The 70,913-nt window shown below is 38.5% G+C and overlaps 6 protein-coding genes across 9 annotated transcripts; 2 read left to right on the forward strand and 4 right to left on the reverse strand.

Moving 5' to 3' along the window:
* Positions 1–4,354: 4,354 nt before the first annotated feature.
* neurod2 (neuronal differentiation 2) lies at positions 4,355–7,030 on the reverse strand. The gene is given in 3 exon segments (XM_020918411.2): positions 4,355–5,394; positions 6,900–6,966; positions 6,968–7,030. Coding segments are annotated over 3 exon segments (1,170 nt in total).
* A 1,694-nt stretch (positions 7,031–8,724) lies between these two features.
* LOC110154365 (protein phosphatase 1 regulatory subunit 1B-like) lies at positions 8,725–23,646 on the forward strand. Its single transcript, XM_020918358.2, has 5 exons — positions 8,725–8,992; positions 20,908–20,985; positions 21,906–21,975; positions 23,113–23,220; positions 23,282–23,646. Exons 1-5 carry the CDS (start codon positions 8,858–8,860, stop codon positions 23,374–23,376), a joined length of 486 nt encoding a protein of 161 aa, XP_020774017.1. The 5' UTR covers positions 8,725–8,857; the 3' UTR covers positions 23,377–23,646.
* A 1,545-nt stretch (positions 23,647–25,191) lies between these two features.
* On the reverse strand, positions 25,192–26,242 carry LOC110154403 (phenylethanolamine N-methyltransferase). The gene is made up of 3 exons (XM_020918394.1): positions 26,073–26,242; positions 25,795–26,002; positions 25,192–25,630 (listed from the first exon to the last, which is right to left on the reverse strand). Exons 1-3 carry the CDS (start codon positions 26,230–26,232, stop codon positions 25,192–25,194), a joined length of 807 nt encoding a protein of 268 aa, XP_020774053.1. The 5' UTR covers positions 26,233–26,242.
* A 1,687-nt stretch (positions 26,243–27,929) lies between these two features.
* On the forward strand, positions 27,930–38,056 carry LOC110154286 (delta-1-pyrroline-5-carboxylate synthase-like). Of its 3 annotated transcripts, none has more exons than XM_055150418.1 (18): positions 27,930–28,137; positions 28,217–28,321; positions 29,426–29,568; positions 29,930–30,079; positions 30,827–30,931; positions 31,004–31,162; positions 32,021–32,111; positions 32,511–32,635; positions 32,723–32,867; positions 32,976–33,049; positions 33,490–33,589; positions 34,447–34,667; positions 34,744–34,881; positions 35,203–35,398; positions 35,664–35,785; positions 36,174–36,360; positions 36,898–36,993; positions 37,075–38,056. In XM_055150418.1, the coding sequence occupies exons 2-18, from the start codon at positions 28,237–28,239 to the stop codon at positions 37,269–37,271; spliced, it is 2,334 nt and encodes a 777-aa protein (XP_055006393.1). In that variant the 5' UTR covers positions 27,930–28,137; positions 28,217–28,236; the 3' UTR covers positions 37,272–38,056. The 3 variants fall into 3 exon arrangements, with proteins under 3 accessions (XP_055006393.1, XP_055006395.1, XP_055006394.1); XM_055150419.1 differs by having other exon boundaries at positions 27,931–28,137; positions 31,004–31,156; XM_055150420.1 differs by lacking the exon at positions 29,426–29,568.
* A 3,753-nt stretch (positions 38,057–41,809) lies between these two features.
* On the reverse strand, positions 41,810–43,622 carry crygmx (crystallin, gamma MX). 2 transcript variants are annotated; one of them, XM_020918173.2, is made up of 3 exons: positions 43,614–43,622; positions 42,828–43,070; positions 41,810–42,085 (listed from the first exon to the last, which is right to left on the reverse strand). In XM_020918173.2, exons 1-3 carry the CDS (start codon positions 43,620–43,622, stop codon positions 41,810–41,812), a joined length of 528 nt encoding a protein of 175 aa, XP_020773832.2. The 2 variants fall into 2 exon arrangements, with proteins under 2 accessions (XP_020773832.2, XP_020773831.2); XM_020918172.2 differs by lacking the exon at positions 43,614–43,622 and having other exon boundaries at positions 42,828–43,094.
* Positions 43,623–44,145: 523 nt separating this feature from the next.
* On the reverse strand, positions 44,146–47,731 carry crygmxl2 (crystallin, gamma MX, like 2). The gene is made up of 4 exons (XM_020918160.2): positions 47,624–47,731; positions 45,491–45,517; positions 44,868–45,110; positions 44,146–44,418 (listed from the first exon to the last, which is right to left on the reverse strand). The coding sequence occupies exons 1-4, from the start codon at positions 47,729–47,731 to the stop codon at positions 44,146–44,148; spliced, it is 651 nt and encodes a 216-aa protein (XP_020773819.2).
* Between the last annotated feature and the right edge of the window lie 23,182 nt (positions 47,732–70,913).

Genomic DNA, 70,913 nt, shown 5'->3' on the forward strand with positions numbered 1-70,913 from the left:
GCTTTAGACCAGAGCAAGAAGTACTCAAACACATATTTGGATGAGAATATTGAGAGGCTGTGTGGGTGTGTGGGAACCTTTTTGTTGTGTTCAGGCAGAATACAGAAGAAGCATGGAGTTAAAAATAGTAGCTCTTCTGTTCAATTGTACTTGTATTAGCGGTCAATGTTTTCTCCTCTAAATGACTCTGTTCTCTTGGTCAATCTGCTTTCTCATTCTTGTCAGGTCTAGAATGAGAAAAGCAGAAATACTCAAATGTACACACTAGTGATGGGAGATAATATGAAAACGTGATTCATTCCAGCAAGTTTATTTGAAGAGGTTGCTCGGTCTAAAGGCGCACTGTGCAACTTTCTAGCTGAGAGTCCAGCACCTACTTGTCTTCAGTGTTATTACTTTGTTTAGAGTGTCCCACAGTAGAGCAATAAACTCATCAATTTCCATGGAGACAAGCCCACAATGCCTCCAGGCCAAGTTGGAGGTCAGATCTGTGGAGAGAGGAGCTCACTCACTGTAGGAATGCATGTTTTCCGCAGTATTTTTGAGCATAAACACAAATTGTAATTGAATAAATGCTACACAGATGAGTTTAATGCTGCAGTGAAACCTTTCTCGGACTGCAATAGTATTTCCATGGAAACAAAAAAATAAACTTCAGTCAGTGTAGCTAATAAGTAGAGATAAACGCTATGACTTTTTGACATACTCCTTACCCTCACTGCTCTTTTTCCTTAGGTGACTTTGAAGACAAGGACCTCTGAAATCCTCACCACGTGCCGAGGATGGTCCCCGGGCCGCACTTTAGACACGGTAAAGCCTGGTGCAAAGGTGAATGGAGAGAACAAAAAGGAGTTGGTGTGCCAGAGGAAGGAGAGGAGGCACAGAGAGGCGAGGGCAATGAGCTGGATTCAATGCCATCTGACAGGTCCAGCTGGGAGCGTGCCCACCCTGCAGCACCGCAAAACCCCTCAATATGGACGCCAATTACTGCTGCCCGCGCGACCGTGACATGGCGACATCACCGGACCTCCTCTCTCTCTCTCTTTCTCTCCCTCTGTCTCCGCCATCTTCTCTCAAACCCTCCCTACAAACTTAGAAATAAATAAATATAGATCAAATTTTCCCACCATCTGTGCGAGAGTGACAGCAACCTATTTACCCTACCATGCAAAACACATACACAAGCAATGGGGCCAATATAGGAAATAAAGGACTTCATTGTCAGACTTGGATGGCATTGTCAGATATTTGGATGGCATGAAATAGAAGGCTACAAGCATAGGCTATTGTTCGACAGATGCGGAGGAATTTGGTCCATGTCTTTATGCAGAGTTGGGCGTGGTGTATTGGAGTTGGCAGTGTTAGAAAGAGAGACAGCAGCATGGCACACAGGAAGTAAACTGGCATCCTCCGCACAACGCTGCTGCAGAGGAGGTGGGCCCAAATTTAGCAAAATCGGCTTTGATATTTCCGTACGTGTGTTGTCTTTAATGATCACAAGCAAAGCCCAAATGAAAATGAAAGTAACATCTGAGTGTAGTTTGGAGACTGGCTGACAGCACAATAGAGCCAAAATGGACAATGAATAATAGAAATGAGCAAATAAAACGCAAACTGTTTCAGTGCTGACTCAAATAATTTAAGAGAAAGGAAGTCTAAAAAGTAAAGTGTTTTTGTATTCTCTGTTATTGACTTGCACCTGATTAATAAGAGAAAACATTGTAAAGTTTTACCTCTTTTAATCTCTTGGTGTCATATAATTCATAGACTAATATGACCTTCTTTTGTGTACATTCTCCCAAATTAAACTAATAATGTAACCTAATTTATATGTTTCTTCTCTGATATTTCCACAACATAGCCAAGTTGAATGTTCAAATCTGTATTCTCTATAAGATCTAGCCAATAATATAACTGTTCAGATTTCCTCTTCAAGTGCCCATGTAATTATTTTAAATGAATAATGTGAAATTATGTTGTTCAGTTAATCCACAAATAATTAATCCCATAAATGTTTTCTCAGATTAGAGACACTACAACTGTCCAGATGGTGAGAGGGATTTCGGCCTGGCTCCATGGGGCCTTATGGCACTTGTTGTGTGTGCAACATTAGTGGATCATTTCATTATTTGTACTGCAGTGTGGACGCCATGCTGGATTATTTTATTGCCACGTTTTTTCATAAACATCTATTTAATAATTATAGGTTTAAAATTAATAAATTACTTTTCTGCAGTTACTTGGTTCTCTATGCAGATAATAATAATAATAATAATAATAATAATAATAATAATAATAATAATAATAATAATAATAATAATAATAATAATAAATGCTTCTTGAATTAATATTTTAATTTAAATATAAGATGCCCAATATTTTGTGGGAGATGCAAAGCTTTTACAATCGGTCGCTGGACATTGAGTTTTCTAACCGCGCGGTGTAATGAACAGATGCTGGGTGAATTAGGAAAGAAATACCGGGTCCCTCCCACAAGGGCCACTTTGGCAGGGGCCGCCTGGCTCCACGTGCCGCAGCTGGCACCGGGCTCGCGCTGCAGGTTGCGCTCGTGCTGCGTTATGGCTCTGTGCTTATAGGAGCTTTAGCTCTAAGTCTGTATAGGCTCTCCACGTTTAGTGACTTGGCACGGCCCCTTGTCCTTCACCTACGGGTCTTCTGTCGCGGGACATGCTGGGAAGGTCACGGATAAATCTAATTCTCTTTTAATAGGGCTGGAATTGATACCCGCACAAGTATGTCTACCAACAGCCAAAATATAACACAGATGTGCATTATAAAATCTTATCAATGCTATTTAGAAACTCTGCTTTTATCCTTCATAAACTCAACTAATTTGCTGATGACACTTAAATGCAAAGCCTAAAAAGGCAAGGGTGACTGCACATTTTGGTAGTCATGCAGGTAATTATTATTAGACTATTCTTTTGTCTTCTCAACTTTGACTTCCGAACTTTACATTTAAATATTTCCAGCAGCAAACAATTCATCCAATTCATTGCGCACACACAATCTTCTAAAAATTCTCTACCATTCAGAAGAGTCAAATAGTGTCAAGCTTTGTTAAATGTAAATCAAGATTTGTTTTATTTTGAACACCTTTTTGAACCTTCGGTTCTTTTTGGCTTTCGTTTGAAACTGTTACAATAAACAAGTTAAACGTCTGCTCAAAACAGGGGGTGGATTCTTATTATTAGCCTACTATTTTTTATGATAGCCTAAACACCATTATAGCCATCATATATTATTTATTTACATTAAATGTGTTTACATTTCCTGTGTCTCCCATAGCATTCTGCTCCAGGACCCTGAAAAACGTCCAGACGCGCAGACGCCGGTGTGTCCGTGCGCTGGAGCATATGGGCCCAGGGCAGGGGTCCAAAGTGTGGTCTCAGAAACAACCACCGGCATCATCATTTTATTTATTCAAATTACACAGCTTTTTGTATCAAGAGGCTGTTTAGATCAAATACACTAGATTGGTATAAAACTTTTTAGTGCCAAATGTTCATGATCTTTGCAGTGGGGCATCGTTTTCTCTGTCTTGATGTTATATATGTATATTTTTAATGTGGATATTAGCCTATAGGCTACAACCATCAGACTAAATGGTGAATTTCAGTCAAAATGGTTTCTCGGTAGACAAACTGACGTTGTTTGATACACCCCGCAACAGGTTGTTAAACTTTCTCAATTAAACTTTTAAAACGTTTAGTTTATCAAAAAGTTTTACTTTTTGTTTTCTTTTTGTTTTAATTTTTCTTCATGACTGACTTAGTTATTTTTTATAGGCCCCAATTCCCTGACTCTAGCCTATTGCACATACACCATAATGCAAATGTGTATTTCAAATGCGTCACACTGGTGCCACGCATTTTAAATTTTTTAATTTTTTAATTTAACCAATAGACTATTTGCAAATTACATAAATAATTTCGGTCTAAAGTAATTTTTTCCGGATTACACACGATTAATATCTTTACAGTTTATTTTTTGTCGGGGAAAATAACTTAAATTAATTAATCAAACCGAAAATAAATTTGCGTTTAGCAAATTAAAATAGTTTGTGTTCAATTCTGTGGACAGTACTTTTATTCAGGTGGTACTATCAGTGTGTCGGACAATGGTTGAGTTTGTACTGCTAGATTTCTCGCTTTCAAAAAAAAAGTAATGACAGAAGACCATTATAAAACATTTTATTTGTTTCGGATCCGGTACATTGCACTGTTCATAGACAGATATAACGGACAGACTGTACAGTACAGGGTTGACACACACCTTCATCCAAACTATTAACACAGAGGATTGTCACTGATCCACGCGCCTCCTGTCACGCTCAGTTGTGGAAAAACGCATTGAGATCCTCATACTGCGCGCCACGATCATGGTGCAGGTGCACGTCGTGGAAAGGTGGAATGTTTTCCGCATGTGCACCACTGTTGCGCGCTCCAGATGACCCAAAGGATATGTTGTTCCTGGACGTGGTAAGTCCAGAGTAATGCATAGAATAATGGTAATTCCTGTCTGAGTCCGAAGACTCATGCTGCCGGCTCGCGCACACGGGGCTGTGCGCGGCCTCGTAGTCCGGGCTGCTGTACTCCGAGGCCTCATAGGCAGAGCTATAGCTTTGGGCGCGCAGGCTCAAGGGGCCCGCTCCAGGCTGGTAGTGTGGGCTGGAAAGTCGTGAGCATCGGTACGAGTACGGCACAGAGAAAGGCGAACCGGCCATGTGAAAGCGCGCACCGTCCGCGCACTGCTCCGTCAGGTAATTCCGGGTGTTGAGCTGCATGCAACCCGCGACCAAGTTTGTGGTGGGCTGAGACAGTCCTTTGCACAGCATTTGCACGTACGTCACCACGTCAGGTCGTTTACCATTGCGCAAGATCTCCCCCAGCGCCAGGATGTAGTTCTTGGCAAGACGCAAAGTCTCTATCTTTGACAGTTTCTGAGTTTTAGAATAACACGGGACGACTTTGCGCAGATTGTCCAAAGCTGAATTCAAGTCGTGCATGCGCGTGCGTTCCCGTGCGTTTGCCTTCATGCGTCTCACTTTGGACCGTTCCACGCGCTCCGCGGTCATCTTCCGTTTTTTAGGTCCGCGCTTCTTGGGTTTTCCGCCTAAACCGTCCTCGTCCCCACAGTCCTCTTCCTCAGCTTCCTCCTCTTCCTCCTCCTCCTCATCGTCTCCCGCGAGCTCAGACTCGGCCCTGCTGCTGCCCTCCTGAGCATCATCCAGGTCGTTCTCCATCAGTGCGCTCGTGTCGTGATCCTCTTCTTTCGCCTTCTCGTGCTCGTGCTCCTCTGCCCAGTCCGCCGCGAGCCGCTGAACGTCCGGCAGCACCTCGCTGAAGAGACGACTCAACATCGTGCAGCAGTCTGCAACAGACACAAGTGTAGGAGTCAAACACAGTCCTCTCCAAGAACATTCCTGCACTGTACCAGTCTGAACCAGGGCCTCACAGCTTTTCTTTTCCCTTAGTCAGTGTCAGTTTAAAATAATATTCAGGTTAAAACGCACATTTTAGATGTTTTTTTTTTTTTTTTTTTCAGTGATTGCCACTGTCACTATAATTATTGACAATGGTGCTATTCTAATGATTTCAAAATATCATGAGTGGCACCTCACTCATAAAAAGACAGTTTATTTAATGTGACTTTGGTATTAATTACAGTCAATCTAAAAATAAAGTATGATTATTTAATGGCACACAGCAACAGTGTGTGGCCCAGTCTGTCCCCTGCAGCGGTGCGGTGCACAGTCGTGGCCTCCTCTCGCGCCTCTTGGGACACATTACAGCAGCGTGTGGAGGTGCGCGAGCCCGGTCCTGTCCCAGATCATAAATTAGCTCTGCAAGGCACACTGTCAGGCCAGAGGCCACTATCTAGTTTACTGCAACATTATGAACTGGGTAAAACACAAAATCACAATATTTATCAGGGCAGTGGCAAAAATATTCAAAAAGGCCTCTACGACTGTTGGGTTTTAATCATAACTGAAATTGAAAGGTCGCATTAACGCACTTTATTGATGATAACCCTTGTGGCTGTATCTGGCAGCTTCGTTGTCCTGTCCATATTCTGTTAACAATTAGATAAACCTAGTTATTAAGCTTATACGAGCAATTCGAAGCCAATAAAATTTGTCATATGTCACACACTTCGCTGGTGTTCCACGCTCAGCTGTGCGTAAAGTGGCTATAGACATACTCCTCTTGATAATCTTGTAAACACAATGTAATTAATGCCAACCAATACCTTGTCAATTAGTGTCCTCTGAGGAGAACTCAACCCCCACTCGTGCGCGCACACATGGACGGTTATGGTATTGTGTTTCACGATTTTCATATTAAATGGATAATATTGTAATTCACAAAGCAGATTTACGCAGCGATCTGGGCATTTGCGTTAATCCTACTTTGGGGATTATTGTGGATTTTGCTAAAACAAAATCCTTTCAGAACACGAGTAGATAGATCTATATGCTCGGAAATAAAAATGGTATCGAAAACAGGTTCAATGTTTCCTTCAAAAACAATGAGAAAGCCAAACCTAAAAAGCTGTAAACATGCAAAACAAAGACAAAAACCTCCGGGCTTTATGCGTAACAGCAGTTATTGCATGCACGTACCTCCGCGGTGGTGGAACTCGTTGACGGGGTAAAAGCAGGTTTGTTTACACCATGTCTCTCCAGGTGGGCATCACATCCGCGCGCCTTGCGACAGGACAGGATCGTTGTATGTTGTCCTCTAAACACCTCTCCTCTCTGCGTCTGTTCCTGTGTCTGCGCCGCTGCCTGACTACTTCTGCTGCTGCAGCTCTCTCCAGCCCAGACGCGTGGAGGGAGCCGTGTGGCACCTCACAGACACGACTGGGTGGGTTACATACCAGCTCTTGATGCCAGGCCCATATGGCTGGCACGTCATTGGCAAGAGCCATCACATGAGAGCCCCGTGATTGACATGCGGCCGCATTCACAGAGACTGGCTTCCCCTGGGGGAGAAGGACTCGCCATCTGTCACTGTGCTGAAACAGAAAATGGAATAAGGAGTGAATGGCGCACGCACAAACGCACTGGATTGAAAACGTTTTATTGAGGGAAAGAGGGTTAATCCATATAGGAAGTTTGTCAGATAATCCTGCACAAGCAAATGATGTCACTTACGTATTATGTTTATAGGCTATTTTTCTTTGGAATTGGAGAACAATGCGTAAAGTATGATCAACAACAAAGAACTGCGGGAAATATATATTTTAATACTATATTATAATTACTAATATTATAAACATCCATTTGATAATGTAATTTATCTAATGTCAATTTTAACAAAGACCTGGCCCCAAAATACACAACCGTAAAGATCAGAGTCAGGGAGCAATTGCCTAAACGAGTCATTTGAAAGGGCTAAGCAGTGCGCCTGCACGGGCTGCCAGGCCTGGCACATGGGCCACTGGGCGACTGGTGGGCGTGATGGTGCCAAAGGTGGCACACGCACACGGAAGCCAAATGATGAGACAAGACAAGGAAGAGGCTCAGACTAATCAGTCTGTGAGGAGATGGTTGAAGGGGCGTTCAGGAAATTATTCAAAATGCAATATTGCAAGGATATTATTATTGTTGTTATTGGTAATGATGGTGGTAGAAGCATAGGTCTAAGTGTAGCGTTATGTTTTGTTTAGTTTTTATTATCACTTCTCTATTATTAATAATGACCTACCAGTAGGCCTAAGTGATGAGCGCCTAGAGTATTCTCCAGTTGGGTATGAGTGACATCTAGTGATCAGAATACGCCAGTACAGAAAGAATACACTCGAGTGAACTCATAGCACGGCCATTCTTTTTCAAGTTTCAATAATATGGCCTACCTCAATTATTGATGAATTTCAGCAAAGCTTTTACTACATCCCTGTTTTAAGGTGAAGGTGAACAGTGGCATAAAGGCCTATTGTACATGGGAACGCAAAGCTTTATGGTTGATAGCCTTACTTGGACACTAGTGACATCTGGTGGAGAGTCTGCGTTGCTGCAGTTTTTCATACATGTGCGAAGTGAATGCACTTGATGGTGACTGGACAGTTACTACAAAAGCAAAACATTTAAAAAAAAAGACTCACATAAACCATTGCTGAAGTTTTTTCTTGTTTTGACCCTGCGTATTTAGATAGTCAATGCGAATTTGAAACTCATCCATCTCAACACGTAGAAAATTAATTGTTATTTGGATTTAATCCGTTCTATTTTAAACCCCCTCATATCGCCCTAGGCCTGGATTCACAGAATGTCATTAGAAGTAGGTGCACACTTTTACGCACGAATCGCGCGCTCATCATGGTTATTGCTTTACCAGATCTCCATGTTTTCCACAATCCGTTTCCATGGCAATGCACTTCTCAACTCGAGGAGTGTCAGACAAAATTTCAGCGGACATATAATGGAGGGAAAGGCACCAAATGCCAATTTACATACCACTAACAGATTTTATAATGTTATTTTTCGGATAAACCTCGAAAATGACTATAGACTCCATTAGGTTTGAAAGTCCAGGATTATGGTCAAGGGAGGCGTATCTGAATAACGTTATCGAGATTGAAGTACCATAATCCCTAGCGCCACTGAACGCGCCACATATCTGCTGGTACGCGCTCCTGCCTACCTTCACTCTTTCCCCCCACAGCTCACACCGCTCCTCACTCCAACACTGGGGAGAACACAGGACATTTGATAGAAACAAAACCAAAATTCATACAAGTAGCTGTGCACTTACATGTCGCGTTAAATCACAGGTTGTTTTGGTACTTTTCATATCGGAACTTTCTGAGCTGTTGCCCCCTGGATGTGACCATGGACCCTCTGCTGCCCTTAAACCCGGAGCTCACCGACCCAGAGGCGGACCTGGAGGAGGAAGAGAGGAAGAAGATTCAGTTCTCTGTACCGTCCACTGTGACTCCTCAACTTGACCCTCGACAGGTGGAGATGGTGAGACGACAACATTGTAACATTTTCATCATTTCATTCATGTTTCGAGCAGAACATTCACGATTGTAAAACTGTAAAATCAGGGCTTCTTAGAAATAGTTAGTTAAACTTACCTTATCTGTCTGCTTAATATTTGAGTTTTGGATCCTCTACTTGAAAAAGTTGCCCAATTTAACAAATCATTTAGATTAGGGATACTTGCATGCCATGACGCTAGATGTTCCTGTAAAAAGGTAGAATCATGATTGTCAAAACCAAGTGCACATTATGACTTGGCGGTTCTCCTCTTGCTTATTTCTTTTGAATGTTACTGTCTGCCTACAGTGTCCCTCAGTATGGCATTAAATATTTCTATCTCCATGGAGACAAGCTGGTGACACTGCCAATCCAAGTTGCAGCTGAGATTTGTGGAGGGGGTGACCCTGCTTACAGCAAGAATGCATGATTTTCAAAAGTATTTTACAGCATTAAAAAAAACAAAAAACTTTATTGAGTACATGCAAGATAGATCAATTTAATTCCATTCTGTGGTACATTCCAGGATCCAGCATCACCACAGAAACAAGCAGGTGGCCAAAAAGTTACACAGTGCACCTTTTAATCCAAAACTGAATCATAAAAATTAGACCTGTAGTCATCAGAATAGCATTTTGGTATTTGCCATAGATAATTTTGGCCTACTTTGGTCTGTATATCATTATTGAAGTGGGTCACTCCAAATGACTGGGATTTACAGGGCACACACATCAGGGCATGAGTTTGACAGACTGTTACATAAGTGATGAAGTCTAGTACGACTTTGTGTGTAAATTTGCTTTCGAGCTCCAGGATTAACCCTAGCCCTGAGTCCCACTAGAGTCCTTTCAAATGTTTTGAAAAATGAACATTACCTACTTTCTTTGAGTGTCATTGGAACATGGAAAGGTTTTGTTATGAGTAATATACATGATAGCCTCTTACCTGTAGCCTTGTGTTAGTCACTTGTTGCAGGCGGTGAGTGTGTTATGTAAAATATGGACCCACATAAGAGGGAAAAAAATATTTATGTAAGTATGACTTGTCTTTTTAATCTTTGGAATGTTTACAATCTTTGTTTGTTCAATCTCTGAGTCAGAGATAGAGCTAAGCAGTGATAGACTTGTACCAGTGGATAATAACCTGTGCATAAAGCATGCATAAACAGTAGTAACATTACTAGCAGGACCATTACAACCACTTAAGATAACTACACTTTAAATAACATTAAGGTGATCAAAGACTTAATTCATGCTTCATTAAAGGTGCACTGTGCAAGCCTCCTGGTGGAGGTCCGCCACTTGCTTGTCTCCTTGGAGATGTTATTACTTTGCCTGGAATGTTCCATTTTATTAAGTTTTTTCCATCTAGCAGTTATTCATTATGGGTGTTTCTGTTGTGTTTCTAATAAGGATGACCCTCCACACATCTGAAATGTAATGTAGCATAGTGCTGTAACCTGCTTGTCTTGGGTTTAATCTATACTGTGGAACATTCTAAGTAATCGACAAAGTAATACATTTCCATGGAGACATTAAGTGGTGAACCCTCTTGCAGAAAATTTACACAATACACCTTTAAGGCTAATTAAGGTGTACTTATTATATACATACTTTTTTTGTTATCTTTCTACATTATGATAAGATTTGAGCTGTGGGAAGTTGAATAAACATAACTTCTGTGACTTATAAACAATACAAACTTACTGGGAAAATGTTTCATTCGGCTGTTTATTTCTTACAGCTCATGTTTTTTAATGGTATTATACATTTAGAATCATATTTTAGTGGACAGCCAATCTATATTATCGTATATCGTCTATATTTTCTTCAGCGATATATCGTACTTGAAAATTTGTGACAGGCCTAAGCAAATAACATTTGCAATTCTGTTGATAACTCATGGTGATCTTTGTTGTATTAGTTTCAGGAGGAGAAACTAACAAAGTAAAAGTAGCAAAGTACTGTACCTAAGTTTAAAATTTTGTTGTAGATTTTAAAGTGTATACTTCTCTACATTTGAGAGAAGCTATCTGTACTTTTATTCCATTACATATTTGAACAGGATGAAAAATAAAAGTATTTTTATTATAGTTTTAGACCTGCTGAAAAGGCTGAGGATTTATTTATGGTTTATTTTTAGCAGCTAGAAAAAAACAAAATTCATCTCAAATCTTTATCAAAATCAAATCTGAAAATCTGCAGAAAATACTTTAACTTCTGACATTTTTACTTTAATACTTAGATTTTTTCATTGGATTCTTTTACTTGAGTATTTCTTTGCTTTGGTAGCTGTCCTTTTACTAAAGTAACAGTATTGAGTACTTCTTCCACCCCTGATTGTTTTGACAGCCAACATTTTCTGATGTGCGTACAGCTTCACTCTCTTGTTCCTCTGGCCCACACAACTCCATTTTTGTATCTTGAGCTGAACAATCCTGAAGGAATCACAGCAATAACAAATGTGGTACTCTGTGACGTTGAGAGCTGGAATGCATTGTAAAGAGAGACAATAGCGGTTTTAACTTCAGCCTGAGAAACTCCATTAGACTTAGTGAACCTCTGGCCACAGTTCATCCTGGAAATGACCTCAAGTTTATGACCTGCTACGATGTCCCCTGAGAGGCCAGGTGTGTCGATGGAGCTGGCATTTCCTTCACATTTATTCAATTTCACACAACATCTGCTTCGAGATCATGTTTCTGTGTTGAAACAAATAAATCAATAAACGTCTAGCCACTTAAATATTTTTGGTACACATCTGCTGTTTACTCAAAACTGGATCTCGGGAGTTTGGCCCTATTTTTAGTTCACTACGTTTGTCTACTCATTTCTGAAATTATCTAGCATCTTTACAAATCAGGGCTGCAACTTTTACGATTATTTTAGCTGTCAACTAGTGAGCAAATGTGATTTCTCCACTATTCAAATTAATATTTCTATTGTACACTTTTTTACATTTTGAAATACATTTTTTACCAGATTAAAATTACTTTCTAATGACACAAAAATGTCAAACTTGATTTTGATATGAAGGAATAAACTTGATACTCAATACAGATTCTGATACTATAATGATCAGAAAAAAACACTTTCTTTAGGCAATAGAATGTCATTTTTAGCATTAAATCATAGTACTTTTCTTTTATATTACAATGAAAGAAAGTACTATGCCATACATCTATAATCCTTCAGTTGTCCAGGTATGTTCCATAGTGGTGCATAGTGGGTGTATTCTACTCTATGGTCTTATATTTATTCTGATACAACTCCAAAGCTCTAACTCTATTCAGGAAAGGTTGTGCATGGATTAGCAACAGATTTTCAATACTTCTGACAATCACAGAGTAAATATGGTAACTGAAAGATTCTAGATAGAGAATTTTTAAGATGAGTTAAGTTTAAATTGTAAACGTTTGTAAATATTACAAATGAATTGCTGATGAAAACCTGAAAAGTTTTATTCTTTTTGAGTTTTTAATTTAATAAAGCCACTGTCTTCAATATAAAACACTTTTGGACATGTGTTTGAGAGTCTGTATAGTCCAGTTAGCAATTATTAAAATATAATTAAGATGATTTTAATAGTTAACTAGTCACAGTTTTTCCAATTAATAGTTGCGGCCCTATTACAAATCATAATTCAGATCTGAGTGAGTCATTGCTAGCACACATGCTGGTGTTTGAAGACCTCTGTGTGTGTATGTACTACTTACAGGCTCACACATTCTGTAGAGCATAAGCTGACTCTCGTCTCCATAAGATGCATTGGCTTTTTACCAGCTCATCAGCAGATCACTGTGAAGCTCTATCTGTGGATGAAGTAAATATTCACCATTGCCTTATAATATATTCACATAGTTATGCCTGCTGCAGAAGAGACATTTTCAGGCATAATCAATGACTTTATACATTATGTTGTTGTCTTATGTGGCTCTGGCCAGTTTGTATTGTCTTTTTGTCGCTTTGCACCTTCTGAGTCAAATGTATGAAGTGAGATATATGGAATTATGTACAGTAACTGTAATATTTTTTAAAAGTTTTATATTCACATCCTCAAAACAGTAGCCTCCCTTTGCTTTGCTGTTTATTAGAAATATTTAACTTTCTTCTTTGTTATATAATTCTATATATCTTACTTTCATTTGAAAATATCGATATATCATATCGTTTAAAGTGATGATACAGTATCAATATCGTGGGCTGCTGTATCGATATATCACCAAGAGTATTTTTTGGTATATTTTACTAAATTATTTTGTTACAGTGCTACAGTTTTGTTGCTTGTTAAGAGGAAGGAAACTCATTTGTGCAACATACCACAACTACCTTTGACATTTTCACTGTTTTGAGGATTAAAATGCGTGTGTTTCATATGAACTTTGCACAAGAAGTGGTTTAACAAAGACTTTCAGTATCACAACCACAATTTAGCCTTGATTTTTTATTGAACGGTGTCAAATTGATTTGACATATATTATATTGAACTGAAAGTGCACTGTATCTAGCTATGTATCGTATTGTGGCCTATGTAGAGGTATGTATTCTACCGGCAACTTATTAATGATACTCAGCCCTAATGTTTGTATATAAAATGTAGAGAGTAGTGAAAAAAGGATTGTTAACAGTACAGAAGTAATCATTTGAAACAGTCTTGATTTCAATTATGAGCAAAATAATAATATTTTTTTATCATAACTGTAACTACATGTTTGATGTTGATAATAACAAGAAGGATGCGAACAGTGACTTTGTGATCGAGTTTGCTTTAGCACTCCATTCCCTTACTCTTACATTTCAGTGTTTTGATTATTATTCATTCATAAATTGTTGTTCTCTTCGGTTCTGCTTCCAACTTTCGTGACTTCTCTTAAAAACCATTACACGAACATGTTCTTGAATGATGTCACATGTGATCTCCAGCTGTGGGAATGCATAGTTTCACACGGTCACTTTAAGGCTCACTTTCACTTTTGCGTCAATGTAAGTATTACCAAGAAAGACCATAGCATTAGCATAACATGGCATAGCATTGGGGACAGGTGAGCACTTTGTTAGGAGAGGCACGGGAGGAGAAAGTTGCTGGAAAAGATTAAAATCTCCATCAGTCAAGGAGCCAACTGATTAAATGCAAAGAGCTTAGCTGTGGTTGGACTAGAGCTTCAGTAAAAACACTTTATGCCAAGAACAAATTTGCACCCAATCCCGTCCAAAAGTTACCCACTGCTAGATTTTATTCATCAAACAATTCACACTTGTTATTTACACAGAGTGGGATGAAAAATAAAAAGGATTTCACTCAATGAGACCGGTGACCAGCTGTGAGGACAGGAAATGAAAAGTGCTCTTGTGATTGAGGGCATTTGAGCTGATACATTTACCTTTAAAACTGGGTGTATTATTCTTTAAAGGTCTTATATTCTGCTGAATGGACTTTTGTGAGCTTTAAGACATGTTAGAATGCTGTCACCTCTTCAAAACACATACTTGGAGTTGTGTTTTGTTTCACACATCTTTCAGTAACCCTTTATTATTAGGCTGTCTGCATTTTCAAAGCTCAAAATGCTCTGTTCCACCCTGTGATGTCAATTTAACAACTACATTTTACCTTTAGTTCAGTCGAGATTTCAGTCTAAGGTTAAAATTATCTCAATGATTCCAGTGAAGGTGTATGGACTTTAAAGGGACAGTCTGGTATTTTGGACATAGGACCTCATTTCCTTGTGAGCCAGAGTGTTGGAGATGTGTGGAGACACTTTTTAAAATATTCCAGCCAGCGACCACCAGAGGGTGCGAGGCTAGTGCATGTCAATGGCCATAGTTATCCTGCCACTAAAAACAGTCTTACCCACTCCACAAAACACCCGAAGCAAAACTGTTATTACACCAGACTGTCGATTTAAATGTCTGTGTTGATAGAATAATGTTTCAAATAATACTAACCTTGCATCGCATGAATCCTCACATTCTGAGGGACTATTTTCTCATATATCAGTCTGCTGCTGCCAAGCTTTCTATCAGGAAGTACAACTCACTACTGCTGCTGCTCAGACATAAATCCTTCAAATGCAACATTGGTTTTACTTCTAAAATAATTCTGTCAACACAGACATTCACATCGACAGTCTGATGTAATAATAGATTTACTTCAGGTGTTTTGTGAAGTGTGTAAGACTGTTTTTAGTGGCAGGCTAACTATGGCCATTGACATGCACTAGCCTAGCACCAGCGACCTCTGCAAATACAAGGACTGGATGGAATATTTAAAAAAGTGTCTCCACACGTCTTTGGTTCACAAGGAAATGAGACCCTATGTCCCTTTAAAAAAACAGTGGAGCACTTCCTATATTACCACATGACATCATAAGGTGGAACAGAGTGGTGGATGTTAAACGTGTGAATGAAACAATGTTTGTGATGAGGAAACATTATAACACAGATCTGAAAATAGCGTAATATGGGCCCTTTAAAACTGAGTGTATTATTCTTTAATCAAGTCTAAAGTCTCAGATAAGAATTGAGAGAGTGAGTAAGATTCAGACTGTTGGACACATCATGATCAAAGGAAGCCTCACAAAGGATTTTCTCATCAGCTAAATTAAACCTTTGCGAGAAAGTACTTGTCATTTGCAAAAGGGATTACCACTTTCGTATTTGCCGTTCCTGTGTAAAGAGCTCTTGAGCACAATAGACCTACTCTACTCACCCACTCACATACTCAAGTTTCACATTAGGTAACCATGAAATACACTCTCCACAGCAATGTTCAAAAAATAAACAAACTTAAAGGTCATGTATTACGCAAAACTGAAACTGAAAATTTTATCCATGTTAGTTTTACCTCCTCAAAAACTTCATTAGTCTGTCTACATCTCTCAAAATGCACTGTTCCAACATGCGATATCATGTAGTGGTTTTCAATTTAACAATTACATTTTACCTTTAGTTCAGTACAGATTAGCAATTGCAGGTCTGACATTATCCAAATTCCTCTAATGAAAGTGTGTGGACTTTAAAAACACAGTGGAGCACTGCCTGTATTACAACATGACATCACAAGGCGGAGCAGTTTTCTGTTTGGGAGAAGAACTTAGTCTAAATATGCAGAATTTGTGTGTTAAACATGTGAATGAAATCAATACAGCTATGTTTTTGATGAGGATGAGCATTATGACAGAAACTAACACAGAAAATCGTGTAATATAGACCATTTAAAATTATCCAATTGTATCATCATTTCATCTCAGTATTAACTATTTTGGATTAACATACATACACATGCACATACACAGGGTACACTTTAGTTTAGTCGTAGGATTTAGTTTTTCAATAGAACAGCTTAAACTGCACATTACATTTGGCACCTGGTTCAGTCCAGATGTCCCTTTACTTTCACTTGTGTTTTGTAATTGGGATATGGCCTTATTTTTAATCCAAGCTTGACTCAATTTAATAGTATTTTCGTGTATATGGGTGGCAGTACTGTGGAGTATAGAGAACATTGTAGTGTTTCAAATGGAGCTGGAGGACAGGTCAGAATTATATGGTAGAATTTGCTGTTTAACCATTTGAGTGCGGTTTTGTTGATCTGCAGATCTGTAATCTGGTTTACCTTGCTCACTCTGGCATCATAAGTAGGACTGTGCAAAAATACCGAAATATGGATATATCATTTAGATTAATGTGATGATACTATATCGATATCGTGAGCTGCTGTATCGATATATATCGCCAAGAGTATTTTTTTGTTGCAGTGCTAGAGTTTTCTTGCTTGTTTCATGGAAGTAAAACTTGTTTTTGCGACACATTTGACATTTTCACTGTTTTGAGGATTAAAATGTTTGTGTTTCAGATGAACTTTGCACAAGAAGTGGTTTAACAAAGACTTTTAGTATCACAGCCATTATTTAGCCTTTTTTTTTTTATTGAACCGCATCAAATCGATTTGAAATGTATCGTATTGAGTTGTATCGAATCAAAAGCGCAGTGTATCGAGATATGTATCATTTTGTGGCCTATTTATCGAGGTATGTATTACATCGGCAGCTTCTGAATGATACCCAACCCTAATCATAAGTGAAATTATGTATTAATCAGCAAATGTAAATCTTAGCTCTTAAAGGTCCTCTATCTCTATCTCTATCTCTATCTATATTGTCAGATTTAATCACGTGGGTGCAGGAACTATAGTGCTGTTCACTTTCTGTATCTGTCTTAAACCTAAGACTGACCTTTTCTTGTTTGTGCCAAAATGAAAACCCAGTGCGCATGGAGGGACACATGGGAATCGAACGCAGTACAAAATCAAATTGAAACACAAGAACTGAACGATTTGATTATTTTTTGAGAATTGTCCCATCCCTACTTCTGAGTGCACCATCTATCTATCTTTCCTGTAAGGCATAAAACAAGATGAACACACTGAAAACAATCGGTGCTCTTGTATATGAGATAATCAGTAACATACAGTAGGCTTGTGGGCAGCTCTCCACTAGAGGAGCTTAACCTTCTCCAGCCTGTATCAACACAACACAAAACAAAGGTTAGCTCTACTCTGTACAAGACTGCACTGTTTTTTTTCACGTCACCTCTGGCCCTCTGTAAATTCTGTTTATATGTTGCCTCATTCACGATCCCAGTACAAGCATTAACCTCAAATGAAATGTCTTTAATTCATATTTTAATCTCGACCCTTGTATTGGCAGAGTGGTGAATATTTATGAGAGCTGCCTGCGGACTGATACACGAGAGTGGAAGTCGCCCACACGTTCAAAGCCCACGCGCTCTGCTGGGATTGGCTGAGTGGACACTTATCGACAAGAATCCTATCACCATAACACATCATGGACAGAGATAGTAGCAAGCATGTACAGCATCCAGCACATTTAACAACAGGAAATATCAACATCAAGCTGATAGTTTTTGAAGGTCCTGTATTACGCAAAATGTTAGAATGTTGTTACCTCATCAAAAACATACCTTGAGTTGTGGTTTGTGTCATTCACACACGTTTCACTCATCCTGCTTTATAGTCTGTCTACATGATGTCATGAAGTTGTAGTTTTCGAGTTCACAGCTACCTTTTACATTTTGTTCAGTAGACAGTGTCAATTCCAGGGCTGAAATTATCCAAATGATTCTAGTGAAGTCGTATGGAGTTTAAAAATAGAGTGGAACACTTCCTGTATTACCACATGACATCACAAAGTGGAACAAAGTGTTTTCTGTTTGAGAGCAGCCTAAATATACAGTGTTTGTGTGTTAAACATTTGTGAATGAAACAAAACACAACTCCAGGTATGTTTTTGGTGAGGAAACAACATTATAACATAAATTAGAAAACAGCATAAAGTCGGCTTTTTAATAATAAAACAACATTTGATAACTGTAGTTGAGTTGTTTTGTTCTGCACTAACCACAAAAAGAGAATTTTTTTCACAGAGGCAAAAAAAGAAAAAAATGTAAATGAGAAATATAGACAATCTAAAGGTGCACTCTAGTGGAGGGTCCTCTTGTCTCCATGAAAATATTATTGCTTTGTCTAGAATGTCCCAAAATATAGATTAAACCTACGTATCATGAGGGAGACAAGCAGGTGGCCGACCTTGTACCAGAAAGGTTGCACAGAGCACCTTTAAGGCATGTTTACAATTTATGCATACAGTAACACCCACACAGTGCTCCAACAGGAATCAAGCAACATTGTTAGTTTTATGGAAATTGTGTTACTTTCCTGTGAAAGATTTTTAACAAGCAACCATTAATATAGAGGGCATTTTTACCCATGGCAGTGTATTTTCAGATATCTTTCAAATTTGTGTCAATTTTTACTATTAGTGGCAACAAAAATAAAACCGTATAAACAGCGAAGTCCTCCATTCATACTGTCTAAAGTAAAAGATGACCATTGATCCAAGATGTGACCTGCTTTATTCACAAAGTTAAAGGTGCACTGTAGAGATGGGCATGATTATTCGACTAATTGATAATTGATCATTAAGAATTTCATCACTCACATTAATTTTTAACTGAAAAACAGAATGTAGGTTGGTGTGTGTAGTGTAGCGTAAGGAGACGTAACACTGGAGTTGTGGCCTCACAGTCCCACATTTAGGCTCTGGCATCTCCTTAGAGATCACTGCACCACTCAGTGAGTGTGTTTACAGCACATCAGTGTCCAGGGTGATCAAATATTTTTGAGTATCCCAGTTTCGTCATGGTGCATGTATACGCAGTATCCCGGTTACTGCAACATAAAGTTGAATGCACGTGCGTCCAAAAGACAAACACTTTTCAGTCTTTTCATCACAACAGTAGCCCTAATAAATAAAGTGACCGACATAAATAAAGTGAGTGAAATGACTGTTAAATAAAGAGCTGCGCTGGGAGCTAAGAGCAGCTAATAGTTTATGCAAATGAGCCATGTGGTTTTAAGTTTTGTTTCTGTAAGACGTAAACAAATGTGCGCAAAGCTGCATTAAATACATTATAATCTCAAACGGGCTGATGTGGCTCTAGAGTGGTTATGGTTTATATGTTGTGAAGTTGAGTTTATTTATGCAGATTTGTAATAGTAATAATAATGATGGTCATTTTAATATAAAAACATTTGATTAACGAACGATTAATCAAAAATCGATCGTTAATTCTCTTGATGATCAATTAAAAAAAATGTAATCAAATGTCCATCAAATGAACTGCGTAACTTTCATGCTGGGGTTCCGCCACTATGCAGATGATGTTGCTTTGCCTGTAATGTTTCACAATATGGTATTAAACTTATATAAGATGCATCTCCATGGAAACAAGCAATTGGCAAGCCCTCTACCAAAAAAGTTGCATAGTGAACCTTTCAGTAAATGCGAAAACAGTATAGACTGAATTGACATGATTATGAAAATATTGCATCCAAATACATTTCAATCTGTATATTATGAAACAAAAACAACTCCATCCAGTGCACCTCCTCCTCCCTCTGTAACATGGAGGAAGCCAAGAGCACTCTCCTACACTGTGGACCACAGCCGCTGACAAACCCATGTTATAACAAATAAAACCAACATTTCAATCAGTGCATACAGTATGTTGTAAGGAGAGCCCCATGAAAAATACAATCACAAATAACATCGTTATCAAGGTTACATAATAACTGTTCACCCAAAGGTAATCCTCTAGAGATTATAACAAGCACAAACATATTACAAACACATTGATGACCAGAGCAGCTATAGTGTTAAACAATGGACTAGAGATGGTTAGGGCTGCCTTATTTAATTTAATTGTATTGAACTGAGACTAGAATTGACTTTAGAATGTAATAATGTAATTCAAAACATGGTTTCAATGTTTGAAGACTTCATGGCAACTGCATTCCTAACATGGGACACTATTATAATTTTGATTCAACTAAAATTATTCTGTTAGAGCTACAGTAGTTTGTAGTGTTTCAACCGTGAACGGACACAAACAAATGTGTTATATTACTGTTATGTAAAGAACAAACAATTGGTATTTGATACATTTAGGACTTAGACTTAGATGGTGGTGACTCAGGAAATGGAGAGGCTGAGGTGGCTGATCGTTCTACTGCTGTAGTGAAAATAAAACAAGCAGAAATTATAGATGGGTCAAGATCTTGTGTCATTAGATCAAATTGTTACAGAAAAAAAATATTGTTTTTATATCGTATTGTTTTTATATCGTATAATATTGTATTATTCCCATCTTCTTGTGGGAATTCTTTTTCATCCTAGTGTAAATGTTTTGCATGAACCTGAAAAAATGTGATAAATACATGAGAGGGTATTGAGTGAGAACCAAAGGTGACAGACTACTCGTGGTAACATGTAAGGATAGAGAAGACAAATACTTGTATAACAGTATTGTTTATTTGTCTCCAAGATTCGTCGTCGGAGGCCCACTCCTGCCACTCTCTTTAGATTAACAGACCCGCCTTCACCAGAGGAAGACCCACAGCAGGTACATCTCCACTTGGCGCTCATTTTTACTGCTGTTTATTAGATTTCTCTCCATGCGTTTCATCCATAAACTGTATAAGGAAGAAAGGACTAAAGAGTGTGATGTCATCCATGGTGTTCAGCTCCTGTCAAATGCCTACTTGCAAAAAAGATGGCACATTTTGAGTCTGTGGGTTGTGAGCCTTTTCCAATAATGACTGTTCATACATTGTTTTGATCAGTGCTTGAATGGGCTGAAAAACCTCCTTTCTTTGCACATGGCATTTTGGCAGTCACTGAATAGTGCAGATAATGATTATTCATAAAATTATTAATTGACAATTATGTAGAGAAGGTTTCAACTGTGGTCATCTGGACACTGTTTTTGCAATCAAGATGTTCTGGATCCTGTCCAGATGCCGTATTCAATATCATGGTTCTTGCTTGAGGCACTAGAATTTACTCTGAGTTAGCCAAATCCAGCTCCAGAGTTGAGAATTTATTTCATCCTAGTCATAGCTATCTTGAAACGTCACCTGTTGAAAACTTAACAACATACACCCCTTCTGTTCCGATCCATCTTTTTCAGCTTGGATACCGATACTGATACTATGGCTTTAAGTATCTGCCAGTACCTGATATATTTTTTTCTGTTAACACAGTTAACTAATTTGATCCAATTGTGTTATGTTGTAACTTATTTATCCTGCAAGTAACTTGAGAACTAGTTTGAATGAATAAAAGTTCAAACATTATGAGACATCCTGGACCTACATCAGTAAACAGTCTTTTTACATCTAGTTAAAAGCCCAAACCAATACCCAATCTAACAAATTTTCCTGGATTGGCGCAATATTTGATACCAGTATTTGTATCGGTGCATCCCCAATGAAGAGTAAGTGTTGTTGTGATCTGATAAACAGTGACATTTTTCTCCCTTAGTGGGTGCTGACAGACCATGGAGTCTTGAAGTCCAGAGTGACCCACACCTACCAGCCACCGTCTCTCAAAGGTTTGCTCAAGTTACTTCAGTAATCAATCAATGAAATCAATACAAATGTGAAAAAAATTGACTATAATCATCATTGAGGTTAAGTTTTGAGTGGATACTCATTATTTTATTTTAATCTACTCTTTGGGGAAGTTTTCCTATAAATTTTATTAATCAATATTCACATTTTGCGTCCCTTAAAACTACAATTTCAGTAGATTATATATTGGCAACATTTATTTATTATAGCCAGTTCTTTGACAGTGGACATGTGCTTGTTTGGACTGCCCAAAAACCCTGTAAATGGTGTGAGAGTGAGATTAGGAGACAGACAGCTGTGGAGTGCTCCTGGATGATCCTGGATTATGAGATGGACACACAGCTGCAGCATGGGAGGCTTTTCTCACACTCTTAAAATCATTTACAAAAGCAGAGCAAAAACTATACAACTAATGTGCCTTATAAAAGTGATTTCATCTTTGCACTGTTTCTCCTTACCCACCTCTTGTATATAGCCGAGATATATATAGACAGGTTTACTATATTTCTATAGTTTTATTTATACTTACACATTTAATTGTAGAATTGGATCTTATTTGACACTAGTCTCATGCTTTTTTTCTACTTATTATTTCCATTTATTATTCTAAATGGAACTAATAAAATTAGAATACCAGCTATATGTAAGAACTTAAAACATGTTTTAAAAATGATCTGAAAAAGTATTAGAAATAACAAAGAACAGAAACTAGCAATATAGTCTCCCAAACAAGGGAACAAACTAATTTGTGTGAATGTATGTGAATATTACAAATAAAATCTTAACCATATGTATCAAATTAGGGCTGCAAGATTAATGATAACAATTTGAATGGACACAACTAGCAAATCGCAAAGACTGCTATTTTTGAAGTACCATAATTCCTGCTAACAAAATCTTATTCTGCATAAAAACTCTCTGTACAAACATGTTCTGAAATGTGATTCTTATATTCTTGTTTTTTTTGTAAATTTTTCTGGATGCAAATAAAATGGACTATCATTGAAACATAAATTGCAAATGTAACAACAATTCCAATGGTTGTCAGAAAAATCATTTGATATTTTTCCTATCTCAAATTTGAAAATGAAATACTAATTGTGAGTTTTCCATTGTAGTTGTGCAGAAGATGGCTCAGGCCCACCTCGCCTGTTTACCATCTATGGACAAAGACGATTCTGATGAAGAGGTTGAGAAAGACTCTGAAGTGCACCAGAAGACTAAAGGTATTTTCCATTCAGTTTAATTTGTATGAATTGAATAAAAATGTAATAATATTTTTAATAGAACCACAGGGGGATGTACAGAGACTCCAGGACCGCTCTGAAGAAAGCCATCAGCCTACTGGTGAAAAAGAACCATGGGACAATGGAAGTTTCTAAGATGAAAAAACATCAATAAGGCGGAGGTACTTTACTTTTAAAGAGGATATGGTAAAGAAACCTGTCCTATTCTAAGGGTCAGTTGGCCTTTTTTACGCATATATATGAAAGCAGCACCAACAAATAGACTTTTGTGAAGACAAGTTATGAATTGTGATGTCCTATACTCAGCATGCTCATTGGAACATTGGACAGTTTTAGTAGGCTACTTATATCTTATGCTGTGATTGATAATGTCAGTATTTCCTGCTTTGACAGTACCACAGTAGAGAGCCCAATAATCTCACTGTATATTTGCAGTTCTGTGTATTTTCTAAGTTAACTTGTAATTGGGTGCTTTATGTACAATCAGCAGGCTAAATTTGATTGAAAGCATGTTTTGGGTTTGTTTCTTTTTACTTTCATCTTTTAATTACATAAATCTTTATATCAATTATATATACAAACATTTTGTGTTTTTTTATATTTAAAGCTGTGTAGAATTTGTTGTAAAACTTTACATGTCACATAATTGATGTAACTCCATTTGATCAATAGGTCAAATATTGTGGTCATACCGGAGGAGTCAATGAGGCAGGGCAGTGTGGCACTGAGTGTGGAGTGAACATATAATGAAACACTTCAGATGTTTTGAAAGGCACTATACAAATCCAATGATTAACTAATAATTAAATAATAATTAAATAATCACTATAATAGCAAACGTTTTTACAGAAATTTAGACAATTTCATCATGCTACTTTGAAAAGATAGAGGGAAATGACAAAAGCTATAGTTTTTAAACATGAGCTAAAGCCTTACAGTTTTTTTTTATTTTTTAGTTGCTCTGACACAATTCTCTACTGAAAATTGACATTTGCGACAGCTCACACTAAAACCCAAACAGTATTATGGTTTTCCTAAACAAAATCAGATCTCAACAAAATACCGTTTTACATTAAAAACTACATTAAATAATCCCCCAAAAGCAAATGTTACCATCAAAACTCTCAAACTGTGCTCTTTCAGTCAAGTGACTCTGTAGGATATCTCTGTACTCAGACTCATAAGTGAAATCCTTTGTTGATAGATTTTTTTGCTCACAAATGAGTGAAATGGGTTTCTATATTGATTATTGACAGAGAAGAACCCGAAAACTGTGTGAACTGATGACAGATGTTCCAAATGATTTGTCCCTGTTCTGATACATGTTTGAATCAAATGTGTATCAAAGTAAAAAAAAAAAAAAAAAATTTTAAAACTATTGAAAAAACTGTAATGCTGTTGTTTACTTGAGCTGTAGATGGCAGTATACACTCACAATTGTTCTTTCTATATAGAGCATGTACTACAGCTATACAATATAATAAAATTCACCGCATATCTGTGTAATGACATAACATTACATGACAGCTATTTGGAAGGAACAATCATCATGTTTTACAATATCCAAGATCTTATTCATTACTCCTACCACACTTTTATATAATATGAAATGACCAGATTATGTGTTATTATCATGAAATTATCTTGCATTCTGCACCCTCACTCTACAAACATGCACAGCAAAAATCCTCCAGCTTGTCGTGATCTTAAGGAATCATTTCCACACAGGGACAATAAAGTACCATAATAACCAAAGTAACCTTTAGTTTAATTTGGAAATTCATTTAAGTTTACACAAAGAATATAGCACCGTTTAAATAGAGTAAAGTCATCCTTTATTTCATCTGAGATTATAGAGGGACAGAAGTACATTTCTACACAGCGATTATAAACTGTAATATTTAAGTTAATAGTATATTTAAGGTTATTGTGATTATCATAGACAACTCTTTAATTCTTTTTTGCTTTGACAAAAAACACCCCGCAGACATCGTCCACACCCACCTTCATGTCCTGGGGCAGAGTGTAGACCTCGAGTCGTATGAGGGAGTAGCCCTGCTCCTGCAGAGCAACACACACCTGAGCCTCGTTCAGGGGGACCACCGGGATCTTCAACCCTGGTCCCCCAAAGTAATAACTCTCCTGTAGCGCTCCAATGAGCAGCAGGTGTCCTCCAGGACGCAGAAGGGTCCCGATGTGTCCCAGGGCCTTGGTGAAAGTGTCCAGATCAGGACTGACACTCTCCAGGCAGAAGCAGGACACCAGGCAGTCGGCCCCCTCTGATGGGAGGGCATCTGAGGCCATGGGCTGAGCGCGATGCACATCGATGGGAAGAACATCAGACACCACCTCACGCAGGCGGGCCGCCTTCACTTTCCATTCAGTGGGGCTAACATGAAAAAGAGAAAAAGAAATCAGGATTGAGCATTCACCAGTGCATTTTTGTTTATGAATATTCATGTCAATTTCACATTGAAAGTTTAAAATTTTTTTGCAATCATAACATGTACTAAAGTGGAGTTTGTGAAATCCTTCCAAATACATGAACTGCACCTTCGTCCTTCCAGTTTGCACACGTATTGCATGTAGGGGGTCCAGTCGAGGCTACTCCCTTCTCCCTTCAGCCACTTTTTCAGGACCTGTCTGTTGACCTCCAGAAAGTCCGTGAGGAGCACTTTGTTGAAGATCTCACAGCCGCTCAGCACCTGGTACAGTGTGGGACCTGAGCCGACATCAATCAGAAGATCACCTCCTACGTCTCCTGGAGGGACAGAGTCTCAGTACACAAATACAGAATGTGGATACTACTTTGTTACTGCTGAAACTCTTACCCTCAGTGAATGCTCGGTGCAGACATGCCAGTTTCCATGGCACAATGCTGTCCTTTCTCTCAAAATCAGCCCTGGGTGGTATGTAGTTGTACTGCAGGTAGGCTGCAGGGTCAAACTTCTGGTAGGTCACTGCCATTGCTGCTACTCCGCTCTCCCCCATGTTTCTGTGTGAGCTCGTTTGGTCTCTCTTCTGAGCAGTGCTGCCTGACCTCTTTTATAGGAAACACCAAACACAAAAAACCTGTCATTCCTGTTAAGTTCTCTGTGTGTCTTCCTTAATCCAAACACCATTATAGTTGAACTGCACTAACTGATTGAAGATTGATTGCTTGAAGGCTAATTGATGACATGTTTGTTTTTACACTAACAAATATATTAAAGACAAGTATTAAATACAAATATCCTCAAATATCCTACAATACAAGTAACAAAACATTTTTGAAAATAGAAGTAAGTAATAAGATTTAAGTAATAAGTACGTGTACTCACCTACTGTCCCCAAGACCTCTGTTTGGTCGTTTGCTGCACCTCATCTGTCTCTCTCATTTATACCTGTGTGCCACCCTGGATGTGAGTGCTTTTTCCTTAGGCCAGTTCTCTGACTTTCAGAGATATAGATCTATGTCTTCTAACCATTTGTTCTGTTCATACCATCAGCCCTAAGGCTCGTGATCAGAACAAGGGGTTTCCTCCATCACTAATGGACTCTGTGTGGCTCTCAGGTACCTGAACCTGCCACTATATTACTGGCCATCTACTGTTTTTGTTTATAATATTTAGAAGTGTATTCAAATCAGATCAGTACTGTAAAAAAAAAAAAAGTCTAATTTTTGTTGTTATTTTGTTGTTTTGTACATATAGTAAGTAGACTATCTGTAGGGCTAAATGTATTCTCTGGTACTCCTGAAGTCTATTTCAAAATGGAGATGTGTAACTTTAAACTTATATTGCATTAAGAGTGAGGGTTTGAGCTTTGTCAAATCCTGGATCATAACATTAAAAAATGTCCCTCATGGTTCATTATGCAAACCTACACCCATGATTTGCAGAAGAGTATGAGGAATAAGAAAGGTCACAGTGTAGTAGTTGTGCCTAAAGACCAGTGAGGGCGTGCTCTTGCTGCTGGGTCAGGTTGATAGATAAAAGAGCAGAATGAAGGAGGACAACAGAGGGGCCAGATAAGAGAGAACACAAACAACAGAGAAAAGAACAGGGCAGACATAATGAAATAAGGCACATTCGGACGGAGCTTCTGGAACCAATTTTGTTATCTCCGGTCCTAGGGGCAGCCAGTAGATGTCCAGCTGTGTCAACTCTGCTTTAGGTTACAGTAGACCTGTTTATATACTCACAGGTACAATGGCCAAAACTAGCCTACATTATTTACAAGAATATTCATCATATTTTTATACAGTTAAGGTTAATAAAAATACAATTTAACACACTATAAAAGAGTGATGGAAAAACAGGAGGAAAATAATTCTTATTCTCCTTACAACGAATTATTAAGTAAGTAGTGTATGTATTTTATGAGGAAAATGTGTAATTATGTCATGTCAATGTTATGTAAAAGTTACATGATACGTATAAATAATTATTTTATTTTGAAATGTAAAACCCAACTAACTTCCGCCTTTTTTCCGTATTTTGCCGCTCGGGTTTACGTCATATCCTGCCACTTCAGCGCCAATTTACGACGTTTTTCGTGGCAAGTGAAGATACATTTTGGTGACTGTCTCCGTGTGTTCGCAGGAGTAAGTATTTTTTGTGCGTAAAATCTGTTGTGTCTTTAAATTGGTAAAATAAATAAAAGCATGCCTATTAGTTGCACTTGAGATGTCAGTTTCATCAGCAGCTTCGGGGAGGAGTCCAAATTTCCATCCCTCCCCCGATTTCTCCTAACTGTTATCAATTTAGGAAAGCCCTTTGTGCATCTTAAAAATCTGACTTGAAGGACAGGTAAAGACACGGGGCAATATAAATCAGGCTGGGAGTCAGCAGTCATCGCAAGAGCTTGCTTCTATTTGCTAACCCTTGTCACTTTTTTTACTGGTCCTGGACACTTGTAAATATGGCACAATGGATTCATGACATCTCACATTACTCTTCTGGTTTAACTTGTCGGTTTCTTAAATCTTTTCTAGAGCAAATAACTACATCAACCATGCTGCTTCAGAGGCTGACCGTGTGTTCAAAGATCCCAAAGCAAACAAAAGTATGCTGCTTTTTCAAAAGATCTCTAATGCAAGGTAAGACCTCTCATTTTTCTTTGTCTATAAAACTTCAGTTTGCATTAATAGTTAGTCCTATCTGTTTATATGGACATGTGACTGAGATTGCAGTCAAATGTAGCATTCACTGGTTGCAATAATTTTGTTGAGTTTTAGGAACATTTATGATAAACTGTACTATGCAAAATGTTTTATTATGATTGATGTTGCAGATTACATAAACTAAGCATTAGTGTTGCTAATCTAAAGATCTGTTGTGACTATTAAATAAATAAAATCAATAATATATTATAAACTAGTGATAACATTGTAATATGTTTCTTACTGCTTATTATCTTGCTCAACTTTCCTTGTCCCTTTATTTTTCTTTCTCTTTCTGTGTTTTTGTGCAGTTATTCCTGTAACAAACATTGTCTCTAAACTACAAGGCCATTAATTTATCCACTTTGGTGCCACTGTGTATTTTTGTGGGCCTCCTCTTCTTGCGCTCTCATGCGCCTCATTGCTCCACAGAGATGTGTAATGTCAGCATGAGCTTTGCTGCTTGGCCTGCTGATGTGGCAGTTTAAAAGCTGCGATTATCTGTTTCCCTGGTTACAAATGGGTGTACTACTGCATCTATGTGTTTTTCGGAGTTGTGTAATCAATGAAACCAAAACCCGAAAAACAAACTTCTTTCCATGCCAATGTTTTCAACATACTCTTCAAAGTATATGATGTGATCCAATATATTGAGTTTCTTTACAAGACACAACCATCGTTATTCAACCAAAACAGTGTTTAACCTGTCCAGTATTGGGTCAAATGAGCTAAATTATCCTGCATTATAGTTATAGTTAGTTTAAGTTGTAGCTATATAAACTCATAACTGCACTTGCCTTGGTTAAAACCACAGAGGAATCCAAACTAAATCTAAACTATCCATCATCAAGTAAAAATGTTTGTGTTAAATATGAATCAATGTGGTAGTTTTGCATTTGCCTTTAAACCATAAGGTCAAAGAATAAAATTATAAAGATGAAACAGATTACAGTGCAGCTTGGGAGCAACTAAAACAATAAATAATAATAAATCATCACAATTTAGTAATCATCAAAATAATAATAAATCATCACAATTTAGGATGGGCCCACGGCACGTCCTTTGCTCATCGCAGTGAGCTTCGTCAAGCCAAAAGGATAGTTGTGAAGTTGGGCAGTGCAGTGGTCACCCGAGGAGATGAGTGTGGCCTGGCTCTGGGCAGACTGGCCTCCATTGTGGAACAGGTAGAGCATTTTTGTGTGTAATGAAAATAACATATTATGATTTTTTCATATATTGTATTGTGAAAGGTATGTGCTTTTTAATTGTTTAGTTTTTAGTTTTAGTTGTTGTTTAGTAGTATACTATAGCAATTTTACTTTCCCCAAGATTAATTACTGGACAGTTATTAGGCAAATCTTTATTCAAATTTTTGCTGGTTTCTTAACTGCAAATGCCTACAAAGCAGCAATGGTTCAAAGAAAGTCCCAAATATCTATATTAAAGTGATCTATTTGTAATCCGATCATACAGATTCAGTGACTGAGTGTTGCTTGGCCGCCCACTGCAGAAACAAAAGCCATAATATGCTTTATTGTTGTGCAGGTGGCCATGCTGCAGAATCAAGGCCGAGAGATGATGATAGTCACCAGTGGAGCCGTGGCCTTTGGAAAACAAAGATTAAGACATGAAATCCTGCTTTCCCAGAGTGTGCGGCAGGCTCTGCACACGGGACACAACCAGCTCAAAGACATGGTAAAACACACACACACACACAGGTCTGTGGAAATCAAAAGAACTGTCTGATATACGATTTGGGAAGGACAAGCATTCCATAGGGCTTCTACTTTGTGTAAAAGTAGATCAAGAACTTCAAATAGTTATTTATTTCTAATTCCAAACAGTTATCGCAAGTTACTGCCAGACATGTTTTATTCCTGTATAGCCGATTACCACAATTAATTTCCCCCCACATATTGTTTACCTGCACATCTGGGCTATGTAGAATCTTTCGTCTTTAATCCTTGTACCCTCCATTGTTTAAATGTTGTTAGATTGGCATTCTCTGTTTTATGTACTAATTCAGACACAAAGGATTGAAAGTGCGTTGTGCAACTTTTCTAGTGGAGGGTTGGCCATTTGCTTGTCTCAGTGGAGATGCTATTGCTTCACACTATAGCTTTAAACTTATTTCACTGTAAGTGGGGTCACCACTCCACAGTTCTGATGACTAAGAAGTTTAATGCCATTTTGTGGAACAATCTAAGCAAAACAATAATTTCTCCAAGGAAAGGCAAACAGTGGGCAGACTCTCCAGCAGAAAAGTTACATAGTACTATGTGCCATTTAAAACCCCCCCACAATGAAAAAGGTTTAGCTTGGAAGGGCATCCAGTGTACAACTGATGTCAAATCAGTAACACTAGTAGCTGCTGTGTTCTCTCTAATTCTCTCTGCTTATTCATATGTTTATCATTATTCTATCTGTTTATCATTATTCTAGTCACTCCCAGTTCTAGAGGCCCGTGCCTGTGCTGCTGCTGGACAGAGCGGCCTGATGGCTTTATATGAAGCCATGTTCACACAGTACAGCACATGCACTGCTCAGGTATTCTCTTATTTAACTTTATTTGCTGTGGTTGCTGTCTTTTTACCTCAGTCCTCTCTCTGTCCTCTCCAGGTCCTTGTCACTAACCTGGATTTCCATGACGACCAGAAGAGACAGAATCTGAACAGCACTCTACAGGAGCTGCTGAGGATGAACATTGTGCCCATCATCAACACTAATGACGCCGTGGTGCCCCCTCCGGAGCCCAACAGCGACTTGCAGGGGGTAAATGTGGGTACAGACAGCAGGAGGGGCGAGGCTGGTGCTGGGGGCGGCTCAACCAGCAGGGGGCCTCATAATTCTGTCAAAGGCATTCCACTGTAGTCTGTGTAGAGACTGTGCAAAAGTTTTTTTTTTCACTAATGAACAAAAGAAGGACTTAATATACCTCTGTGTTCTTTAAGTAGTTCTAATTTGAAAGTTATGTAGACAAAATTAAATACCTCATTATTTTTCGAGATTCTCCCAATAGCAGATCCAGACAGTTACAGGTTAGAGTTTCTGTTTCGACTGTTTTTATCTTTTGTTTTTGCAACTGTTTTGACTCAATATTCTAATATATTGACTTAAACTATTTAATGCTCCACTTCCTTTTTTTCCCCTTTTTTCACACAAACCCTTATCTAAATCTTGGTAGGACCTTTGCACAGTAGTCTACATGAGTACCAATATTATTTGTGGACCCCTGCTCTGCTGCTCCATTTCACCAGCCCGACCCTTTGTTTAAGTTCTATGCACGAGGAGGGAGTGCATGCAGTCACTGGGGTGGAGATGCTCTCTGGAGGTAACAACACTAAACATTTCAAACTGAAGGACACTTTTCATTATAAATCAATAACAAGAACATTAACAAACAACATCAACTGCTAATTGATTCGATTTTTTTCTGTCGGTCTGTGTGGTCTGGTTCAAAAATACCGGACTTTGTCACTGGGGCTTTGAGAGATGACACAAAAGGCGACTTAAATTAGCAAGTTTGAGGAAGTTTGTTTTTATATGTTTACATTTTCAGTCCGAATTCCACATAAAGTTTTATAAATGAGACACTAAATCTTTATCATTTGTTTGCTCACGCCTCTGTATCTGTAGGTGATCAGCATTAAGGATAATGACAGTCTGGCTGCGCGTCTGGCCGTGGAGATGAAGGCTGACCTCCTCATCGCCCTTTCTGATGTTGAAGGTGTGTGTGTTACCATGGAAATGCATCTCTAAGGTGACATGCCATCTGCCCAGCACCATTCCTGTCAAAACAGTCTTCTAAAGTTTAACTTTAACAAAAACACTCCGCTTTCAAATGTGTTAGTCATTTGATCATGAGGGATTTGTGTCTGTTTTGTGTAAAAAATCTTATCTAGATTTATCTTCTCTCCTTGTCTTCTGTCTTCTATTTCTTCAACATTTTATGCCCTCTCATGGGAAACGTAAAAAAACACACCCTTATGCCATCAACCCATGTGTGTAATTCCATTGTGTTAATCAGATTCCTGACAATTTAGATTGAGACAACTAATTCAGTGTTACCCATTATTTAATTCAGTTAATTATAGTGGGTAAAGTTTTTTTTAAATGTCTTTTTTAGGTCTTTATAACAGCCCCCCTGGGACAGATGACGCTAAGCTCATTGACATTTTTTACCCCGGAGACCAACAATCAATCACCTACGGCACCAAGTCCAGAGTGGGCATTGGAGGCATGGAGGCGAAGGTACTTTTGTGTAAATCAAAATCAAATGCTTAATGAAACAAAAACCTAGTTGTTTAATTACTGAAATGATTTGTCTCATTGTTGCAGGTGAAAGCAGCTCTGTGGGCTCTGCAGGGTGGCACCTCAGTGGTCATAGCCAATGGCACCCATCCTAAAGTGACGGGTCATGTGATCACGGACATTGTAGAGGGGAAAAAAGTCGGCACGTTCTTCTCAGAGATCAAGCCTGCAGGTGATTTTGTCTTTAGATACAGTATTCCTGGAGGTGTGGCTTTGATATTATTACATCAAATGTAACTTTTATTCTGTTAACTGACTTTAATGTGTTGTCTTTGAACAGGTGCCACTGTGGAGCAGCAGACTGAAATGGCACGCAACTCGGGAAGAACTCTGGCCTCTTTGCATCCAGACCAGGTACATAGAAGAAATTTCTCTTTTATATAGTGTGATATTTTCAGCAAACAGTCCCACTGATGCCGCCTTTCCCAGCCTTTCCACTATGTTTATAGCAAATAATTTACTAAGCATTAATATAATTTTCACTGCATCAGACTAGAGATAAACAATATATCTGGAAACAATGAAATAGAAGAGCAGTTAAGCTAAAGGTGGCTATATGTCTGCACAATCATCTTTGTCATATATTATAAGTGATAATGCATGCACTATGATTAAATTCAAAATGATAATCAATAATATTAAATTAGCTGAGGGAAACTGGCGGGAATTTGATTAACACAATGTAATAATTACGTGTATATTGCCTGCTATGTAATGGGTACAAAGAGAAACTGTGCCCTCTTGTGGATGAACTGGCACACTGCTTACTTGTTAACTTGCACTTGTGTTGTCAGCGGAGTGAGATCATCTGCCAGTTAGCCGAGCTGTTGACAGAGAGGAAGGACGAGATCCTGGCTGCCAACAAAATGGACGTGGAGCTGGCTGTCACTGCAGGTGCCCGTCCCTCTCTCTCAGTGTGACAGGTGTGCACAGATAGACTGGCACCGAGCACTCAAGTCCAACTGTGCCAGAGGAGTTCTCCAAAGTACTTTCTGTTTAGTCCTATACTATAGCCCTAATTGGAATAAAGTTTCAGTAGAATGAAGTAGAGTACACCTGTCCAGAAGTAGCATTTATATTTTATACATCGCAATTCAACTAACTCAACAAATGAACATCAATAATAGATAATGCACAATATCAAACTAATATCCAGCTCTTCCTTGAGCCCCTAGTTTTTCTCTAGTTTCTCTTGTTCCTTTTTCCTGATATTACCATTGTTTGGTATTGCAATGTCCACTACCACAGCTTTGTTCTGTTGCTTATCCTACTCTGTCTGGTTTGTTCGCCATCACCATCCGTCAGTCTGTATCTGGAAGTCCCACAGGATCTTGGTTCAGTCATTCTCCACAACCTTTGAAGGTGTTTCCCACCTTGGCCTTGGGGTCTCCTGCTCGTATTCTGCATAGATGTTTCTGTACACTATATATTATAGTTTTGCATATACATAATACATTCTGATATGAATATGATACAATTTTTCTATTATTTTGAGAAGAAACACATTTACCATTGTTCAGTTATTGACCAAACAAATCTGAAATTCTTCATTCCTTCACACTGTCCCAAAGAGTACAACTCCTCCAGTACGTTACCAACTTTACAGAAACAAACTAATTTTTTTGTGTTTGTTTTTTTTTTTTTTTTTTTTAGTATAGATAGAATTGAAATTACGTAATCTTGCTTTTTAATTTGTCCTTATAATTTCTACATTATACCCAAATGTTTTTTTTTTTTTGCCTTTCTCTCAGAGCACATGCCCCCTGCCATGTTGAAGCGCCTCAGCCTGTCTCCAGCCAAACTCAACAGTCTGGCCATAGGTCTGCGACAGATCGCAGTGGCGGCCCAGGACAGTGTGGGGCGGGTGCTGCGACGGACCAGAGTGGCCCATAACCTCGAGCTGGAGCAGATCACCGTCCCCATCGGTGTCCTGCTCGTCATCTTTGAGGCCCGGCCCGACTGTTTGCCACAGGTTTGTACTCACCACGTGCACTGTAAAGAAACATGCAGGTGTGTCAGGTATGCTGCTAACATGTGTCTCTGTGTAGGTGGCTGCCTTAGCCATAGCCAGTGGCAATGCCCTCTTGTTGAAAGGAGGAAAAGAAGCAGCCAATACTAATCGTGTCCTGCATCAGCTCACACAGGAAGCTTTGTCCATACATGGAGTTACAGACGCTGTACAACTGGTATTATATTGGATTTTATTTTAAATACTATGCAACATAAACAAAGTTAGTCCAGTTTAGTGCTGATATAGACTTGGCTTGGTTCTGTTCTAGTCCTGGTTTAATTCTGATCTAATCCCAGTTTAGTCCCAATATTGATGTGGTATGTGTGGAACAGTGACTTTCTTAAAGTAAAAAACTATTTTCCTGTAGGTTGCATGGAGTACAATTTGTACAGAGCTGAATTTTACTTTGAAGTACAGTGAGATTACTACAACCCAGACAACTAAAGTTGAAATAAAGTATTAAGTATTAAACATGCTTTTATATATATGTATATAGGTGAGCACTCGTGAAGAAGTAGAAGACCTGTGTCGACTGGACAAACTGATAGACCTGATTATCCCGCGGGGGTCGTCCCAGCTGGTGCGTGACATCCAACATGCAGCCAAAGGCATCCCCGTACTCGGGCACAGCGAGGGAGTCTGCCATGTTTATGTGGATGTGGACGCGAGTGCAGATAAAGTCCTCAATATTGGTAAGAAATGTCAGAATTAAAACCTCACCATCACTATATGACAAGGGCATGCATTAGGACAGAGACATGAATATGAAATAAGAAAATTATGATCGCTAGACAAATCAAATCAGATTTCCAAAAGTCTATACCTAGCTCTTCAAAAGTGCCAACATGCACAGATTGTTGTGTAAAGAAGGAGTTCATATTAGGCACATGGTAAAAATAGAGTAATAGTAAATGTAATTATACCTCTGTTGCTGATTACACCTTTTACTTTTCTCAGTTAGAGATTCAAAATGTGATTACCCAGCTGCCTGTAATGCAATGGAGACTTTGCTGATCCACCGAGACTTCCTGAGGACCCCACTTTTTGACCAGATTATTGACACTCTGCGCACAGAAAGGGTAAGACAAATACGAGCAGAACATGAACAGAGGAGACTGGGGCCCTCGCTAGTCTATTTTTCCCATCCATAGTCTAAACTCAATAATATTATAATTAGAAATTAAATTTCTTTGTTTCTTCCTGGATACTTTACAAAAGGTTAAAAACACAGTTCTAAAAAACTCTCTTCTCTTAGTAAGATTTTTTTTCAAGGTACAGTATTTTTGAGTCATAAAAAGTGTGTACATAAAATAAAGTTGAATGCCATACCAATAAGAAATAAAATGGTAACGGGCCTCCAAACAGAAAAGTAACATGTGCACTTTCAAAGATTAAAAATAAACTATAAGTGACAGTCTGTGTACACATTACACATTCAGGTGTTACATTTTATGTCTATGATTTCAGGTGAAGATCCACGCAGGGCCACGGTTCGCCTCGTACTTGACGTTCAGTCCGTCTGAAGCCAAGTCCCTGAGAACAGAGTACGGAGACCTGGAGTGTTGTGTGGAGGTGGTGGACAGCATGCACGAGGCAGTGGACCACATTCACAAATATGGCAGCTCCCACACAGACGTCATAATCACAGAAAATGGTACATCACTCACTAAATATTACAGCAAAATGGATGCGTGTTTCACTGTAAATTACTAAAGTAATATGGTTGCGGTTTTGAAAATGTTTGTGTAATGAAAGCGCGATTTGTTCTGATTATTCGGTTCAGAAGAAATGAGTATTATTTCAGGACAAACTCAGAAAAAGTACAAATTTACTGAAGATAATTTTGGATCTGCAATGAAGAGCATAGAGCTGCCATCTAGTGACCACACAAGGTATAATCATGAACATAATGAAATGTACAAAGGCCTGTGACAGTGTAGACTGATAAAGAGACCCCTGCTTTGAGTGTATACCAGTAATGTTTTCAGTGTAGAGCTGTGAAGTACCTTAAATGATCTGACTGATTTATTACTTTATTATTTAGAATTTTAGTTAAATAATTATGACACTTGTATAGTAATTGATTAGCACAATTAGCTGTATTTTGTGGGTATGATGTTTGATTGTTTATTTATTTAAATTTATTTTTTGTATTATTTATTTTTAATGTAAGATGTTTTTAATTTTTCAGAGGACACAGCAGAGCAGTTTCTGCAGCAAGTTGACAGTGCTTGTGTTTTCTGGAACGCCAGTTCCAGATTTGCTGATGGTTATCGCTTTGGACTGGGTTTGTTACATCATTTCTGTCACATTTGTCTTTTAAACATGTAAAAGTATTTTGAAATTGTCTCTCACTGTGTTTATGCAGGAGCTGAGGTGGGCATCAGCACGGCCCGTATCCACGCCCGGGGCCCTGTGGGGCTGGAGGGGCTGCTCACCACTAAGTGGGTGCTGAGGGGGGAGGGGCACACAGCCGCAGACTTCTCTGAACAGGGCACCATGAAATACCTTCATGAAAACCTGCCCGTCAGCCTCCCGCTGGCCAGTCATAGGGACAGCAACTAAACATACAGTGGACTTTCAGTGGACAGGGATTGTAAAGGTTTACAGCTAAAGCGAAGGGTCCAGTGGGGCTTGTTAAAAGAACTGTTAAGAACAGCCTAGGCACAACACAGGACCACATGTAGGTGGAACATTATCAAAACAAGTTCTTACTGTTCTAGAGTTTGCATACAAGTTAGATTCTACCTCATGATTTTGAGTTTAATCAGCAATATATTTAAATAATATCAATAATGAGCAAGGAAATGTTTACATTGAAATTGCACAGTGGTGGAAACAGATTTTGGAGACAATTTTAAATAATTTCTTACCACTAAAGATGGTATTAAAACTATGGATTTTTATTAAAATAAGTAGTTTGCTTTATCTTGCTTCAGCTTCTTCTGTTTACTTTATTTTAGCCTCTTTGTTTTTCTAACATTCTCAGTTTTGTAAAGGTTAAATTGTTACTGTGTTTTGCCTTGGCCTATATGATAAATGCTTTTTCAGTTTTTGTCATCTATGGAATTTCCTATAATTTATAATTGAAATGTGCATTCAATAATTTAATACTTTTTGAGAAAAATATCTGAACGCACTCCCATTTATTGTTATTCTCATCTCCTTGTTCCTTGTGGCGCCCAGAGCTTGTGTCAGAGCCAAAGTGTAATTGACAAGCTGCCTCCTTTGAGCTCGGGGCTACAACACAACTGCTTTTAAATGAACTCTGTGCCAGTCTGTCTATCTGATGCACTTGTGTTCAGCTTGTTTAAAACCACCATTGCTCAATAAAAGCGTTTGAAAAGAAATGTATGTAAACTTGCTTTGATTTTTCAGATATTTCTCAGTTAAATTCATCCTTTTTTCCTGAGACTTTCTACTTCCACAAAGAAACACAAATTAGCAAGAAAAAGTTGTCATGATCTGAAAACCAGACGTATAAAAATTGTCTTTTTTTACTGTTACCCAGGGGGAATTTTGCGTTTGCTGGAAGTGGGGCATGCGAGCTGGAAGACAATACTATAGAGGTTTAATTATCCAGCCATCACAAATGAAAGGGAAATTCAGATTGCACACTAATAATGGAATCACAGGCTGGTGTAGACGGAGCGTTCTTTAGCTAGATCTTGGAAACCTCTAAAGTCCCGACTTGACATCTGTACAAACTTACTCTTGAATCAGCTGGTCCGAAGGGTTCAAACACAGATCATACTCTTTGGTCCTTTTCATGTGAGAATGACGGCGGAAGCACACAGTTAAATGGCTTGAGGTAGCAAAGGAACATTTTCGGGACATGACTGTTTGATGCTTAAAACGGCAGGATCACAAACCAGCGATTCAGGTGCAACTGTGTTTTACTTTGAAAGAGCATTTATTTTAAAATGTCTCAGTGGACCCAGTTTAAAGGTGCAGTGTAGTTTGTAAAATGTTTATGGTTATAAGATTTTCTTGTGAAGGTTTTTGAAAGTTTGATGTTATTTGCGATGCAGAGTTTTATGGCGGTAAACTTTAGTGATCATAACTTATAGCTATGTACCACTTGCTTGTCTCCATGTTTTGACTGGGATGTTACTCAGTATGGCATTTAGCCTATCTATGTCACATTTATTGAATTATAGCTGTTTCCAGTTCTTTAGCTATTGAATAAGATTTGCTGTATGTATCCAGTATCCAGGACTCAAATTTTTATGCCTTAAAGTGTCCATATTACACTATTTTCTCATGTAGATTATTATGTTTTTTCTCATTACAAACAGGCCTGGAGTTGTGTTTTGTTTCATTCACACGTGTTCAACACACAAACCCTGCATATTTAGGCTGAATTCTTCCATCAAACGGAAAACACTCTGTTCAACCTTGGGGTGCCATGTGATAATACAGGAGGTGCCCCACTATGTATTTAAACATCATACACCACATCATACATCATACACCACTTCGGATAATTTCAGCTCTGGAATAGTCAACTTCTACTGAACTAAAAGTAAGAGGTTGTTGTTAACTTGAAAACAGCTGCTTCATGACATCACAAGGTGGAACAGAGCATTTTGATGTTTGGAGATGTAGATAGACATAATCCAGGATTCCTCAAATATGTTTAAATGAAATAAAACACAACTCCAGGTATGTTTTTGAGGAGGTAACAACAATAAAAGATGGTTAAAAGAGTAAATTTATTTTTGTAATATTGGACTTTAAAACTCTGTATCTTAATCTCTGCAATTTCAGCAGATGTGCGCATCAACAGTTGCAGTACTATTCATTTCTTAATGTACCGCTGGTGAGTTGTTCAGACTTCTGAATGGTAGTGGATCAGCTCTTTGTGTCATTGCAGAATGAAGCCAGGTTGGATGACACGTTGTTTTCAAGTATTGAAAAATAAACTTATTTAGATGAATTTATAGCTGTGGCCAGGCAGTTAGCATGTTTCTTCTGGCTCTCACAGTTAAGATTGTCCTAGCCCATGATGCCACTCTTGCATGCTGTTGTCTTCAAGGTATTGTTGTAATATAAAAACCATGACAAGGGCGAATCTCTGCTCTGACAGCCTTTAATTGGACATTACTCAAGGCTAAAAACACATATCTTTCTCCACTTTTCATCTTAAGAGACTCTATCTTACTCCCTACTGGGCTTCAAATTTTTCACAATCAATAATTAATAATAGCGGGTTATTTATTCATGTAGATCTTTGCCAATTACGCGATCTCTAATTAACAAGTTCAATAATTGATATTTATTTCTGAAAGGGCTGCGGTATCTTGGGCTGGATGAATTATGCATGACCAGGGATCAGATTTTTTTTGTTTTTTGTTCTGAGAGAGTGCGATGCTTGGGGCGAACCAGACCACTTTGACTGGAACCCTTTGAGCTGCCACTAGCTCTGTGATGTGCATCTAACATGGGCATAAAGACTCGTACATGGCATCCTTAGATACCCTCTTTCGCACTTTAATATGGCGCTTCAAAGAATACGCCAGTGTTCTTGATAATTTCCCTTAGTGTATCTGGACTATAAAGTGTACGGAAATTCTTGTCTTGTTTGGTGCGCCTTTGTGCCACTGAACGTAACTCCGCTGGTACAAAAGTTCAAATGCCCAAACTACAATGCCCGGAAAAACCTCCTCATTTTGAAAGCCTCTCCCTTGATTGCTTGATAGTGACAGTTTAACACCGAGTTAAAATTAAATTAACATAGGCCCTGCTTTTATCACTTTTATTATGATTTTAGTAGGACAGGAGGTTAGAGACCTGAAACCATTCTGCTTTGGAACGAATGAAAGAAAATTAAAAGGATCAGTTCAATATTTATGGAGATACCACCTTGGTCAAAAAGTCCACTCTCATGTTTATCAAAATGGTGGAAAATGTTTTAACAAAGTTCAAATTGAAATCTATATCAGTTATTTATAACATTACATATTTTGCATATTATTGTACATTAACAGCATTTATATTTGAAATTTTGGCACAATTACACCTGATGGCCTTCTTGTTGCCATCAGCCACAGATAGAATGACATATCTCCATACCATCTTGTCAATGCCTAATCTCGTCTAACCTTAGTTGTGCCTGGTTAGTACTAGAATGGAAGACCGCAGGGATTACCAGTTGCCGCAGTGGGGGAGTAGTGGTTTTATTGTAAACTGCCATTGCGTCCTTGGGCAAGACCCATATTGCTCATAGTTTGAATGTAATGTGTACGTGAGGGATCAGAGGACGGCAGATTTGCATCCTTGCTTCCATCAGTCCAACTCAGGGCAGCTGTTGCTATTGATACTTTGCCGTGACATCATGCTGGGGGTGTTCTACATGTATCTCTATGGTAGAATGTTTAGGAGTTACCAAGGTGACCCAATGCACACATTAGCAAACACTGTCAAAAAAGTGTTGAGTTAAGTCTGAAAATAACAAAATGGATTTAAGCAGCACATTTTCAGGAGCCTGTGATCAGTATGAGTGTTCATGGTCCTGTTTAGGAGTTTGATTTTAAACAAAAATGGTGAGTATGAGAAACTGAGAAACTGTTGGATAATGTTAGCTAGTTTGTAACTGTAATGTACAAAATCTGCTCATCTGTTGTAGTTTCAATTAAGTTTCTTGGTGGATTATGTTAAAAAAAATATATATATTTAACTTGTTAACTTGAGTAACAACGCTTCAGACAGAGCAGTGACTTCAGTTAGCATCACATTCCCAGGAAATGTTGATGGGTTCAGTTGCAAAGTATCAATAATTTTAGCTTACCGCCATTAAGTAGGGAGCAAAGGAATAATGCACAATATTGTGACTAAAATGTGTCTTGCCCAAGGACAAATTTAAACACCATCCTCAAGGTCTTTATCATCATATTATCATCATCACAATTAAAATAAACAAACCAAATGATTTTCCACTCTTTTTTATTGAACTACTGCAGTTTATCCACTTATCCACCATATTTTATTTCGTTGATGTAGGACTTTGTATAAAACCCAATCACTAAATATCCATAATTGGACACTACCACATGTAAACAAAAGGGTTAAAATGTATATGGTCTATGTAAAAACCATTCGCATCAGTTAGCTTCAGTGACCCTTCTAAGAGACCCGATGGTGGGAGTGGCACTGCCCCACTCGCTGTGCCTCCTGTACTCGCCAGGACGCAGGAAGAACTGGCGCCCCCTGTAGTTGGGATGCTCATGCAGCATCCAGTAGCCCTCCATCACGTTGACTGAGGAGATGTCCCGGGTGTTGAAGCGCTCGTGAAGGTTGGGACAGTCCTCACTTAGCTCCATGTTCTGGCCACCGAAGTCAGAGCGCTCAAAGATCTTCATCCTATAGTTCCCGTTGTACTGCAAAAATATTTGGCACAAGGCTAAGTTTATTTTACAGAGTTGAATATCAAAATGGGTTTGTAGACAGGGACGTAGCGCAGGGGCAGTCACTAAAGGCAATGCAGAAAATCATTCAGATGGGCACTTTGAACATAACTTTGACAGAACCACTGCTCCTTTAATAAGACTAGAACATACATTTCTTGTCTGGCTCAAAGTGCAATGTTTGTTATTGAGGTTATGATTGTTGAATTGCTTAAAATTGCAGTAAATTGTTGTCTACTGCCTATGATCATTTCGGCCAGTTCAGCAGGAAGCCTTATTGACTACAAAAATAGTTCTGAGGGCTGCATTTGGCTCCCAGTCCATACTCTGGACACTCCTACTGTAGAAAATAGGGTCGTAGTTGAAGCTCGCTAAAAATGTAGTCTAGGATGTGTAAGAAAATCTGTTAAGCCTATTACACCGTCTGCCATCCAACACTACTCATTCAAATAAAGGCACGCTTTTCCTTTAATGGTCAACACCAAAAGTTACCAGTTTTACTTTAAGACCAACACCTTAAGTCATTTAGAGCAAATGAACATCAAAATATATCAGTATTAGAAGTATAAACCTGATACTGAATATAAATACAGCTGGCATGAGAAAAAGTGATAAGCCTGATGGAGAAAAGTTTAATACACAATGGATATGGAAGACATTGTTAAACTATCTATTTTTAAATCTATGAACCCCACTTGAGTTCTGAATGACTTACTGGAGGCACCATGCGGCAGGAGCGGATGCAGTCGTTGAAGCCAGCCCAGCGCTGGTACTCGGGGTACTCCCCCTTGTGCAGCATGTACTGGTACCCAGAGTAGTTGGACTTCTCGTAGGCCACCCAGCAGCCGCTGTCCACCCTGATGGAGTTACAGCGGCTGAAGTGTCCGTGCATCTCGGGACAGTCACTGGTGCACTCATAGTGACGGCCCTGGAAGTTCTTGTCCTCGTAAAACACAATCTGGAAGAAGGCCATAGTACACATAATACTGTAGTTTTATTTTAATTTACTAATCAAATGAATTATCAGGCAATCTGAGAGTATCCTTTTATACAAAGCAAAAACACATAAAGAAAATGACAAATGAGGCAAATATTTGAAAATTCTGAAATAGATGCAACAAGTATTGAAAAATGTGAGTATGAAAATAAATTCTGAAAAGTACATGAGTTTAAGTGTTAATTTAGATTAGATTTGTATTAAATATTGACATACTGAGTGATAAATATATGTATAGACCATAAATGCATACTAGCAAAATATTACAATTTCAGAATGTATAATTCAGCATATTTCTGTTCTATCCAAAATAATAAAAGTCTTTGCTATGAGCTATACGCTGTGTGAAATTTTGAATTAAAGTTTAACCAATATAAAATATCCAGCCCTACAGTAACATCAAGTAATTGCTTTTCATAATTTATTTGATCTCTTCTTGATAGTCTCTTTCTCCTAATGTTATCTTGCTATAGCCCAGATAAAAGGTCCAAATGTGTTTCTTACCTTGCCCATTGTAAGAGTTGAACAGTGTGGAGCAGACCAGAACCGTCCCGTTTGAACCCGGTGTCTTTATAGAGCCTGCTGGGATCAGGGCCTTTTGCAAAGCTTTGTGGAGTCAGCACACTGTGGTCTATAGAGGCCACAGCCACACACTATAGGACAGTCTAAAGCTTTGTCTTTGTCTGTCTATAGAAAAGACTGTACGGCTGCACTTTCTGAACCAGGTGACAAAAAGAGTGCCACATATGCCTTTACTGCGATCAATGCCAAAGACTCTGAGTAGAAATGTCTGTTTCAGCTTTGTGTTCAGGTGAATCTAAGCCTGGGTTAAAAGAAATATACAATTCTATATCCCCAAATATAGACATTTTTCATAGATTATCACAAATCTGTTAATGTATGCAATTCATTATAATAAATCATATAAACTGTACTTCTCAAATTTCAAATCAAAGAATAATTCCATACACAAAAACAAAAAGTGACCCATGATTTATTTTAAAAGTAGTTTAATAATGATTTATACATTCACATTTTACATAGTCCTCATCCTCCTGAAGGAGCCCACCATGGGATTGTGGCAGCCCCAGTCCCCACAGGCCCTGTACTCTCCGGGCCTCAGGAAGTACTGGCGCCCCCTGTAGTTGGGGTGCTCGTAGAAAATCCAGTAGCCCTCCATGATATTGCAGGAGTAGATGTCCCTGAAGCGGAAACGATCGTACACATTGGGGCAGTCGTCCATGAACTCCATACTCTGTCCCATCATGTCAGGCCTGTTGTAGATCCTCATTCTGTAGGAGCCTCTGTACTGTAATGGGAAAAAGGAATCACGCATTACATACACTTCTTTTTTTACTAGTACAAGTGGGGTCACATGTTGAAGATAGAGGAATGTAAGAAAGAAATTAGAGTCAAACATTGAGCAATTTACCATATGTAATCTTCTTATCACATGTCATGTTTTTGTTCTAGTATTTTAAATTATAGGAAATATTACATTTTTAACTTTCTATTCTTTAGTTGGACATTTTAAAATAAAAACTAAAACAAAACCATGTCACTAACCCTACCCTGGCCAACCTTTTCCTTTGGGGCATATCACCATCCTCTGCCTCCATCGTGTTGTGGACGTTGACACTGACATTGACATTGACTGTAACTGCACATGTATTTTTATGTCAATCTGAATGTCTAATACTTCCACCATTTGACGTGAACTTTTCCAAACTTGTGTCTACCCAAAGTTGACCGACTTACAGGAGGGAACATCTGGCAGGAGCGGATGCAGTTGTTGAAGCCCATCCAGCAGTGGTAGTCGGGGTACTCTCCGGGCCCCATGATGTACTGGTATCCCATATAGTTGGGCTTCTCATAGGCCACCCAGTGTCCTCCGCTCACCCTGATGGAGTTACAGCAGTTGAAGTGCCTGAAAGTGTCCATGCAGTCATTACCGCACTCCCAGTGACGACCCTGGAAGTTACGGCCTTCGTAGAAAATAATCTTGAATAAGAACACAAATAAAACATGTCAGTTCAAGTTACAGTTCTTCTCATTGGCCAGTAGGGGACACTGCACTCAAGCTTAAACATCACAGCTTCCCCTCGCTGCCATTCTGTGAAGTGTTAGGGTGCTTGACAGTTGAAAAGCAAGATTTAATTTAAAGAACATCGTGTTGTTTTGGCCCTTCAAATTTAACACAATTGCTGTCACACTTGTCCATGCCAAATGGTATAGAGAAATTTCAAATCTTGCTGAGAGATTGTCACCTAAAACAAGCTTTTAATCTGTCACTTCAAGTACTTCCCTGCCTCTGTGCTTCCATCTGCCTGACGTACAATTCAAAAACACCATTCTAACTTTGTCCAATATTTCGTCCATACCTTTCCCATGGTTGCAGGGTTGTGAATCTAGCGACACCAAAGCTCCAAAAGCCTTGCTACCCTTTTTATACCATCTCCCTGACCACGAGGCCTCTGCAGCACGTCACAAACTGCCACTTTCTACCTTTCTCCTATCTGCTAGTGTTTACCTATAGAAATGAAATGAACTCCATGAATGTGCTATTTTGTGTTTGAATGACCTTCGACCTTGTTATGCCTCCTTTTCAAACACCACACAAAAGCCCTTTGGAGATGCGGCCCCCCGTCAACAAAGCATTTTTTAAAAGTGTACATTTCATTTTTTTTTTTTTTTTTTTGAACTGTCATACTGGACTATTTCATGTTTTGGAAAAGTTAGTGCATTTGCTAACTGCCATGCTTCTAATTGGACTTGATATTGTGGACATTGATGTAATCTACACTGATAGCGTGTCTCTTTTTAGCTTCCATAGCCCGAAGTTGTTGCTATGATGCCAGACGGGGCCAGCTTGTTTGCACTTTTGTGTTTGTGTATTTGATAGATATGAAAGCGAGGATCTGGGGCATGCGTTTTGTCTGTCTGTAAAGTCATAGACCTGCCTGGACTCTTTGGAGGTGTAGCCCACAGCACTAACATTATGGTGAAAGGCCAGAATAGGTTAGGGTCGTGAATTGTTTTTCCTGGAGCCAGCTGATGCCAGAAAGGTCATCTTTTGAGTCTTTTCATCAGGATGCCCTCTCAACACTTTTGTTTGCTTTTTCACCTCCCCTTACATGTTTTCAGAAAAGCACAATAGCCCCTTTATTTCATTGTTAAAACATAATGTAACCACCATACATAGTTGTGTTTTTGCATTAAGGAAAAGCGTTGATAAGATTCCATATGTTTGATCATTTATTGACTCAAAACTTCAATAGTTCTTTGAAGCCGCCATGTTTTTTCTATGACATAAGTAGATCATTGATATCCTTTCATCACTCTGCATCTTGTAATTGTGGAAGATTATCAGCTGAGAGGTTTTGTTGTTTTGCCACTTTCGGGTGCAAAAAATTTAGACTCCAAGATGTTTTTAATCAGAACATGTAAGGAACAACTGTTTAAAAGATATTTATTTATAAATGTGTCACTTTTTATTGTTTTTAATGGTAACGTTTAATCTTTATTGTTGGTGCATGAGTGGCTTTTGCAGTGTAATGTGATTTGGCCAAGTACTGATCCAATCCTCTGGTGTAGCATTTACAGTATTGCTACACCAGAGTATTATTGGCAGAATAAGTACATTTTAGACAAAAACTTGACAAATTGATCTTGATTTTCTGATTAAGTTTGTTTTTTTATTCCTTTCCTGTTTTATTTTGGTGTGCTTTGAGTTTTGTTATGGACATTAAAGGAACACTATGAAGTTTTATGGTGGACGGTATCCCACCTGCCTGTCTCCATGGAGTTAATGATGTTTTGCCAGGAATTTTCCACAGTATGACATAAACAATCTACAATTTCATTTGGGTGAGTTTATTGCTCAAACATACTTTGAAAAATATATTATTGTGAACTCTAAAGATCTGACTTGGAAATTTCGTCACCTACTGGTCTTCATGGAGACAGATAAGTTTAATGCCATACTGTGAAACATTTTAGGCAACACATAACATCTCACAAGTTACATAATGGACCTTTTAATTTATCCATAGTATACCATGTGTTTATTATCAGTTCAAACTTGACATTTGCCTGATTTGATCCAGACCTCGAGCCCAGGTAATAGTCACATCTGAGGTGAAGGGTGTGTTGTATTGTGTTGTAAAACTCACTAGACCACATGTTTTCTGAGAATTTATAACATAGTTTGAAGGTGAAGGGTTATGGCAAAGTAGTGATAATGGAAAAAAACCCCGAAAATGTTAAATCTATTTGACCTTTCAGCTCTGATTTCATTTTCATTTTTTCATGTCAAATTTCTTAGACTTAGACCTCCATTTTCTACATGTGTTAACTTCACCCATCTTCTCCAATGAGCATCTTTAGCTCCTCTCCACCACGTATTCTCCCCACCCTGAAGGGAACGGAACATTACAGAGACTCTCGCCTGCTTCCTGGGTTCCCCCCGGAGGAGAAGAAAGCCCCGCTGTGGAGCATTCCCATCTCTATCTCACACTGATAGAAGAAAGGATAAGGAGAGAGCGTGGAGGGGGGCTGTGTAGCTCCATTGTGTCCGAGGATGTGATGGTGCAGTTGGGGTAATCGTGCAGGAGAAGGCCCATGTTTGACTTCTGTGTGGGGATCCAAGTGACTAATGTGGCATCATAGAGAGAAATATAGAAATGGACAGTGTCTTATGATCATAATACAGCATGGGTTAGCTAAAATATGGTAACATGGATAAAATAATTCTATCATCAGAAGTTGAAATAGCATTGACTGTTAATAGGTATTGAAAATGTATATCACCTAGATCTCAAACAGTGTAATCTTGCAGCAGTAGTAAAGGTGAACTTATTCTCGCTTCTCACTGTCAAAAAATAAATTTATGTATGAAAAGTCATAGTAAAAGTAGTAGCAGCCGTAGCAGAACTGGCAGTGAAATGTGGCTGTTAAGGAGGTGAGTGTAGACCAGTAACTGAATGTAGTTGTGGTATTAGTTCTAGTAGTAGCAGCAGTAGTTGTGGAGGCAGAAGTACTGTGCTACAAGTAGAAGTGATTATCTTGAATGTTGTGAAGATGTGCAAAATTTGAAAATCAAGTATATTGTTAATGAGCAAAAGAGCTGATGTTGTAAACTTCCAAATGAGGGTATAAATGTGTATTTCTGCATGGGTGGAAAATTTTACAGTAATTTCACAAGTGAACGCACATACTGGAACTTTTTGGTTGATATTGCCCACCGCTTTAGTTGTAATTGTTGAACTGACAAAGGCTCTAAAGCAGGCATGTCCAAACTATGGCTCAGGGTGCAAATATGGCCCTCAGAGCAATTTATCTTGACTTTTGTTTTGGAAAATCTACCTTGATAAAGCTGATATTAAATATTTAGTGTGCACTGGTGAGGATGTAGACCTGAATAAAGCTCTGGTGACTCATTCTAAGTTGTATTAAAAGCACATTTTTGAATTATTCACTGTATTGACCACCAGTTTTTAGGCCCTTGATCGGCCCTCTGCATCATCTGTGTTTTGATATGTACGGTGGCTGACGGGGGCCAAACACACTGCAAACCTCCAAATCTGCAGGAGGCACTCTCGGTAGCCGTGTCCGCAGACCGAAATGGGACAGGTGCAGGTTTGGAGCACTTCCGCTGTGGTGATTCTTTATGCAGGTTTTTTTTTTTTTTTTTTTTTTTTTTTTTGCAGGTGTTTTCTTGTTTTTTTATCATTTTGTGCTTTGCATCGTTTCTCTATCTGAAGCGCATTTGATGATGATACATTTGCCTTTGTTTTTTGCAGCACATTTTTTCCATTTGCGCCATGTTCTTTGTTTGTACCGTGTTTAAACTTGTGTTTGAGTTTGTGAATTTGCATCTGAACTTGAAACAGTTTACTCTAACTGAGAAGCATTGGGCCATTTCAGTGCATTTGGCCCCCGTCAGCCTCTGTAGATATGTGGCCCTTGACAAAAAAGTTTGGACACCCTGTAAAGGAAGGGTACACATGTATTTGACATATCCTTAAATGCCGCTGGCACAACCTGTCAGGAGCAATGGGCACCTCATGGCAAATACTGGTAGAAATTATTGCATTTCTAAAAAGTGAATGTATGTGAGACTAGTAGCAGCAGCATTATTATACTGCATTTTAAAATACTTTACTCCAACTTTGAAGTAGTCTTATGCTCAGACTTCCTTCTGCCCTTTTCTGATTGTTTGTGGCCTTGCAGCTTTGTTAGTCAAGATAGTGAAGCATCTGGAATATGCTCTTTTCACTCTACAACCATTACAACAAGAGGTGCTGTTTGGGAGGTGATGAGTCTGCTCCTGAGAACCGCCTAATCTGGTGCTGAAAACACGGCATAATCGGCAAAAAGAAAAAAAACACCAAAACAACAAGAAAAATGGGAATGGGAATGAGGAGCGGGCTTTATGCTGAGCGATCATCCTCTCCTTTCTCTGTCAGAAAATCTCCCGGCGTTGTAGCGGCTCTAGTCTTTGCCAGTCCTCGCACACTCGCCTCTATCGGGACCACCAGACGCATGCAGCCGCTATGAGCCGCTGCCAGGCCTGGGATTTACCGCCATGCCTCTGATGTCCGCCATCTTTCTTTGCCGAAGGATAATTAAAAGAGGAAATGGTATTGGAAGAACATAGTAGTGGTAGGAGGAGGGGAGGAGGGGGAGACTGGACTGTGCAAATAGATGTGGCTGTCAATTATGCACACTTGTTTATGTGCTCTGTGGCAGCGCTGATTTTTATGTTTAACTGTCCCCGACCGACGCCATCAGAACTGAGTTGAAAGTTTGTTGTAAAGCCTGAGTCTGTGGATGTAATGCAGTGTATGTAATTAAAAACACTTATAGGCTAACGAAGGATGGCTAAGAACTGAAAAAGCAAGAAGTTTCAGCTATTTTTTTTTTTTTTTTTTGGCTTTTTTTTGCCAGTAACATTATCTGAGATTAAATTGTAAATGAAAGTGAAACACAATTGAAATATTACATTAAAGCACAACTGTGTTTTTCCAACTAGATGATAAGGAAAGTGACTCAGAAGGAAACCGGCCACCCTATAACCATAGGGTTGATGGTTGAAGTCCTTGAATCATTCCTTGGTGTAGTTTCATTATCAAGAGTCCAAGAAAATCAAAACGTAAATCAATACTATACTAAAAATAATATCAATTTTAGATACATATCTGAGCATGTATTGAACAATGTTGGACCTTTCCTGAATAAACACAATAATATTTCTTCTAAAAAATAAATATTTGAGCCAGTTAAAGTGTAAAAATACTGTAAATTATAGTTGTTTTGTGAAGCCTAATGATTGGCTTGGCGTGGTGAACTCTTATTATTTTTTGCCACTTGTCATTTTGCGAGTTTGGCTTGATGCCTATTCTCAGTTTGACTAAAACTATTTGAGATTCTGCAGTGCACATGACCCAGAGTGACAGCAGGTCCGCTCTTGTTTCCTCTGACTCTCTCTGCTCCTGTGAATGATGCTTTCACGTTGATCTCGTCTCACTGTTTTGACGTGGCGTGCCTCCCCTGCTCCCAAACGCGGCTCTGCTTTTCAAGACTCCACTCCCCCTCCTCCTCCTAATAAATCCAGGTGCCTTTTAAGCCCCTGTTTACTGACACATGACAAAAAGTTCAGCCTCTCTGCCTCTCATCTGTGTTTTAGCTCACTGTACCTCCCTGCACCAGAGCCCTCCACAAACAGGAAAAACAAGGGGAGCGCTTGTTTCACTTTTTACTCAATTTGTAATTAGACGTGATTTTGTGATTGTCTATTTCAAATTTATAATGAAAGTGAATGACAGCAGCTAGGGATGAGTGCACCAGTGGAGATTTTTTATTCAAAAACACAAGTTAGTCACACTTAGAAGTTTCTTTTTTCCATTCATTTATTTATTTTACATCAGATTTTCTGCTTAAGACTCCAAGTTAATATTTTTTGACTGTGTATCATTTGCAGGTGACCTAATTTAGATCATAGCAGTAATAAGAAGTAGGGTTGAAAATCAGATATTAATCAGTACTATAGATACTCATTTGAGCAGGTATTGATACTAACATTTACAGGACAGAAATGAACCTTTCCTGACTAGCTTTAGAATGATCTTGAGCTGTATCAGTACAAGTATAAAATCACAGACTACTGAGGGATTTCACACATATAAGACTGCAAAAGTACTATGAGTTAATGTTGAAACTCACATTTTATTGTCTAAAGAAAGAGTTTCTTAAAAATTTCCATTGTGTTTTTGAAATTAGTATTGAGTATCAAGTCTGTTCCTTATTATCAAAATCAAGTTTAACATTTTACGACAACAGTACTTAGAATCACAACTCACATCTTAAGTACAAAGTATTTTTTCAGTCTCCACGACATACCACTGCATTTGTACAGTGTTAAGGATGCATGGTGGAGGGTCCATCGCCAGCTTGTTTTTGTGGATGTCATTACTCTGCCTGGAATGTTCCACAGTATGACATTTAACAGAACTACCTTACATTTATTCAATTACAGGTGGTTTTATAGCTCAAAAATACAGAGAAAAACAGGCACTCTGACTGTGAGTGGGTTTGCATCTCCACAGATCTGACCTGCAACTTGGTCTGGTTTGGTCTCCATGAAGACAGAAAGGTTTAATGCTATACTGTGAATCATTTTTGACAAAGCAATAACATTTCCATGGAGAAAAGCATTTGATGGGCTCTCCACCAGAGAAGTTACACAATGTACCTTTAACTTTGTGCCAAGACCCTAACTTACATACATTTTGAACTTTGCCCCATATTATCAGAGAACCGATTGGAATCATTTTGACCTCCAATTTGAGAACCACTGCTAAAGAGTAGCACAGAAAAGTAGTAGCAGTACTTCACTTGGTGTGTCAACTAGTGAGAGGTTGGATGAAGTCTAATTTATAGCTTTTTGAGCACCTTTTAACCACTTTTGTCTATAATTGAAGCATAAACACAGAAAAGCATCCACTTATCTGTCCATTTATTACTTTCAACTGTGTGATCAGAGACTTTTCCTGCTGTACCGCTGATGCTTGTGAGATGTTGAAATGTCATTGGACCAACTTGGCCTGGCCGATTGAAAAAAAAATTGTGATTTTGTGACATATTTTAAGTTAAATCATGCAAAAAATTATTAGCAGAAATTGACATACGTGTTTCTTGTCTTTGTACACATTAAATGTGTAAGAAAACAACACATTCTTTCTTAGAGTGTAGTAGTAGTAGTAGTAGGAGTAGTAGAAGTAAAACTTGCCATCCTCCCCATGATCCATGTTCCTTTCAAACCACTATTTACCCACACCTGACAAAAAGCGCGCCCTTTATCACCTTCTGCTAAATTTGTAATCAGATGTGACGCTGTTGTTGGCGTCTTCAAATCTCGCATCAAAGCAAATACGTTCTGACAACAACTAGTGACAAGCTCTTCTGCAAATCAGCCCTATAAATTATTGATCACCCCCCACCTTTCTCTGTGTCTCTCTCTGCCTCTCTCAGTCTCTCGCTCTGTACGCCCCTGCTACCCCTTGCACTGGTACACCTTGTGATAATGAAATACGTCGCTTTAAGAAATAAATAATAGAGGCGCGCCAGTCTGCCATTGTCACGTGAAGGGCTTGATTGACTGCGCGCACATTTGGCTGGTTGGCAGTAGTTGGCGCACATCAAAGTAGCAGCTCCTCTTATTGCCCAAGGCCAGTGGCAATTTATTTAGAGCGAGCGGCGCACCGTCCCAGCAGGTAACTGTATCGCGCGCGGGACACTCAGGATAATCACAAGCTTTGAGGTGCGTCTCCGATCCCCCCGCCTCCCGTTTCCCCCGGCAACAAAACACGCATATGATTTACAAAAAGTCCGTCCTGATTGTATTAAATTAAGATGATAGACGCGCCACAAAAGGCAGTGACCTCAATAGTGTTGTAATGTCTTTCGTACTTTTGAAATGGACGTGCTTGGGTTCAGTGTCTGGGATATTGAGTGATTGCTGCGTATTTTAGAAGCGACAACGGATAGGCTAAGTATTGATAAAAAAAACAAACAAAAAAAAACATTATAATTTGCTGTTTCAGAGTGATGAGACCGTTGCCATAGCGATTAACAAATTTAAAACAAAATATTATATCATTTGAATGGGACATGACGCTGGAACCTGTAAATTCAGTTCGGAGAAAGAAAAACATAAATGTTTAGCCAATAGTTTCAGAGTCATGAGACCGTTGCCATAGCGATTAACAATCTTTAAACAAAACAATATTATATCCTTTGAATGGGACATGAAGCCTGAGCACGCGAATTCAGTTTTGAAGTTTAATGAGAATCTGAATAGTTGCTAAAATTTCGTGTACAAGGCCTAAAAAATATAAACTCAAAAAAACAAACAAACAAAAAAAACACCAACATATATGGCATTAGAAATATAATATATCCTCTCTCCAATCTGTTGAACTTTTTATGTTTCTCATTAAATTATTTGTTTCCCCATGGTAATTATCTCTGTATAGTTACTGCAACAATTTAAGTTGAAATAACTCTCAAATCTAATTAAAAGCAAGACTTTTTTGTGTTTTTTTTCAAAGACTTGTATGCTGATTAAATCACTAACTCAATGTTGTCTAAGCAGTTTGAAACATATTTATTGAATCATTTCACCAAATTCATTTTCATCAGATTCGACTGCCATCCACCCCAGTCCCACAATGCACTGGGGCTGTGTATGTTAATTGGACTACTGTTTGTCTTATAGCAGTTTAAGTCACCCTCCATCCGCATACAACACAATTAGGGGCCCGTTGATCTCGGAGCTGGATCTAGATTGGGTCTCTCCGCTGCAGTTCTTTGTGCTGTCTCTGAATATAAAATAAAAGCCATGTTTTTATGTAAATGAGGCTGATTGATCCCATTAGAAAGCAATTTGATGGGAGTCGGCCGATAAGACATGCTGGTAATGTAATATGGAATAAACCCCAGTGTGCTATTGAGAAAGAGCTGCTCAAACTACAGCTTCTAACAGAGACTGTACTGACTGAAATCTGTCAAAACATATACACATGTCTAGTCCCATATTAAATGTTGGGATTGTAGAGAGTGCCATACATTTAATTTTTTGCTGTAAAATAAGGGACTAGACCCTAGATTTTCTCTCTGTGATCCACTGTTTTTATCTTTCCTGTATTATTTGTTTATTGCTCTTTTGACTGTTTTAGTATTTTGTTCTGTGAAGAGTCTTTCAGTGTCTCTCTATTAATAAATGTATTATTATTAATTATTGACAGAATGATCAAAGAACTGTGAAATTTGTATTTTACTCATCGATATTGTCTGAAAGATCACCATTGCTCTAGAACATGACCAGCTTTCTGAACTCAAACTTTCTGAATGCTTCATAGTCCTAAATAAGTTCTATCTATTTACTTTTTTGGAGTAAAGTTGAAATGATATTAGTTCATTTTGCCTTTAAAAATCTCACGTTTATATTGTTTTAGTTCTTGCAGTTATATTATGACCTAAGTTAAGGATAAACAGAATAATATTATCTCAGAATGTTTCAAATTTTAAATCTTTGTTCTTTTTATTTTCATTGAATATATTGACACACAAGTCAGCTGGGAGCAGTTCTTTACACCAAAATTAATTCAGATGAAGCATGAACCAAAATTAAAGTTAGAATCTTATTAGGATTTTTTATTGCAGGATAAAACTTCTCAAAAAAATATTCAAGAACGTAGCAGGATGCTTCTGATAAAATATTATTGATTTTATTATTTATTTATTTCAATAATTATTTAGTTGAGGCATCATCACTGTTGAAAACTCTCTCTCAGTCCTTGATAGTCAGCACTAGAGGGCACTAGAAGCCAAATGATTGCCTTGAGCAGATCAGCTTAACTTCTGTGTAGCCTTGTCCGTGTGTGTCCTCTCCCAGTGCATACATATGGACCCACATTGGACTGGAAATATATGCATCTGTTTTAAGTCTTTGCCATTTCAGAATCTGTCTGTACTGAAGCCTATCACACACTTGCATAGTTTCACCGGGGGAGAATTTAGCCACCAAACGCTAACCAGGCTACATCCATATGCACAAATAGCATGGGTGGACAATGACTGCTCAGCTTTGTAGTAGCCACCAACACACTACAGTCATTTGAAGTCTCTGCAGAGGAGATGCAATTCTCTCATAGGATCTGTCATAGTGGGCTATAATGTATTTGTTTAGTTAAGCACATTTTTACAGTGTTCATGTAAGGCCCTCAAAGTTGCTTAAACTAAAACATAAACATTTTAATCAGTAAGATAATGTATAATATATCTTTTTTTTTTGTCATATAATATTATAGATTAAAGGCCCTGTACCAGACTTTTCCCATATATTTAAGCAAAATCTGTTTTGCCCCAGTACAGATTTATTGTATAAGCAGTTCTTGATGTCAAAATAAGTCCAATGTGTACTTAGTGCATCTAAATGTAAAGCAATTTATTGACTGATAAACAGGAAGTGCTCATTAGAATTCAAACCAGTCTCTGAAAGTTGTGATCAGTGCAACACATCACTGTAAATAATTGATACTTGGAATGCATAAAGTAATTATTCTGCACCTCTGCTAACCTTTTAAAATGATCTAGCTCTGTTTTCTCCTTTTTAAGTAAAATCAGGTACAGTGAGTTTAATAAAGCAAACACTGAATTCAAAATGAACCAGTAGTTTATTCAGAATTATTATATATGATCCAACCCAAATCAACAAACTTAAATTATAAGTTTTCATGTTAAAACGTGTATATTTTTTTACTTTAAATAACTCAGAAGGCCTGTAAAAAGTGTATTTGACTAAAAAGGCCCCACAGATCCTCCGAGAGAACAGTCATGTCTATGTTTTAATGATAGCCGCAATATAAAATAGGGGTCAAAGTATGCTTTACATAGCACTACAAGTTCTTTTTTGGTATCATTATAAAGTAACTGCAGTATTTTTATTACAATGTGTGATTTCCAGTGGCTGAGTTTGAACTTAAAAAACATTTCGTAATTTTATTAGAACCAAATTGAGCTGTCTACATACGGTCACTTTTGCATTTGTGATTTATGTGGCTTATCTTATGGTATGCACAGGTTTCCATTTCCAGTGGGAATTAATTGCACAAAAAGGTAGATAGAATCAGAAATCTTATTACGGGTTGTTGTTGAGAGAAGCGGTTGGCAGCTTCAGTTGTTTTCCAGATCTCTGAGGAGCGCTGGTGGTCCACAGGCTTCTATATATGCTTCACAATCCACAATCCCTGGAAGACCTAAGCTCTACTCATGGGACTTTCAACCAAATTAAAAAACAATGATCCACCAAGGGAGAATCTTAATGCCAATTCACATCATCAAGACCCACATTCTTCGTGCTTTTAACTTTTCTTCTCCAGCACACCGAACCTCCCTCTCCCCCGCCAACTCCCTCACTCTCTCTTGTTGTTTATAGTTTGTTTTGTGCAGCCCGCGCTCCTCTCCTCTGCCTGTCGCCTAAGCAAGCTACAGCCACTTTCAAAGGCACGGCTGTCACGCGGCGTCTTTGAGTCCCGTTTGAAATTTTAACGTACACGTTGTCACGGCGATGTCACGAGTGATTGACAGGTCCGTCCCAGAGCAGCGGCGGCGGAGGGGTTTGGCAGGCTAGCTGGTTTTCTTTTGTCAGAGGCAGCAACAAAGGCGTGGATGGGAGCAGGGGAAGAAAGGGGAAAAACATGCATAAATAAAACAAAACTGCACTTTCTCAATAAAGACCAAATTAGATTAATCTTAGAGTATGAAAAAAGCTGCGCAGTTAATATTTTGATAGTTTTTCAAGCTTTGTTCGTTCTTATTGATGGCATAGGGCTCAGACACCCTCTCACCAGGACACCAAAGGCAGCACAGCGAGAGGTGGTGGTACATATTAATGCTATTATCAGCTGCTTTCAATGCAAAGATAGAGCAGGCACACAGCTTGTCCTGGGCCCACCTCTTATTTGAATACACATGTGGTCTTCTGAGCCAGGGCGATCATTACACCGGACAGTTTAAATGAGGTGACTAAGATCTAAGTTTGTTTTGGATCCTTATGAAGTTCTTAAGGTGACTATGTAGAAACTTTAAAGTTGCTGTACCAGGTTTTACTGTCTTAATTTTGGTTTGCAGTGGTCCAAACTTTTTCCTCATGTTCATAATGCATGCCTGGTATCCTTGAGCTAACAATGTACCAGCATTAGTTCCTGGTTCACAGATGATAAAAATGTTTTGTAATTATATGTACGCAAGCTGCACATATCAGTTTTATTTTGAATGTAAGAGCTGCTTTTACATCTGTACTGGGGCAAAGCAAATTTTATCTACTACTTAAATGAAAAAAATCAGGTATATCCGCTTCAGTTAAATGTTCTGGTCTGTATAGCATGTTTAAATACTGCTTTATATGTGATCGATGATATTAAAGAGGGCATCCCCTGTAGTTACCTGCCTGTAACCTGAGGCTGCTCAGCATGGCAGCCATATGGTTTGTAAAATAGTAAGCATGATTGTTCTTTAAAGTGCAAATATATTTTTTAGAATATTACAAGAAATGCTGAAACTGTTGCCATAAAAGAATCAAAGAATATATATATAGTTTTGCACAAAAAAGTAGCCTAAAGACAGAAACCTTTGTATGTTAATGTAAATTTAGGCTTTCCTTCAGTACATACTACTGTTTCATCTAGGCGTGATTAGATTGACTACATAACTTCACAAAATAATCTTTAATATTAGTCTGTCAACATCTCCAAAGCTCAAAATATTCTGTTTGGACTTGTGATGTCATGAAATGGTAGTTTTCAAGTTAACAGCAACATTTTACTATTTTCTTCAATAGAGATTGGAAATTCCAGAGCTGAAATGATCAAAATGATTCTAGCAAAGGTGCATGGAGTTAAAAAAAAAACAGTTTAGCCTTTCCTGTATTACCACATGACATCACGAGGTGGAACAAAGCGCTTTCTGTTTGAGTGAAGAGCTCAGCCTAAATATGCAGGGTTTGTGTGTTAAACATGTGTAAATGAAACAAAACACAACGTCAAGTATATTTTTGATGAGGAAACAGCATTATAACATAGAATAGAAAGTAACACAATATGGGCCCTTTAAAATACACGGAAATAGCAGTGACATACATATACAGCTCATGTTTATGTAATTGAAACCGTCAGCATATCTAAAATAAAGATAGTCCCAACACCTCTTCACCCTCTTGTCACCTTGTTTCCCTTTAAACATCATACTAATGTTTAGCTTCATAAACTCTCAAATCTACACATGTGAAAGCATTTTTAATCCAGTCCTTCTGTCAGTCAGTGGATTTGACGTGTGTGTGATCCTCATTGAGATGTGAACACAACAGAAGAGCAGTGGCCTTCACATATTACCATCACAGTGACCATGAGCTGTGGGAAACGTCTGTCTAGCTGGTTCCATTTTTTGGTCTTAAATGTTGTGAGCGAATCATTCAGTTGGATTATTTTTACAGATGCTACTGTTTTGTCCATCGATTTGAAGTAAAGAGCTTGTGTGGATGGGATGAGTGACTTCCAGCCCCACTAAAGGTTATGCTTTTGCTTTTCGCACAGTTCCTTTTAAGGCAAACATGTCGGCGGTTTGATAACTGCTTGACATTTGACAGTCCGTTCAGACCAATCTCGGGTTTTCTGTTCGCCGTCTCCAGGAGTAGGTGAAAAACACGCGTTTGTCACTTTTCCTCAGACTTTTCAAAGGCGGAGTTTTGCACCACAGCTATCAACATCAGATAGGGCTCTCCTCTGGCCTCTTGTTTCTTGTTGTGTTTATTTGTGTGTCTCTTTCAGGCCTAACCCACTCTGCTGAGACCTCACACTTCCTGGTGAAAAAGTCAACAGCCACGTGAACCCGTACAGCAAAAGCTTCTGCTCTGTTCTGGTTTCTTTCTCTTTCTATGATTGCAGTAACATCAGTGTAGTCATGCAGTACCGAAGCACTCAGTATATTTATTAAGGATGAGCTATCATGGATTTCTGAGCTGATACTGCTATTTTGCCTGCTGTTGTGGCCGATAACCGATATTTTCCGATGCCTATATTTTTGCTTTTAACATCCATAACTAGACCCACAAATATATCTTAAGGTAAAGATCACAAATAACTTTTCATTTATGTAAAAATAGTAACAAAATTTATTTTACTGGGATATAAAATAATTTGTTACATACTTGTAAACATACAGCCATATAACGCTCTTGTATTTCCATTTTGAGTCATTCGTCTGTTCAAAAAGGGCAATGCAAAAAATATATCGGCACTGAATATCGATGTGAAGCATGAATATGGGCCAATATATCACGCATCTCTGTTATTTATACACTAGTATTCCTGACACTTTTCAGTAAAGTAAAATAAGTTAAGGTATCCATTAGTTTTATCAAGATGCACATTTTTTTAAAATCTGTGAGTGCAACATTTACGAGAAGACTGAAATATGTACTGCTAAACTAATACAACAGTCACTTGCATTCAGAACATTTTGTAGCACTCGGAAATATAAGCAGCTAAATCTATATAACCTGTAGTTGCAGTCTTAATGGTTTAATCATTCAAATTATCTAGTGATTTATTGAGATTCAGTCATTTCGAATCACTAGTGAAATGCTTTAGTCTTCTTAATTGAGAGCTCTACCACAGCCAATCCTATGTATTGTTTATGTTCAGTTTATTTGTTTATAATAAAATTGAAAATCACGATTGATCAAAAAACTAATTTTAATTGCAATATTGATTCAGTGGTCCCAACTGTACGCCTGTTTCGTCGCTACTGTTATCACAAATCCATCCTCCAACTTTGCATTTTAAGTAGCTCTACCTTTAGTTGTGTACTTTTACTTAACTTCAGTAATAATATTTTTTGAAGTAGCAGTTCTTTCAATTTCTCTTTCTGCGTCACTGCTCCCCTGTCAGTTGGGCCTTGTTGCTATACCCGGCTTCCTCTTTCCTCCATGTTTCTCCTACTGTAAATTACCAGCTGTATACGTTCTAGTGGAGCAGATATGCGAGAGGGATCCAACAAAGCCACCACCAGTCTCTGCGGTTACATAATTCATGCCAGCCATATTCAAATACAATTTATCACATTGTCAATCATTGCTCTGCCCTTGTGTGAGCGCCACTGAAAAATCTGAAGTAATAAATTAGTAACACTGAGCCCTGGGAGCGTGTGAATGAGCATGTTTAGTGATTCTGTTTGACAACACAAGAAAAGGGGCTAGTCCACGGGGTAGGAATAACATTTTTCCACCAATATTGTTCCCAACTTATGTTTAAAAGATGGAGCGGGCAAGAGAAGAAGTGGCTCCAACTGCACTACTTTGCTCAACTTTTGTTTGGCCCTAGATAGAAAGAGACAGAAGACAGGGCTGGCCTTGGTTTGAGATGGTATTGTTACTGAAGTGAACAGGACCAAGTCAATGCTGGATCTTGGACAAAAGATGATGTACTGTATATGTCTGGATACTCTTTCTTTGCATTGGTTTTCATAAATACTACCTGACAAATTGGCAGATTTTTTCGTAATTGTAAAGTACCCTTGAAACATGTCCTTGAAGTAGAGCATATTTATTGGGTAAGGTAAAGACCTCCTCATGTGTATACACATTCTTACCTCAGGTCCTCAAGTTTTTTACATGGTGGAAATCAAACACATCAAATAAAACTGTCATAACATAATAGTGTATTGAAATAATACAGACATACACAATCACAAGTTTTTGTTGGGGTTTTGCTGTTTTGATTGTAATATGGCTCCTGAAAATGTTCAATCCTCTTAAAGAAAAGAGCACTATCTGTAGAAAGAGTAATTCAAAGTGCTTTACAGAAAAAGAAAGATTTAATATCACAAAATAGATTTTTAAAGAGATGAGTTCTGAATAAAATAATTGCAATCATATGCCCAACTAATAAGCTATTTTTGAGCCTGGATTTAAATAGTGAGAGTAGAGGCCTGCTTTACATCTTCCTGTAATCCTGAGCTGTCCACAAAGTTCTAGATGGTTCATTTGGGACTAACCTAATGGTAATGTAAATTGAATGCATAAGAAGAATTAGTTAATCTTATTTTTTGTTCTTTTTAAACACTGCTTTTTTGTTTGGAGTACCACAAATCTGCTGTTATCATTAATCTACAACTCCACGAATACCTCTGATATTCGAGTACACTCATCTTCACTTTATATATTTTGACTCACTACTTTGCCATACTCTGAAACAAACCTGCCCCTTACCTTGGCACACCTGCTTCCTTCCTTCCCTCTTTAAGATGTGTCTATAGTGCGGCTCTCCCAATGCAAAGATGAGACTGAATGACTGATTAAAAACAAAAACGACAGCCCAAACGCACACAGAGGCGCACGAGCAGACTTCTCCCATGATTTGAGCTGTGAAGTCAGGCAGCCAGGTGTCGAGTGTTTGAAAAAAGAAAACATTAAAAACGTAGTGAGCAGCACATACACAGAGTGACTGATTGAGACTCCAGAGCGTTTTATGAGCAAGAACAACAGATAAACAAGCCCTCACATCTCGTAGTGGAAGTCGAAAAGTGTTTGAAACATTTAAAAGTGGAATAAGACAAGTCCCTCTCTCATATGGCCATGAAAAGTCTGTTTTTTCCTCTTCACAGCCGCTCCACCATATGCACCACTCACGCAAACTATCCTTCACAATCTGTACAGCGATGGCAACAGTTAATATAAAGTAAGTACCACAAGTAACTCAATGTTTCCCAATAATATATATATATATATATATATATATATATATATATATATATATATATATATATATATATATATATATATATATATTAGGGGTGTCAAATTATCGCGTTAATTGCGATTAATTTAATTACAGTCATATTTAGCGCGTTATGTTTTTTAATCGCGTTAATCTCATTTTTTTCTCTTTAATTATAAAACCTGTTTTTATGTGTTGTTGGGACAATAACACACACACACACACACACACACAAAAACCACATTTATACATTTTTTTATTTCGGTAATTCCACTCATTGCCGGAAACCCACACAAAACGCGCGCAGTAACAGCGATGTGAACGGCGCATGTTAACGTTGGCGGCGTCAGTCGCACAATGGACGAGGTCGAAGAGCCAGTAGAACAGAGTCAGCAGTGCACAGGTAAAAACACATTCGTGTCTTGGAAATTATTCTCCCGACGTGAAATATAAAAGAAAATAACTAATATAATATCGCCTACAACTTAAATGTCACTGGTGAAAACAACCTGCATAGACTCATGATCTGCACTACTGTCCTATAGTGACCTGCCACATGAGGGGACACGCACACAAACACACACACACACACACACAAACAAACACACACACACCTTCATCATCGTCATTAACCTGAGAACGCGCGGACCACGTTTCCTTCCGTAGTTACTGCGCGGACATCGACGTGCTCCCGTGCGCCGCGTGTGGATCGTGTTTTCTCGCGTACACTGCGTAAACCGCGCTTCCTCCTGTGCGCCTCTAAACCAGAACTAACACCAAGACTAAAACCAGGACTTATCCAGTCCAGGACTAAACCAGGTCTAAACCAGGACTAAACCAGAACTAAAACTAGAACTAAAACCAGGTCTAAACCAGAACTAAACCAGAACTAAAACCAGAACTAAAACCAGAACTAAAACCAGGACTAAACCAGAACTAAAACCAGAACTAAAACCAGAACTAAAACCAGGTCTAAAACCAGGGACTAAACCAGGACCAAACCAGAACTAACACCAGGACTAAAACCAGGATTATCCATTCCAGGACTAAAGTAGGACTAAAGCAGGTCTAAACCAGGACTAAAACAAGGACTAAAACCAGTGATCTCATATATAAAGCATTTCTCTATCAATAATATTTTTAATATGGTTAAGGAAAGACTGGACTTTTTATTGTCTTTAAGTAGACAAAAGTTATTATGTTCAGATTTCCTCGTCTTTGCTTCTTTACAACAAACAGTTTCTTATTCATGGAGACTTGGGCTCAACAGCCAATTTGGAGAGATTTGTTAAACAATAAATGACTTTATAAAGTCACTTTTTTTAATCTATATCAGTCTTTTGATCTGCCACAATAATGTAATAATGAATTTAAATGAAAATACCTCAAATTGAAGGCTTTTCTCAGCAATTTTTAGGTGAGATTAAAATGAGATTAATTAGATTAATTAATTACAGATCATAATTAATTAATCTGTCAATTTTTTTAATCGCATGACAGCACTAATATATATATACCCGCTGTATAATTGTAATGCTGTTTTTGTCAGTAAATCAGGAAGTGCGCTTTAGCATGCTAGTTGTTGTTAGCTTTACTGTGAAGAAAAAACTCTGATGTGGCCTTGTGAAAAGTGCTTATAAACTCATCATGGTGAATAATCAGGATGCTCAGAGTGCACAAAGTTGATGAGGAATAACTTTGGACCATTGGAAACTCTTTAAAAGGACCTAGTTCTGTTATTCACGTTTTTAAGATGTAAAAATGAAGTTCAGTGCCTTAAAATGTAATGTGTTGTGGGAAATTTGTGAAAGCATTTATATCTTTTACAAATGCATGTGGTGATGTGTGGTTCAGTGGCATCAACTTTGTGTTGGTGGCTATGCCTCCAAATGTACATTTTTGACACAATCCGGTTAAGGTTTAGCCAGGATGGTGCCACCTAGTGCCTCTGCCCAATTTCATTTCTCTCCAGCACCTAGGTCAAAAATCGGAATACACTAGAAGGTTCGCAAAAACCCAGGAAGTTCGGGCACCAGCCAATCAGTGAAGAATCATACATTCTCTGTTGGCAACAATTCACGAGACCGAGGATTTAAAACCGGGACAAAGAGAATGTTTGGTGAATTTTATCAAGGAGAAAGATGTTATTGCCCTTCTTCCTATGAGATTTGGAAAAATAACTGTAATTGGTTAAATTTAAAAAAGTACCCGCCTACCATCAAGCGAATGACTCCTAACGCTGTGAGGTCAGACAGTTTCTATGAAGTGAAACCGACTGATGAATCAGGCTGGTTAAGGGTAGGATTAGGTTTAATTTGGTGGAACAGTGAATTTGGTTAAGCTTAGAGTGTAGGGACAAGTTAGCTCACTGGGTCAAAACTGTGCAGGGGGAAAATGTAGAGCAGTATTCTCTACCACTGAGACAATGATGTGTCTCAGTGGTAGAGAATACTGCACTACATCATGTCTTCCCTCTTGTTTGCCTATTTGCAACTAAGCACTAACTCATCAAACTAAATGAACACAAACTAATTCAAAACATTATGTTACTTGGATATTCGCAGATTGGAGTATTGTAGATCAAACTGAACCCATGAACTAAACTATGAATATCTGCTTAAAAAAACACTTTTTAAACTTGTAGCAGATGGTTCCAAAAGTATAAATATTTTCCAAAATCTTGAGTCAGATTAACTTCACTTTAGCCTCAGTTTTGAGCAATGACCCCAAAAATTCAAGTTCATATTTTAAAACATTGCACTCCTATGACTATGCACAGCCTGTTTTCTCTCCCTGCCCCACAACCACCTGCACTACCTGCCGTACACTCCACCACAGCTCAGCACAGCAATAGCAAGAATCTAAATGCAGCCACAGCCAGCATCTCCCTCTCTTCTCCCCTTCTCCATTCCTTTAGTGTGGGGCCAATCTGACCCCTTAGTTGCACCAGGTGTTCCTTGATGCCTCTCTCCTTGCACCCTCCCCTTCATATTTACACCCCTGCCGCCCGCAATGAATCATTCACTCTCTCCTCTCCCCATCCTCCCTGTGAAACAAGCCTGCCGTTCTGTGATCTATGTTGTGTAACGCTTGAAAAACCCTTGCGTTCTCGTTCTCGGCATTTTCTCTCCTTCTCTTTCTCTGAGTTACATTCGGTATTGACTGTTTATGCTTTTTAATGTTTTCGCGCGGATAGGGCCTGGGGCGTGCGGATGGGGCGTACATAGAGCTCTTCTTGACACACTTAACGCCCCCGTAGTGAACTCTAGCTCGGAGCACTCCACGCAAGCACACAAGACCTTTTCTACTTTTTTCCTCCAACAACTAGGGATCTTCTTCAGAACGTCGGCACCCCTTGACTACACTCTCAAAGATCACCTTATGGAAGATTAAGACGCTGAAATTCGCAAGCAAAATATTTACACAATAACCCCCTTGTCTTCTTCTTTGGTGCATCAAAAAGCGCAGAGTCGAGCGCTCTCAAGGGGAAGTGCTAGGGGGCGCCGAATTGTGCAGCAGTCACCTTTAAAGCCGGTAATGCCTCGGTCAAAAAGAAGAAACGTGACCCTGCCATGTTTTGGTCCTGGAAGTGCTGGTCCACCTTCAGATCTCCCTTTTGACTTAACTTTTACTGATCGATTGACTGAAAATCTTTCTCTTGTGATGCGTAGTGACTAGTGCTTTAATACTTGAATAGTAACTGGTCCATTGGTGTATATTTAACATGCTTTTCTCTCATCTGCCTGCCAGAGTACATTTCCTGCGTCGTCAAAGATGGTTCATTTTGTGTGGGTATTCTCTGTTGAATGTTGTGGAAATAAATCGGCGTACAAGCAGCCAGACCATGGAGGTTTAAAATGACGACTGATGTAGGCAGAGGGGGTCAGTCTCGGAGTCTGGACGTCTCAGTAAACAAATATATAGACTGTATGTTACCAGTGTCTGCAGAAAGAACACAATAACATAAAAATCCATACACAGGTCATTATGTTGGTGTCAATGTATTGATTTTGTCTTGGTTGGTCACCTTGGGGTCATAGGTCAAGATCCTCATTCTTCTCTTTTAACCAGCAGCAACTTCATTACTCAAATATGCCTTCACAATTCAGGTTTTGAAGTCTTTATGACGTCGCGAACTTAAATTAAAGCTACATAAATTTCCACTAGTAACAACAAAAGTAGTAAGTCCTGTATAATTGTGCAACATTTCTCTCCCCTAACATCCCTTTTGTTCTATGACAGAAACGTATAATCTTTCAGTTTTGTCCTAAGGTATATCAGTAACATTATCCTTAACACCCTAACAAATCAACACAGAAGCAGGCAAATATTTAAATCCAACATTTTAAATTCAACTGAGAAATAGCAGATAGATCATATATTTGGTTCATAAATATTACAAGATGAACATCAGCATGGGATTACTGTAAACTGAAACTAAACCTGAACTAGACCAGGACTAACAAACTTGGTCCAAACCAGGACAAAAAGAGGACAAGTCTGAGCGACTCCTTAACAGCCTGTTCTGTTCCATTTGCTGTTTTAGATCGTGCTGTTGTCCTCAGCTTGTGTATATTACTCCTGTATATTCTTCAGCTTTGATTTCCGGTGATTGACTCTACACTGGCATTTTCCTGAAGAAAAGGAAAACTTCAAATCGTGTTCATCTTTCATGTGGCATTCGTGTGCTTAGAGAGCATTTCATGGTCAAAAGCGTCCTCTTGTTCTGGAGGCAGTCACTAATGGAGCGGGTTTGAAGCCTGTTTAGAGTGTGTTTAATGAACACTCGTACCCCGTCAGATCCATCACTGCGCCGCTTTGCCGCTGACAACCACATCTGTAACGTCCATGTTTGGAGATAACGCAACAAATTAAACAAACACAGCCTGCCCTGCTATAGGCCCACAGGGAATATATGCTGCTGTGGAAAACCATACAAGAAGGAAGTTATCCATAATACTTAGGCAATACTAAAAGATGTGCTATGTCACTTTTCTGGTGCAGTCTGAACCACCCTTGTCTCCATGCTGTCTCCAAGGATGTTATTGCTTTGCCTGGCATATTCCACAGTATGATATTAAACCTTTCATGTATTTTTTTTTATAAGTTACTGCTGTTTCTATTGCTCAAATGCAATACTGTGGAACATTCTGGGTAAAGCCATAACATGGACACAAGCACGTAACAGACCTTCCACCAGAAAAGTTAGATAGTTCATCTTTAAATAGTGCTACTTCACCTGATTGTCTTATAGTTTCTTCTTAGATAAATTTATGTCCTTTTTATGTAGTGATTTACTTGGATTAAACTTGCAAGCCTTTCCTGATGCAACTGACTTCCTTAATAAAAGGACTCACACATTTGTTAGTTTTGTGGTTAGCTTTGTTACAGTGTTTGCAAATTCCTACCATTTCCCTATTGTGGCACAAATAAAGCTTATCTTATCACCACACTGTATAGTGCAGGGGGATTGTCTTGGGTTTTACAGTGAAATTGCAGCTGCTAGATAAGATGTCTTTCTTGATGCTTTCACCATCAAGAAATATCAGCAGCTCAACGTGGTGCCCCCTGCTGCCCCTCCCTCCCTCAACTAAAGGAAGACATCATTATGAGTAAATGACATGAGATGCCCCCCAAGGACTCTCCCATAGCCCCACTGTGAGGCCTGTTCCCATCATGCTTTGCTGCTGGCCACATTTCTTCAGAAGGCCAGGCTCAAAGACACAGGCGCTCGCACACTATCGATTGGACACTCGATAAAAGGTCAAGAGGTGACAGGGGCGCTCCTGTGCAGCGGGGGCCAGGCCGCTGAATGTGGCTCTATAGTGTCCTCTCATTTAACCACCTGGGGATAAGAACTGCTAGCAAACAAGCTAATTATCGTCTGGCTCCCCCTGCCCCCTGATTTACTTTCACTATTTTCCATTTAAAAAGGCCACACATGGTTAAAAAATGTGATTATTTTCATTTTGGTTAAAACATAACACCTTGGAAGAAACAATTAGTTGTTAAATTAAGGAGCAAGTTCAAATCTGTTCTTTTATGACACAATATACCAACATTTAGCCAACACAAGATAAGGTCTAAAGAGCTCCCTTCATGTTTTATCTGTGATTCTCAAACCTTTAAAAAAAAAACCAAACAAACATCTTTTTAAATTTGTCTTTTCAATAATCAGTTGTTGACTAAACACAGTGTTGCACTCAATGAAAGCTCAGAAGGTCACCACACCTTTCCGTATGGTCCAGTGTCTAAATGAGGCGTTCACTGCTCTGTCTTTGAGCCACCTGGGGATAAGCACTGCTAGCAAACAAGCTAATCATTCTTCAGCCCTTTTTTGCGCATTCCTCTCTCAGCACACATAACAGCTCCTGAGTGGCTGACAAATGTCACAAATGCGCGTATGAGGATTTTTAAAGAATTATTTATTAATTGAAGCGGTTAATTAGGTCCCTAAGGCTTGTGCGCTAATTGAGAGCCGCAGAGCTGGCGAGGCAAGAAAGCCCAAACAAAAGCACTGGCTCAAACAAACAGACAAGCGCTGAAGAACCAAGCGCGCTGCTCGCTCTCCGCACACATCCACACACTGCCACCACCCATAAATTAACGAAAAATAAACAAACAACTGTTTACATTTTTTCTTTTTCTCGGGCTTTCCCCTTTTCTCGCATAATTTTGTGACCTGCCAAATGTTCGCCTCTTCTTGATGTTCCAGCGCCGGAGAAAGAGACGCGAAGCCACTAAAAATCTGCCACATTGCACAAAGCATCTGTCTCGGCAGCACCCCGCATTCATTAAGTTTGTACCAATTAGCAGCCTTAGCTTATAGCACATAACAAGATTTTCATTTCTACTTTGAAAAATCTTCCTAAAGTGAAACGTGTCCCTCAATGTGCCCTTGTGTCACCCAACTTTATCTTCACAAAGACTTCGTCTCCTCGCATAATTAGAGGAAGGAAACCATTTCTTCTTTGCCATCTTCTCCGGGGCTCTTGTCTTTGTCCCCTTTTTAACGTGGCGTTCGAGTGCACCTTGAGAGCAAGCGTTCTTTTGTCGAGGAATCACACCAAGGTTGTCTGAAAGACTTGAGGAGCCGGAGTCATAGGCGGAGGTAGGTTCAGGGACCAGAACAAAGACGAGCTGTGACACTTCGACAGTTACACCTGTTTCAACAATTATCCGGCTCTGTGATAAGAACTTCTGTTGCGTGTGAGCTCGCCGAAGTTTCTCATTGGTGCCAAAGTCTTGTGTATATGCCAACTTCCAAAGCCCCAGTTTCCTATCATTTGAACCGTAACAATAAAAATAGATCTATAAAAGCTTTTTGTATTTTAATTTAAAGTAGGAAATGTTTTCATCTTTGTCTTAAGAGAGGTTCCAGGTTTAATTGGTAACATCACTTCACTATTGATTCAAACGCATCAAACTTTGGATGGTTTAGTGACTTAGGTAAACACAAGTGTTGACAGCCAATGCGTGGGTTCAACTCTAGGAATATATTTCATTTTTCATTTTTAAGTTTGGGGTTTTTGTTTGAAAACTTTGCATGGGAGCATTTGCGCTGCTACATTTCATGCTACACTTTGGTATGTTTGTTAAACTAATGATCATCTCCTTTTGAGTTTTAGTTTTTCACCAATGAATGCATTTGTAAGAGGCATTGAACGGTACTTGCTTCTTCAGGACCTTTTATAACTTGTTTATAAGATTTTTGTAAGCATACTTTTAAGCATACTTTGTTCATTTTGTGTATTATTTTTTTATAGGTCATGACCAACATTTCTCCTAATTTTTTCCCCCACAACATACTGACACCTGCACCTTCAAAATCGAATTCATAATCTCACCCTTTGTTCTACGGCACAGCAAAACCTTCAGGCCTTGTTTGATATTCACTGATATCCAAGTAAATAATTGGTGGAAATATATTTCATTATTATTTGTTAAACAGCACAACAGACACTAAAAAACAAACTTAACAAATCAGTGTTTTGCATGTTTATTCCTTTGTTGTCATGGATGTATTATAATTGTTTCTGCTTTTTTAAGTTGAATTTTTGTGTTATTAGAAATTTTTAGACAAAACTGTGAAAATGACAGTGAATTTTAGAGGAAAAAAATTACAAAAACTTAAAAAAATCGAAATTTTCTACTCATAAATTACTGTACTGCTTTTTAGTTATTTTTTTCTTTCAAACCTTTTTATATTTCCATGTGTTTTGAGTTTGAAAACTTACTCACCCAACCTCACTTCCTGATCCTTGTTAGCATGTTGTTCCTTGTAATGCTAATGACGGTAGCATGTAGCTGCACACTACAAAGGTCAAACTTTTGAAATGGGGGCTAATTTGCGAGGCACTTTTTGATCTGCTTCTTTAACATTCATAAACATACGTGACCCCGGCAGCAGCGAGAGCCCCATTGCGTTCTTATGCACTTGCCCCCCTCCCTTTACAGAGGTGCAGATTCCGCCTCTGACCCACGTTCTCCATGGGAACGCTGGAGTCGGAATAAAGGGGCAAAAGGGTCAGGTTTGGTATCGAGCGATGCTTCAAATAAACGTATGAATAAATTCCTTGATAACTGGATTGAAATCACAAGAGAGTCAGAGAAGTGTTCACATTTGAATTCGACCAACCAGTAGTCAGTAGAAAGAAAAATACAGTTTAGATATTTACTATTTCAATTTCAGAGGAGAAAAAAGCTCCATGGATTAAAGTTATGTTAAACAGGAAGGTGAGAGTTGGAGATCTGTAAACTATTGGCCTGTAGTTCTAGAAATAAAAAAAGAAAAAATCAATAAATCAAATCAAGGCAACAAAAACCTTCACAGCGAAAAAAAAGACTACAGTGTACTATCTGACAAAACTTGCCACAAATGTGTGAAATTACATATTCCTAACCACTATAACTGATAACACGATTTAAAACTTACTACTTGTAATATTTTTATTTCTCCCTGATTATT

This window comes from Boleophthalmus pectinirostris, unplaced genomic scaffold (assembly GCF_026225935.1).
Source record: "Boleophthalmus pectinirostris isolate CB_2022bp ecotype Guang Dong unplaced genomic scaffold, ASM2622593v1 HiC_scaffold_14, whole genome shotgun sequence".
Classification (NCBI taxonomy): domain Eukaryota; kingdom Metazoa; phylum Chordata; class Actinopteri; order Gobiiformes; family Gobiidae; genus Boleophthalmus; species Boleophthalmus pectinirostris.

What these genes read in the sequence shown, in the direction of transcription:
- LOC110154365 (XM_020918358.2), top strand. Translation starts at nt 8,858, where the DNA reads ATGGACCCTCTGCTGCCCTTAAACCCGGAGCTCACCGACCCAGAGGCG. An exon ending in CCAGCCACCGTCTCTCAAAG is followed by an intron (nt 21,976 to 23,112) that starts GTTTGCTCAAGT and finishes TTTCCATTGTAG; the next exon opens with TTGTGCAGAAGATGGCTCAG. An exon ending in AGTGCACCAGAAGACTAAAG is followed by an intron (nt 23,221 to 23,281) that starts GTATTTTCCATT and finishes TATTTTTAATAG; the next exon opens with AACCACAGGGGGATGTACAG.
- LOC110154403 (XM_020918394.1), bottom strand. Translation starts at nt 26,232, where the DNA reads ATGGGGGAGAGCGGAGTAGCAGCAATGGCAGTGACCTACCAGAAGTTT. An exon ending in GCACCGAGCATTCACTGAGG is followed by an intron (nt 26,003 to 26,072) that starts GTAAGAGTTTCA and finishes CTGTCCCTCCAG; the next exon opens with GAGACGTAGGAGGTGATCTT. An exon ending in TGCAAACTGGAAGGACGAAG is followed by an intron (nt 25,631 to 25,794) that starts GTGCAGTTCATG and finishes TTTTCATGTTAG; the next exon opens with CCCCACTGAATGGAAAGTGA.
- LOC110154286 (XM_055150418.1), top strand. Translation starts at nt 28,237, where the DNA reads ATGCTGCTTCAGAGGCTGACCGTGTGTTCAAAGATCCCAAAGCAAACA. An exon ending in TGGCCTCCATTGTGGAACAG is followed by an intron (nt 29,569 to 29,929) that starts GTAGAGCATTTT and finishes ATTGTTGTGCAG; the next exon opens with GTGGCCATGCTGCAGAATCA. An exon ending in ACAACCAGCTCAAAGACATG is followed by an intron (nt 30,080 to 30,826) that starts GTAAAACACACA and finishes TCATTATTCTAG; the next exon opens with TCACTCCCAGTTCTAGAGGC.
- crygmx (XM_020918172.2), bottom strand. Translation starts at nt 43,094, where the DNA reads ATGTGTACTATGGCCTTCTTCCAGATTGTGTTTTACGAGGACAAGAAC. An exon ending in CCTGCCGCATGGTGCCTCCA is followed by an intron (nt 42,086 to 42,827) that starts GTAAGTCATTCA and finishes ATATTTTTGCAG; the next exon opens with TACAACGGGAACTATAGGAT.
- crygmxl2 (XM_020918160.2), bottom strand. Translation starts at nt 47,731, where the DNA reads ATGGGCCTTCTCCTGCACGATTACCCCAACTGCACCATCACATCCTCG. An exon ending in TTATCCTTTCTTCTATCAGT is followed by an intron (nt 45,518 to 47,623) that starts GTGAGATAGAGA and finishes TGGTGTCGCTAG; the next exon opens with ATTCACAACCCTGCAACCAT. An exon ending in ACCCTGCAACCATGGGAAAG is followed by an intron (nt 45,111 to 45,490) that starts GTATGGACGAAA and finishes TTCTTATTCAAG; the next exon opens with ATTATTTTCTACGAAGGCCG.